The following is a 72,089-nucleotide window of genomic DNA, read 5'->3' on the forward strand; positions in this document are numbered from 1 at the left end:
CCCAGACAGGGGCCACACCATGCCACAGTGAGGCCTGCCCCTGGGAGAGGGAAAAATAAGGTATACACCAGTCTGACTGTGGCCATGGCAGTGGGCTGGGGGCAGACACCGGGTCTGACTGCGGCCCCTCCCACCAACACAAGTTATTCCAGACAGCACAGGGGAAGTGCCCTGTAGTTCCTCGCCACTCCAAGGATTACCCAAAATGACAAAACATAAGAATTCTCCTCAAAAGAAACTCCAGGAAGGAGCGACAGCTAACAAATTGATCAAAAACGATTTAAGCAATATAATAGACATTGAATTTAGAATAATAGTCATAAAATTAATCGCTGGGCTTGAAAAAAGTATAGAGGAGAGCAGAGAATCTATTGCTACAGAGATTAAGGGGCTAAGAAATAGTCATGAGGAGCTAAAAATGCTATAAATGAGGTGCAAAATAAAATGGAGGGGGTCATAGCACGATTGAAGAGGCAGAGGAGAGAATAGGTGAATTAGAAGATAAAATTATGGAAAAAGAGGAAGCTGAGAAAAAGAGAGATAAAAAACTCCAGGGGTATGAGGGAAGAATTAGAGAACAAAGTGATGCAAACAAATGGAACAATATCCATATCATAGGGAGTCCAGATGAGGAAGACAGAGAGAAAAGGGCTGAAGGTGTACTTGAAAAAATCATAGCTGAGAACTTCCCTGATCTGGGGAAGGAAAAAGGCATTGAAATCAAAGAGGCACAGAGAACTCCCTTCAGATGTAACTTGAATTGATCTGCATGATATATCATAGTGAAACTGGCAAAATACAAGGATAAAGAGAAAATTCTGAAAGCAGCTAGGGATAAACAGGCTCTAAGTTACAAAGGGAGACACATAAGAGTAGTGGTAGACCTATCTACTGAAACTTGGCAGGCCAGAAAGAAATGGCAGGAAATCTTCAATGTGATGAACAGAAAAAATATGCAGCTGAGAAACCTTTATCCACCAAGTCTGTCATTCAGAATAGAATAAGAGGTAAAGGTCTTCCCAAACAAAAACTGAAAGAATTCATCACCACTAAACCAGCCCTACAAGGATCCTAAGGGGGATTCTGTGAGCAAAATGTTGCAAGGACCACAAAGTATCAGATACATCACTACAAGCATGAAACCTACAGACATCACAATGACTCTAAACCCATATCTTTCTATAATAACACTGAATGTAAATGAGCTAAATGCTCCAACCAAAATACATAGGGTATCAGAATGGTTAAAAAAAAAGACCCATTGATTTGCTGTCTACAAGAGACTCATTTTAGACCTGAGAACACCTTCAGATTGAAAGTGAGGGGATGGAGAACTATCTATCATGCTACTGGAAGTCAAAAGAAAGCTGGAGTAGCCATACTTATATCAGACAAACTAGACTTTAAATTAAAGGCTGTAACAACAATGAAGAAGGGCATTATATAATAATTACACGGTCTATCCATCAGGAAGAGCTAACAATTATAAACGTCTATGCACTGAATACGGGAGATCCCAAATATATAAAACAATCACAAACCTAAGCAACCTTATTGAAAAGAATGTGGTAATTTCAGGGGACTTTATTATCCCACTTACAGCAATGGATAGATCATCTAGACACACGGTCAATAAAGAAACAAGGGCCCTGAATGATATATTGGATCAGATGGACTTGACAGATATATTTAGAACTCTGCATCACAAAGCAACAGAATATACTTTCTTCTCGAGTGCATTAGAACGTTCTCCAAAATAGATCACCTACTGAGTCACAAAACAGCCCTTCATAAGTGTTCAAGAATTGAGATAAGACCATGCACACTTTCAGACCACAATGCTATGAAACTTGCAATCAACCACAGGAAAAAGTCTGGAAAACCTCCAAAAGCATGGAGGTTAAAGAACACCCTACTAAAGAATGAATGGGTCAACCAGGTAATTCGGGAAGAAATTTTAAAAATATGTAGAAACAAATAAAAATTAAAATACAACAATCCAAACGCTTTGGGACACAGGGAAGGCAGTCCTGACAGGAAAATACATTAAATCCAGGCCTATCTCAAGAAACAAGAAAAATTGCAAATACAAAATCTAACAGAACACCTAAAGGAAATAGAAGCAGAGCAGCAAAGACACCCCAAATCCAGCAGAAGAAGAAATAATAAAGATCACAGCAGAAATGACAATAAAGAATCTAAAAAACTGTAGAGCCGATCAATGTAACCAAGAGTTTGTTTATTGAAAAAATAAACAAAATTGATAAACCTCTACCCAGGCTTCTCAAAAAGAAAAGACAGAGGGCCCAAATAGATAAAATCATTAATGAAAATGGAAGTATTACAACCAATCCCTCAGAAATACAAGCAATAATCAGGGAATACTAGGACAAAATATATGCCAAAAAATTGGACAACCTGGAAGAAATGGACAAATTCCTAAGCAGCAGACACACACTTCCAAAATTCAAACAGGAAGAAATAGAAAACTTAAACTTACCCATAACCAGCAAAGAAATTGATTCAGTTATTAAAATCTCCCAACAAATATGAATCCAACCAGATGGCTTCCCTGGGGAATTCTACCAAACATTTAAAGGAGAGTTAATACCTATCCTTCGCAAGATGTCCCAAAAAGTAGAAATGGAAGCAAAACTTCTGGACACATTCCATGAATCCAGCCTTACTTGGGTTACTAAACCAGAGAGAAGGAGACAGCCTTACTTGGATTACTAAACCAGACAGAAGGAGAACTACAGGCCAAGATCCCTGATGAATATGGATGCCAAAATTCTCAATAAGATACTAGCAAATCAAATTCAACAGCATATAAAAAGACTTATCACCATGATCAAGTGGGATTCATTCCTGGGATGCAGGGCTGGTTCAACATTCGCAAATCAATCAACGTGATACATCACATGAATAAAAGAAAAGAGAAGAACCATATGATCCTATTAATCAATGCAGAAAAAGCATTTGACAAAATTCTGCATCCTTTCTTAATAAAAACCCTCGAGAAAGTCGGGATAGAAAGAACATACTTAAACATCATAAAATCCATTTATGAAAAGCCCACAGGTAACATCATCTTCAAAGGGGAAAAACTGAGAGCTTTTTCCCTGAGATCAGGAACACGACAGGGATGTCCACTCTCACCGCTGTTGTTTAACATAGTGTTAGAAGTGCTAGCACCAGCAATCAGACAACAAAAGGAAATCAAAGGCATCAAAATTGGAAAAGATGAAGTCAAGCTTTCACTTTTTGCAGATGACATGATATTATACATGGAAAACCCGAGAGACACCACCAAAAGCCAGCTAGAACTGATACATGAATTCAGCAAAGTCGCAGGAAAGAAAATCAATGTACAGAAATCAGTTGCATTCTTATACACTAATAATGAAGCAACAGAAAGACAAATAAAGAAACTGATCCCATTCACAATTGCACCAAGAAGCATAAAATACCTAGGAATAAACCTAACCAAAGATGTCAAAGGTCTGTATGCTGAAAAGTATAGAAAGCTTATGAAAGAAATTGAAGAAGATATAAAGAAATGGAAAAACATTCCATGCTCATGGGTTGGAAGAATAAATATTGTTAAAATGACAATACTACCCAAAGCTATCTACACATTCCATGCAATCCCAATCAAAATTGCACCAGCATTCTTCTCGAAACTAGAACAAGCAATCCTAAAATTCATATGGAACCACAAAAGGCCCTGAAGGGCCAAAGTAATTTTGAAGAAGACCAAAGCAGGAGGCATCACAATCCCAGACTTTAGCCTCTACTACAAAGCTGTAATCACCAAGACAATATGGTACTGGCACAATAATAGACACATTGACCAATTGAAGAGAATAGAGAATCCTGAAATGGACCTACAAATATATGGCCATCTAATGTTTGACAAAGCAGGAAAGACTATCCAATGGAAAAACGACAGTCTCTTCAGCAAATGATGCTGGGAAACCTGGACAGCAACATGCAGAAGAATGAAACTACACCTCTTTCTTACACCATACACAAAAATAAACTACAAAATGGATGAACGTCCTAAATGTGTGACAGGAAATGATTAAATTCTGAGTGAAGAAAACAGGCAGCATCCTCTTTGACCTCTGCCACAGCAACATCTTACTAGACATGTCTCTGGAGGCAAGGCAAATAAAAAGAAAAATGAACTACTGGGACTTCATCAAGATAAAAAATTGGCACAACAAAGGAAACAATCAGCAAAACTAAAAGGTAACTGATGGAATGAATGAGAAAAGATATTTTCAAATAGCATCTGATACAGAATTTGTACCCCAATGTATAAAGACCATATCAAACTCAACACCCAAAAAACGAATAATCCAGTGAAGAAATGGGGAGAAGAAATGAATAGACACATTTTCAATGAAGACATCCAGATGACTGACACATGAAAAGATGTTCAACATCCCTCATTATCAGAGAAATACAAATCAAAACCACAATGAAATATCATGTGATTTTACTCCTATGTGGAATTTAAGAAACAACAGATGAACATAGGTCAAGGGTTGTAAAATAAGATAAAAGCAGAGTGGGAATACAGAGAAGACACTGAGGGTTGCTATAGTGGAGGTGTGTGAGGTGATGGGCTAAAAGGTTAATGGAAATTAAGGAGGGCACTTGTTGGTATGAGCACTGGGTGTCATACGTAAGTGATGAATCACCAGGTTCTGCTCCTACAACCAATACTACATCGTATGTAAACCAACTTGAATTACAACAAATAAATTTTTAAGAGTCTAATATGTTTTTTTTTAATTTTTTTTTCAACGTTTATTTATTTTTGGGACAGAGAGAGACAGAGCATGAACGGGGGAGGGGCAGAGAGAGAGGGAGACACAGAATCGGAAACAGGCTCCAGGCTCTGAGCCATCAGCCCAGAGCCTGACGCAGGGCTCGAACTCACGGACCGCGAGATCGTGACCTGGCTGAAGTCGGACGCTTAACCGACTGCGCCACCCAGGCGCCCCAAGAGTCTAATATGTTTGCTTAGCTCTCTCCCTTTTTCCCCCTTCCCGTATAATTATCTTTTTTTTCCTTACATTCCACATATGAATGAACTATGGCATGTTTCTTTCTCTGACTAACTCATTTTGCTTAATATACTACACTCTATATCCTTCCCTGTTGTTGCACATGGCAAGATTTTAATTATTTTGATAGCTGAGTAATATATTTTTATTTTAATCAAATATATATTTATATATATATATTTATAAATATATAAATAATAAATTTTTATATTTTTATTTATATATATTATATATATGATATATATAATATATATTTTATATATTTATATATATAATTTTATATATTTATATATCTATAATATATATATTATATATATTTTTAAATATTTATATTTTATAAATAATAAAAAATTTATATAAATATAAAAATAATATATTTTATAATTTTAATTATTTTGATAGCTGAGTAACACCACACCTTCTAAATCCATTCATCAGTCGATGGAAACATGGTATCTTTCCATAGTTTGGCTATTGTTGATTATTCTCCTACAAATATCAAGGTGCATGTACCTCTTCAAATTCATATTTTTTAATTGTTTGGGTAAATATCTAGTAGTGCAATTACTGGATCATAGGTTTGTTCTAATTTTAACTTTTTGTGGAACCTACATGCGATTTTCCAGAGTGACTGAACCAGTTTACATTCCCATTAGCAATGTAACAGTGTTCTCCTTTCTCCATATCCTCGCCAACATCTGTTGTTTCCTGTGTTGTTAATTTTAGCCATTCAGTCAGGTATGAGGTGATATTGCATTGTGGTTTGTTTTGTATATCCTTGATGATGATTGAGCATCTTTTCATGTATCTGTAAGCCATTTACATCTTTTCTTTGGAAAAATATCTATTCATGTCTTTTGCCCATTTCTTAACTGGATTATTTCTTTTTGGGTTTTGAGTTTGATATGTTCTGTATAGGTTTTAGATAATAACCCTTTATCTGATATAACATTCGAAAATATTGTCTTCCATTTTGTTACTACCTTTTAGTTTTGTTGATTATTTCCTACACTATGCACAATATTTTTATCTTGATGATGTCTCCGTAGCTCATTTTTCTTTTATTTCCCTTACCTCCAGTGATGTGTCTAGTAAGAAATTGCTACAGTCTAGGTCAAATACATTGTTTTCTGTGTTTACTTTAGGATTTTGATGTTTTCCTGTTTCACATTTAGGTCTTTGATACATTTTGAATTTATTTTTGTTTATGGTGTAAGAAAGTGGTCCAGTTTTATTCTTTTGCATGTTGCTATTTTTCCCAACGTCACTTGTTGAAGAGACCCTCTTCTTCCATTTGATATTCTTTCCTGCCTTTTCAAAATTAGCTGAACATATAGTTGTGGGTTAATTTCTGGATTTTCTATTCGGTTCCATTTATTTATGTATCTGTGTATGTGTCAGTATCATACTTTCTAGATGACTACAGCTTTGTAATGTAGCTTGAAGTTGGGAATTTTGATTCCTCCAGCTTTGCTTTTCTTTTTCAGGATTGCTTTTGGTTCCTCAGGGTCTATTGTGGTATCATACACATTTTAGGATTGTTTGTTATAGCTCTGTGAAAAATGCTGTTGGGTTTTGATAAGGGTTGTAATCATTGTATAGATTGCTCTGGTTAGCCATTTTAATAATATTTCTTCTTCCAATCCACGAGTATGGGACACTTTCCCATTTCTTTGTGTAGTCTTTAGTTTCCTTCATAAGTGTTCTATAACATTCAGCATACTGATCTTATACCTCTTTGGTAAGGTTTATTCCTAGGTATCTTACTATTTTTAGTGCAATTGTAAATAGGATTGATTCCTTCATATATTTTTCTGCTGCTTTATTAGTGTATAGAAATGCAACAGATTTCTGTAGGATGATTTTATGTACTATGACTTTGCTGAATTCATGTATTAGTTCTAGCAATGTTTTTGGTGGAGTCTTTCAGGTTTTCTACATAGCATATCATGTCTTCTGCAAATAGAATTTTTACTTCTTCCTGGACAATTTGGATGACAAGTATTCATTTTCTTTTTTCTTTTTCTTTTTTCTTTTTTGTCTTACTGCCGAGGTTAAGACTTCTAGTACTATGTTAAATATTAATGGTGACAGTGGATATCCCCATCTTGGTCCTGATCATAGAGAAAAAATCTCTCATTTATTTTTCCCCTTGAGGATATGTCTTTTGTATATGGCCTTTATGATGTTGAGGTATGTTTCACATATAACTACTTTGTTGATAGATTTTATCAAGAATGGATGCTGTATTTTGCCAAATGCTTTTTTTCTGCATCTATTGAGGGTTATCATATGGTTCTTATCCTTTATTTTATTAATGTGGAGTATCACATTGATTTGTTAATTTTGAACTATCCCTGAACTCCAAGAATAAATCACACTTGATCATGGTGAATAAATCTTTTAATGTATTGTTGAATTCGATGTGCTAATATCTTGTGGAATTTTGCATCCATGTTCATTGGGGACATTGGCTTGTCTTTTCCTTTTTAGGGGGTCTTTCTTTTGGAATCAAGGTAATGCTGGCCTTGTATAATGAGTTTGGAAGTTTTCCTCCTATTTCTATTATTTTGTAACAGTTTCAGAAGAATATGTATTAAATCTTCTTTAAATAGCTGGTAGAATTCCCCTGGGAATCCAATGGGCCCTGGACTCTTAATTTGTTGGGAGGCTTTTGATAACTACATCAATTTCTTTGCTTGTTATGAGCCTTTTCAAATTTTGTATTTCTTCATGCTTCAATTTTTGTAGTTTGTATGTTTGTAGGAATTTGTCCATTTATTCCAGACTGCCCAATTTCATGGAATATAATTTTCCATAATATTCTCTTATAATTGTTTATATTTCTGTGGAATGGGTTGTGATCTCCCCATCTCATTTTATTTTATTTTTTTTAATTTACATCCAAGTTAGTTAGCACATAGTTCAACAATGATTTCAGGAATAGATTCCATAATGCCCCTTGCCCATTTAACACACCCCCTCCCACAACCCTTTCAGTAACCCTCTGGTTGTTCTCCATATTGAAGAGTCTCTTATGTTTTGTCCCCCTCCCTGTTTTTATATTATTTTTGCTTTCCTTCCCTCGTGTTCATCTGTTCTGTGCCTTAAAGTCTTCAACTGAGTGAAGACATATGATACTTGTCTTTTGCTGACCAATTTCGCTCAGCATTAATACCCTTAAGTTCCATCCATGTAGTTGCAAATGGCAAGATTTCATTCTTTTTAATTGCCTAGTAATACTCCATTACACACACACACACACACACACACACACCACATCTTCTTTATCCATTCATCCATCAATGGACATTTGGGCTCTTTCCATACTTTGGCTATTGTTGATAGCACTGCCATAAACATTGGGGTGCACGTGCCCCTTCGAAATAGCATACCTGTATCCCTTAGATAAATACCTAGTAGTGTACTTGCTGGGTCATAGGGTAGTTCTACTTTTAGTTTTTTGAGGAAGTTTCATACTGTTTTCCAGAGTGGCTGCACCAGCTTGCATTCCCACCAACAGTGCAAAAGAGATCCTCTTTCTCCACATCCTTGCCAACATCTTTTTTTGCCTGAGTTGTTCGTGTTAGCCATTCTGACAGGTGTAACGTGGTATCTCATTGTGGTTTTGATTTGTATTTCCCTGATGATGAGTAATGTTGAGCATTCTTTCACGTGTCGGTTGGCCAACTGGATGACTTCTTTGGAGAAGTGTCTATTCATGTCTTTTGCTGATTTCTTCATTTGATTATTTTTTTGGGGGGGTTGAGTTTGATAAGTTCTTTATAGATTTTGGATAATAACATTTTATCTGCTATGTCATTTGCAAATATATTCTCCCATTCTGTCAGTGGCCTTTTAGTTTTGCTGATTGTGTCCTTCACTGTGCAAAAGCTTTTTATTTTGATGAGGTCCCAATAGTTCATTTTGATTTTGTTTCCCTTGCCTCTGGAGACATATTGAATAAGAAGTTGCTATGGCCAAGATCAAAGAGATTTTTGTTTGCTTTCTCCTAGAGGATTTTGATGGTCTCCTGTCTCACATTCAGGTCTTTCATCCATTTTGAGATGTCTGGTGTAAGAAAGTGGTCCAGGTTCATTCTTCTGCATGTCACTGTCCAGTTTCCCCAGCACCACTTACTGAAGACACTCTCTTTATTCCATTGGCTATTCTTTCCTGCTTTGTCAAAGATTAGTTGGCCATACATTTGTGGGTCCATTTCTGGGTTCTCTACTCTGTTCCATTGATCTGAATGTCTGTTTTTGCACCAGTACCATACTGTCTTGATGATTACAACTTTGTAATACATCTTGAAGTCCGGGATTGTGATGCCTTCTGCTTCGGTTTTCTTTTTCAAGATTGCTTTGGCTATTCAGGCTTTTTTGTGGTTCCATGCAAATTTTAACATTTTTTGTTTGAGCTCTGTGAAGAATGGTGACTTTTTTTTGATAGGGATTGCATTTAATATGTAGATTTCTTTGGGTAGTATTGACATTTGAAAATTCTTCTTATCCAGGAGCATGGAATATTTTTCCTTTTTTTTGTGTCTTCTTCAAGTTTCTTTCATAAGCTTTCTATAGTTTTCAGTGTATAGATTTTTCACCTCTTTGGTTAGATTTATTCCTAGCTATTTTATGGTTTTTGGTGCAATTGTAAATGGGATTGATTCCTTGATTTCTCTTCCTGTTGCTTCACTGTTGGTGTATAGGAATGCATTCGATTTCTGTGCATAGATTTTATATCCTGCAACTTGGCCAAATTCATAAATCAGTGATAGCAGTTTTCTGGTGGAATCTTTAAGGTTTTCCATATAGACTATCATGTCACCTGTGAAGAGTGAAAGTTGGACATTTTCCTGGCCAATTTGGATGCATTTTATTTCTTTGTGTTGTCTGATTGCAGAGGCTAAGACTTTCAATACTATGTTGAGTAACCGTGGTGAGAGTGGACATCCCTGTCTTGTTCCTGAACTTAGGGGAAAAGCCCTCAGCTTTTCCCCATTGAGGATGATAATAGGATTGGGTCTTTCATATATGGCTTTCATGATCTCAAGGTATGATCCTTCTATCCCTACTCTCTTGAAGGTTTTTACCAAGAAAGGATTCTGGATTTTGTCAAATGCTTTCTCTGCATCTATGGAAAGGATCATGTGGTTATTGTCCTTTCTTTTATTGAGGTGATTAATTACATTGATTGTCTTGCAGATAATGAACAAGCCCTGTATCCCAGGTATTATTCCCACTTGGTCATGGTGAATATTTTTTTAATGTCTTGTTGTATCCAGTTGGCTAATATCTTTTTGAAGATTCTTGCAACCATGTTCATCAGGGAAATTGTTCTATAGTTCTCCTTTTAGTATGGTCTCTGTCTGGTTTTGGAATCCAAGTAATGCTGGATTCAAAGAAAGAGTTTGGAAGTTTTTCTTCCATTTCTATTTTTTGTAACATCTTCAAGGGAAGAGGTGTTAACAATTCCTTAAATGTTTGGTATAATTCCCCTGGAAAGCCATCTGGCCCTGGACTCTTGTTTTGTGGGAGATTTTTGATTACTAATTCAATTTCTTTAGAGGTTATGGGTCTGTTAAAATTTTCTATTTCTTCCTGTTTCATTTTTGGTAGTGTATATGTTCCTACGAATTTGCCAATTTCTTCCAGATTGCCCATTTTCTTGGCATATAATTGCTCATAATATTCTCTTATTATTGTTTTTATTTCTGCTGTGTTGGTGTGGTCTCTCCTTTTTCATTATTGATTTTATTCATTTGGGTCCTTTCCTTTTTCTTTTTGATCAAACTGGCTAGTGGTTTATTAATTTTCTTAATTCTTTCAAGGAAACAGCTTCTGGTTTCATTAATCTGTTCTACTAGTTTTGTTTGTTTGTTTGTTTGTTTTGATAGCATTGATTTCTGCTCCAATCTTTATTATTTCCTCTCTTCTGCTGGTTTTGGGCTTTATTTGCTGTTCTTTTTCCAACTCTTTATGGTATAAGGTTAGGTTGTGTATCTGAGACTTTTCTTCCTTCTTTAGGAAGGACTGGATTGCTATATACTTTCCTCTTATGACTACATTTGCTGTGTCCCAGAGGTTTTGGGCTGTGGTGTTATAATTTTCATTGGCTTCCATGTACTTTTTAATTTCCTCTTTAATTTCTTGTTCTAGACAATTAGTAGGATGTTCTTTAGTCTTCAAGTATTTGTTACCATTCCAAATTTTTTCTTGTGGTTGATTTCGAGTTTCATAGCATTGTGATCTGAAAATATGCACGGTATGATCTCGATCTTTTTGTACTTTCTGAGGGCTGATTTATGTCCCAGTATGTGGTGCATTCTGAAGAATGTCCCATGTGCACTGGAAAAGAATGTGTATTCCACTGTGTTAGAATGAAATGTTATGGGGCTCAGTTGGTTAGGTGACTGATTTTGGCTCAGGTCATGATCTCACAGTTCATGAGTTCAAGCCCCAAGTCGGGCTCTGTGATGACAGCTCAGAGCCTGAAGCCTACTTCATATTCTGTGTCTCCACTCTCTCTATCCCTCCTCTGCTCATGCTCTGTGTCTCTCTGTCTCTCAATAATAAATAAACGTTAAAAAATTAGAATGAAATGGTCTGAATATACCTGTTAACTCCATCTGGTCCAGTGTGTCATTCAAAGCAATTGTTTCTTTGTGGATTTTTTATTAGATAATCTGTCCATTGTTGTGAGTAGGGTGTTGAAGTTTCCTACTATTTGGTATTATCATCAATGGATTTCTTTATGTTTGTGATTAATTGATTTATATATTTGGGTGCTTTAACATTTGAAGCATAAATGTTTACAACTGTTAGGTCTTATTGGTGGATAGACCACTTGATGATGACATAATGCCCTTCTACATCTCTTGATACTGTCTTTATTTTAAAGCCTAGATTTTCTGATATAAGTATGGCTACTCCGGCTTTCTTTTGTCAACCATTAGCATGATAGATTGTTCTCCATCCTCTTACTTTCAACTTGAAGGTATCATTAGGTCTAAAGTCGGTCTCTTGTAAACAGCATATAGATGGATCTTGTTTTCTTACCCATTATGTTACCTTATCTCTTTTTATTGGAGCATTGAGTCCATTGATGATTAGAGTGAGTATTGAAAGATATGAATTTATTGCCATTATGTTGCTTGTAGAGTGGGAGATTCTGGTGGTGTCTTCTGGTCCGTTATAATCTTTGTTGCTTTTGGTATGTATGTATGTATGTATTTATTTATTTTTGTTATATATATGAAATTTATTGACAAATGGGTTTCCATACAACACCCAGTGCTCATCCCAAAAGGTGCCCTCCTCAATACCCATCACCTACCCCCCCCACCCCCCATCAACCCTCAGTTTGTTCTCAGTTTTTAACAGACTCTTATGCTTTGGCTCTCTCCCACTCTAACCTCTTTTTTTTCCCTTCCCCTCCCCCATGGGTTCCTGTTAAGTTTCTCAGGATCCACATAAGAGTGAAACCATATGGTATCTGTCTTTCTCTGTATGGCTTATTTCACTTAGCATCACACTCTCCAGTTCCATCCACGTTGCTACAAAAGGCCATATTTCATTTTTTCTCATTGCAACGTAGTATTCCATTGTATATATAAACCACAATTTCTTTATCCATTCATCAGTTGATGGACATTTAGGCTCTTTCCATAATTTGGCTATTGTTGAGAGTGCTGCTATGAACATTGGGGTACAAGTGCCCCTATGCATCAGTACTCCTGTATGCCTTGGATAAATTCCTAGCAGTGCTATTGCTGGGTCATAGGGTAGGTCTATTTTTAATTTTCTGAGGAACCTCCACACTGCTTTCCAGAGCAGCTGCACCAATTTGCATTCCCACCAACAGTGCAAGAGGGTTCCTGTTTCTCCACATCCTCTCCAGCATCTATAGTCTCCTGATTTGTTTATTTTGGCCACTATGACTGGCGTGAGGTGATACCTGAGTGTGGTTTTGATTTGTATTTCCCTGATAAGGAGCGACGCTGAACATCTTTTCATGTGCCTGTTGGCCATCTGGATGTCTTCTTTAGAGAAGTGTCTATTCATGTTTTCTGCCCATTTCTTCACTGGGTTATTTGTTTTTCGGGTGTGGAGTTTGGTGAGCTCTTTATAGATTTTGGATACTAGCCCTTTGTCCGATATGTCATTTGCAAATATCTTTTCCCATTCCGTTGGTTGCCTTTTAGTTTTGTTGGTTGTTTCCTTTGCTGTGCAGAAGCTTTTGATCTTCATAAGGTCCCAGTAATTCACTTTTGCTTTTAATTCCCTTGCCTTGGGGGATGTGTCGAGTAAGAGATTGCTACGACTGAGGTCAGAGAGGTCTTTTCCTGCTTTCTCCTCTAAGGTTTTGATGGTTTCCTGTCTCACATTCAGGTCTTTTATCCATTTTGAGTTTATTTTTGTGAATGGTGTGAGAAAGTGGTCTAGTTTCAACCTTCTGCATGTTGCTGTCCAGTTCTCCCAGCACCATTTGTTAAAGAGGCTGTCTTTTTTCCATTGGATGTTCTTTCCTGCTTTGTCAAAGATGAGTTGGCCATACGTTTGTGGGTCTAGTTCTGGGGTTTCTATTCTATTCCATTGGTCTGTGTGTCTGTTTTTGTGCCAATACCATGCTGTCTTGATGATGACAGCTTTGTAGTAGAGGCTAAAGTCTGGGATTGTGATGCCTCCTGCTTTGGTCTTCTTCTTCAAAATTCCTTTGGCTATTCGGGGCCTTTTGTGGTTCCATATGAATTTTAGGATTGCTTGTTCTAGTTTCGAGAAGAATGCTGGTGCAATTTTGATTGGGACTGCAATGAATGTGTAGATAGCTTTGGGTAGTATTGACATTTTGACAATATTTATTTTTCCAATCCATGAGCAGGGAATGTCTTTCCATTTCGTTAAATCTTCTTCAATTACCTTCATAAGCTTTCTATAGTTTTCAGCATACAGATCCTTTACATCTTTGGTTAGGTTTATTCCTGGGTATTTTATGCTTCTTGGTGCAATTGTGAATGGGATCAGTTTCTTTATTTGTCTTTCTGTTGCTTCATTGTTAGTGTATAAGAATGCAACTGATTTCTGTACATTGATTTAGTATCCTGCAACTTTGCTGAATTCATGTATCAGTTCTAGCAGACTTTTGGTGGAGTCTATCGGATTTTCCATGTATAATATCATGTCATCTGCAAAAAGCGAAAGCTTGACTTCATCTTTGCCAATTTTGATGCCTTTGATTTCCTTTTGATGTCTGATTGCTCATGGTAGAACTTCCAGCACTATGTTAAACAACAGCGGTGAGAGTGGGCATCTCTGTCGCGTTCTTGATCTCAGGGAAAAAGCTCTCAGGTTTTCCCCGTTGAGGATGATGTTAGCTGTGGGCTTTTCACAAATGGCTTTGATGATCTTTAAGTATGTTCCTTCTATCCCGACTTTCTCAAGGGTTTTTATTAAGAAAGGGTGCTGGATTTTGTCAAAGGCCTTTTCTGCATCGATTGACAGGATCATATGGTTCTTCTCTTTTTTTTTTGTTAATGTAATGTATCACGTTGATTGATTTGCGAATGTTGAACCAGCCCTGCATCCCAGGAATGAATCCCACTTGATCATGGTGAATCATTCTTTTTATATGCCGTTGAATTCGATTTGCTAGTATCTTATTGAGAATTTTTGCATCCATATTCATCAGGGATATTGGCCTGTAGTTCTCTTTTTTTACTGGGTCTCTGTCTGGTTTAGGAATCAAAGTAATACTGGCTTCATAGAATGAGTCTGGAAGTTTTCCTTCCCTTTCTATTTCTTGGAATAGCTTGAGAAGGATAGGTATTATCTCTGCTTGAAACGTCTGGTAGAACTCCCCTGGGAAGCCATCTGGTCCTGGACTCTTATTTGTTGGGAGATTTTTGAGAACCGATTCAATTTCTTCGCTGGTTATGGGTCTGTTCAAGCTTTCTCTTTCCTCCTGATTGAGTTTTGGAAGAGTGTGGGTGTTCAGGAATTTGTCCATTTCTTCCAGGTTGTCCAATTTGTTGGCATATAATTTTTCATAGTATTCCCTGATTATTGTTTGTATCTCTGAGGGATTGGTTGTAATAATTCCATTTTCATTCATGATTTTATCTATTTGGGTCATCTCCCTTTTCTTTTTGAGAAGCCTGGCTAGAGGTTTGTCAATTTTGTTTATTTTTTCAAAAAACCAACTCTTGGTTTTGTTGATCTGCTCTGCAGTTTTTTTAGATTCTATATTGTTTATTTCTGCTCTGATCATTATTATTTCTCTTCTTCTGCTGGGTTTAGGCTGCCTTTGCTGTTCTGCTTCTATTTCCTTTAGGTGTGCTGTTAGATTTTGTATTTGGGATTTTTCTTGTTTCTTGAGATAGGCCTGGATTGCAATGTATTTTCCTCTCAGGACTGCCTTCACTGCGTCCCAAAGCGTTTGGATTGTTGTATTTTCATTTTCGTTTGTTTCCATGTATTTTTTGATTTCTTCTCTAATTGCCTGGTTGACCCACTCATTCGTTAGTAGGGTGTTCTTTAACCTCCATGCTTTTGGAGGTTTTCCAGACTTTTTCCTGTAGTTGATTTCAAGCTTCATAGCATTGTGGTCTGAAAGTATGCATGGTATAATTTCAATTCTTGTAAACTTATGAAGGGCTATTTTGTGACCCAGTATATGATCTATCTTGGAGAATGTTCCATGTGCACTCGAGAAGAAAGTATATTCTGTTGCTTTGGGATGCAGAGTTCTAAATATATCTGTCAAGTCCATCTGATCCAATGTCTCATTCATGGCCCTTGTTTCTTTATTGACCGTGTGTCAAGATGATCTATCCACTTCTGTAATTGGGGTGTTAAAGTCCCCTGCAATTACCACATTCTTATCAATAAGGTTGCTTATGTTTATGAGTAATTGTTTTATATATTTGGGGGCTCCGGTATTCGGCGCATAGACATTTATAATTGTTAGCTCTTCCTGATGGATAGACCCTGTAACTATTATATAATGTCCTTCTTCATCTCTTGTTACAGCCTTTAATTTAAAGTCTAGTTTGTCTGATATAAGTATGGCTACTCCAGCTTTCTTTTGGCTTCCAGTAGCATGATAAATAGTTCTCCATCCCCTCACTCTGAATCTAAAGGTGTCCTCAGGTCTAAAATGAGTCTCTTGTAGACAGCAAATAGATGGGTCTTGTTTTTTTATCCATTCGGATACCCTATGTCTTTTGGTTGGCGCATTTAATCCATTTACATTCAGTGTTATTATAGAAACATACGGGTTTAGAGTCATTGTGATGTCTGTATGTTTTATGCTTGTAGTGATGTCTCTGGTACTTTGTCTCACAGGGTCCCCCTTAGGATCTCTTGTAGGGCTGGTTTAGTGGTGACAAATTCCTTCAGTTTTTGTTTGTTTGGGAAGACCTTTATCTCTCCTTCTATTCTAAATTTTTTTTCTTTTTTCAACGTTTTTATTTATTTTTGGGACAGAGAGAGGCAGAGCATGAACGGGGGAGGGGCAGAGAGAGAGGGAGACACAGAATCGGAAACAGGCTCCAGGCTCCGAGCCATGAGCCCAGAGCCTGACGCGGGGCTCGAACTCCCGGACCGCGAGATCGTGACCTGGCTGAAGTCGGACGCTTAACCGACTGCGCCACCCAGGCGCCCCTCTCCTTCTATTCTAAATGACAGACTTGCTGGATAAAGGATTCTCGGCTGCATATTTTTGCTGTCTAGCACACTGAAAATCTCGTGCCAATTCTTTCTGGCCTGCCAAGTTTCAATAGAGAGATCAGTCACGAGTCTTATAGGTCTCCCTTTATATGTGAGGGCACGTTTACCCCTTGCTGCTTTCAGAATTTTCTCTTTATCCTTGTATTTTGCCAGTTTCACTATGATATGTCATGCAGAAGATCGATTCAAGTTACGTCTGAAGGGAGTTCTCTGTGCCTCTTGGATTTCAATGCCTTTTTCCTTCCCCAGTTCAGGGAAGTTCTCAGCTATTATTTCTTCAAGTACCCCTTCAGCACCTTTCCCTCTCTCTTCCTCCTCTGGGATACCAATTATGCGTATATTATTTCTTTTTAGTGTATCACTTAGTTCTCTAATTTTCCCCTCATACTCCTGGATTTTTTTATCTCTCTTTTTCTCAGCTTCCTCTTTTTCCATAACTTTAACTTCTAGTTCACCTATTCTCTCCTCTGCCTCTTCCATCCGAGCCGTGGTGGTTTGCATTTTGTTTTGCATTTCCTTTAAAGCGTTTTTCAGCTCCTCGTGACTGTTCCTTAGTCCCTTGATCTCTGTAGCAAGAGATTCTCTGCTGTCCTGTATACTGTTTTCCAGCCCAGCGATTAATTTTATGACTATTATTCTCAATTCACTTTCTGTTATATTATTTAAATCCTTTTTGATCAGCTCATTAGCTGTTGTTATTTCCTGGAGATTCTTCTGAGGGGAATTCTTCCGCTTGGTCATTTTGGATAGTCCCTGGTGTGGTGAGGACCTGCAGGGCACTTCCCCTGTGCTGTGGTGTATAACTGGAGTTGGTGGGCAGGGCCGCAGTCAGTCCTGATGTCTGCCCCCAGCCCACCGCTGGGGCCACAGTCAGACTGGTGTGTGCCTCCTCTTCCCCTCTCCTAGGGGCGGGATTCACTGTGGGGTGGTGTGGCCCGTCTGGGCTACTTGCACACTGCCAGGCTTGTGATGCTGGGGATCTGGCGTATTAGCTGGGATGGGTAGGCAAGGTGCACGGCGGCAGGGGGGGCAGGCTTAGCTCACTTCTCCTTTGGTGATCCACTTCAGGAGGGGCCCTGTGGCATCTGGAGGGAGTCAGATCCGCTGCCGGAGGTTTGGCTCCGCAGAAGCACAGAGTTGGTGTTTGCGAGGAGCGAGCAATTTCCCTGGCAGGAACCGGTTCCCTTTCGGATTTTGGCTGGGGGATGGGCGGGGGAGATGGCACTGGCGAGCGCCTTTGTTCCCCACCAAACTGAGCTCTGTCATCCGGGGCCTCCGCAGCTCTCCCTCCCTTTGTCCTCCAGCCTTCCCACTTTCTGAGCAGAGCTGTTAACTTATGACCTCCCAGACGCTAAGTCACGCTTGCTGTCGGAACACAGTCCGTCAGCCCCCTCCGCTTTTGCCAGCCAGACTCAGGGACTCTGCTTGGCCAGTGAGCCGCCCCTCTGCCCCGGCTCCCTCCCGCCAGTCCGTGGAGCGCGCACTGCCTCCCCGCCCTTCCTACCCTCTTCCGTGGGCCTCTCGTCTGCGCTTGGCTCCGGCGACTCCGTTCTGCTAATCCTCTGGCGGTTTTCTGGGTTATTTAGGCAGGTGTAGGTGGAATCTAAGTGATCAGCAGAACGTGCGGTGAGCCCAGCGTCCTCCTACGCCGCCATCTTCCCTTGCAGATTGTATGTATGTATTTATTTATTTATATTTTCATCTTGTCTCCCCTCAGGGAGTCCCCCTTATAATTTCTTGCAGGGCTGGTTTAGTGGTCACAAACTCGTTTAATTTTCGTTTGTCTGGGAAACTTTTTATCTCTCCTTCTATTTTGAATGACAGCCTTGCTTGATAAAGAATTCTTGGCTGCATATTTTCTGATTCAGCATATTGAACATGTCCTGCCACTCCTTTCTCACCTGACAAGTTTCTGTGGATAGGTCTGCTGCAAACGTCATCTGTCTTCCCTTGTAAGTTGAGGACTTTTTTTCCCTTGCTGCTTTCATGATTCTCTCCTTGCCTGAGTATTTTGTGATTTTTACTATGATATGCTCTGTTGATGGTCAGTTTTTGTTGAATTTAATGGAGTCCTGTGATTCCTGGATTTTGATGTCTGTGTCTTTCCCAGGTGAAGAGCGTTTTCCACTATGATTTGCTCACGTAACCGTTCAATACCTATTTCTTCTGTTTCCTCTTCTGGGACCCCTATGATTCTGATGTTGTTCCTTTTTAATGTGTTACTGATATCTCTAATTCTTAAATCATGCTATTTTGCATTAATCTCCCTCTTTTTTTCTGCTTCATTTTCCTCTAAGTTTGTCCTCTATATCGCTGATTTTCTGTTCTGCCTCATCCATTCTTGTTGCTGCGACATTCATCCGTGATTGCAGCTCAGTTATAGCATTTTTTATTTCATCCTGACTAGTTTTTACTTCTTTTATCTCTTCAGAAAGGGATTCTAATCTATTTTCGATTCCATCTAGTATTCTTATTATTATGACTCAATTCTGGTTCAGACATCTTAGTTGTATCTGTGTTGGTTAAGTCCCTGGCTGTTGTTTCTTCCTGCTCTTTCTTTTGGGGTGAATTCCTTCGTTTCCTCATTTTGAAAGGAGAAAAACAATTAATGAGGTAGAAAACATTAAAATAAAAATTAAAAACTCACACACAAAAAAGTCAAATAAATGATGCTAGATCTTAGGTGTGTTTTAGTCTGGGTGTTGAAAGTTGCCTGATAGATTAGAAAAAAAAGGAGGGGGGAGAAAAAAGAAATAAATCGTTTGAATATTTGAAAAAGTGTAAACACTGAAGTGGACTAAAATAAAATGATGGACGTAAAATAGAAATTGAAAAAAAACACAGAAAAGTAAAAAATATAGTAAAAAATTAACGAAAAATTATTTAATAAAATTGAAAAAAATGAATTTTTCTCTTTCTGTACTCAAAGAAAAGAAGTGAAAAAGAGAAAAAAGAGAAAAATGGAAATTGTTTGAAAATTTGAAAAAGTGAATACACTGAAGTAGACTAAAATAAAATGATGGAACTAAAATAGAAATTGAAAAAATGTACACAAAAGTAAAAATATACTAATAAATCAAAGAAAAAATTTTAACAAAAATTGAATATGAAAATGAATTTTTTCTCTGTCTGTATTCAAGAAAAATAGACTATTGGAAAAGAGAGAATAAAAAGAAAATTGAATAGATGGACCTGCTAACAGTTTGAAATATGACTGAAATTACTCCGTTTTTCCCTAGAAGTCAGACTATGAAGCGCTTTATAGTCCATAAACTAAGCAGGAGATGGGACTTGTGTTCTTCAAGAGTGAGGTTGACCCAGCAAGCAGGGCTTATGGTAACGGCTCCGTTCTCCACTAGATGGCGCTGCTAGCCTACTGGGGTGGATTGTTGTCGGGCTTGTAGGTGCATATGCAGATGCACAGGAGCAGTGAAAATGATGTCACCTAGCTACCCATTGTCTAGTATTGGAACTCTGTTCTCCCTGGTCAGCAATCGCGTACCTGTCCTTTGTCATCAGCTTTCATCCACTGCCCACTTTTATGCTCTCTGTGACCAAGCCCCAGGTAGTACCTCTGTTCCAAGTTCTGTCTCAGATGTGGCTGTTTTCCCTGGCCCCTTACTTCTGAGGGACTGCGGCTTTGACCCGTTCTGCCCTTGTGTGGAGGGTCTCACCAAACAATGGCCAGGTGTCAGCTGCACCCAGGAACGCTTGTAGGACCATGCTGCTGCTGGTGCCCCAATACTGCAGTCAGGTGCCATCCTGCCCCAGAAAAAGTTCGTGAGTTAGTGTAGCAGCAGCGTTTCAGGGATTATGGAAAATCACAACACACATCTGGCACCAGGCTTCACCCTTAAGGACCTTGTTCCAGCACCAGCGAATGTGACTGTTCTCTGGGGTCTGCTGGGAACAGGTGGCCTCAACAGTCTGTACCAAATGTCCTTCCAGCAGTGGAACCGCTTTTCCCCATGTGGCCCAAGAACCTCCCTGACCCCACTCTGCTCCTGGGGATTCGCCTTTCCCACCAGAGTGCTGCCAGGTATCGAGCTGCAGAGTTGCACTCTCCACTCCACTTGTTTATAGTCTTAATGGAATTTAAACCCTCTACTTTCTCCTTTCTCCTTTATCCCTTTTTTGTTTAGTCCCTGCGGCTGTTTCCAATTTTCCACTTTCTCTCCAGCTGCTTTCGGGGAGGGGTGCTTTTCCTGTATTCTCCCCCCCCCCGCCCCATCTCCATCCTCTCTCTACCCACAAAAGTGGCTCCCTGACCTCCGCAGCTTCTCTCTCCCCAAGTTCACCTCTCCGCGCCACATACCTGCTGAAATCTGTGGTTCAGGTTATGCAGATTGTTGTGTTAATCCTCAGAACAGTTTTGTAAGTGTGCAGGATGGTTTAGTGTTGGTCTGGCTATATTTCATGGATGCAAGACACACAAAAAACTTCCATGCTGTTCTGCAATATTGGCTCTATATCATTTACTTCTGCTCTAATTTTTATCATTTCCTTCTTTCTGCTGGATGTAGGCTTTGTTTGTTATTCTTTCCTAGATCATTCAGTTGTAAACAGTAGGTCTTTATTTCTGATTTTTCTTGCTTCTTAAGGAAGGTTTCTATTTCTATATAATTCTGTCTTAGGACAGCTTTTGCTGCATCCCAAAGGTTTTGGGCCATTATGTTTTCACTGTCATTTGCTTCTATGTATTTTTTTTTATTTCATCATTGATTTCCTGGTTGAGACTCTCATTGTTTAGTAGTATATTGTTTTACCTCCATATATTTGCTGTATTTCCAGATTGTGTGTATGTGTGTGTGTGTGAGTGTGTGCCTGCATGTGTGTGTTCACGTTTCACAGCACTTTTGTCAGAAAATATATATTGTATGATCTGTATCTTTTTGGACTTATTGACCCTCTCTATCTTTTTTGGACTTATTGAGGCCCGTATGTAATCTATTCTGTGGTATATTCCATGTGCACTTGAAAAGAATATGTATTCTGCTCTTTTTGGATGGAATATTTTGAATATATCATTTAAGTCCATGTGGCCCCTTGTTTCATTCAAAGCCATTGTTTCCTTGATGATTAACTGTTGAGATGATCTCTCCACTGATATAAGTGGGTTGTCAAAGTCCCATAATATTATTATGTTTTTATCAATTAGTTTCTTTATGTTTGTTTTTTAATTGTTATGTATTTGGGTGTTTCATGTTGGGGGCATAAATATTTACCATTATTATATCTGTTGTTGTATTGTGCCCTTTATTATGATACAGTGCCATTCTTCATCTCTTATTACAATCTTTAAAGTTTAGTTTGTACAGTATAAATATTGCTATTCAAGCTTTTTAAATTTTTTTAACATTTATTCATTATTTGAGAGACAGAGTGACAGAGCATGAGTGGGGAAGGAGCAGAGAGAGAGGGAGACACAGAATCCGAGGCAGGTTCCAGGTTCTGAGGTGTTAGCACAGAGCCCGACGCAGAGCTTAAACTCACAAACCCTGAGGTCACGACCTGGGCTGAAGTCAGGCGCTCAACTGACTGAGCCACCCAGGCGCCCCTATTCAAGCTTTTTATGACATCCATTTGCGTTATACATTTTTCTCCATCCCCTCACTTTCAATATGCAGGGGTTTTTTTAGGTCTGAAATGATTCTTTATAGGCAGCATATAGATGGGTCTTATTTTTTTATCCATTATGACACACTATGTGTTTTGATTGGAGTGTTTAGTTCATTTTCATTCACAGTAATTATTGATAGATATGTATTTAGTGCCATTTAATTACTTGTTTTGTTGTTTCTCAAGTTTTTCTCTGTTCCTTTCCAGTCTTTGTAGCTTTTGGTCTTTCATTCCACTTGAAGAGTCCACTTTAATATTTTTTGCAGGGATGACTTACTGGTCACAAACTCCTTTAGTTTTTGTTTGTCTGGGAAACAATTTATCTCTCCAGTTCTGAATGGTAGCCTTGCTGGATACACTATTGCTTGCTGCACATGTTTCTCATTCAGCACTTTGAATGTATCATGACACTCCCTTCTGTATTGCCAAGATGCTGTTGAGAAATCTGCAGCTAGTCTTATGGGTCTTCCTTTGTCAGTAGAGGAATTCACTTGTCTTTCTACTTTTAAGATTTTTTTTCTTCATCACTATATTCTTTTTAAATTGTTTTAGTGTTTATTTATTTTTGAGACAGTGAGAGACAGAGCATGAACAGGGGAGGGTCAGAGAGAGAGGGAGACACAGAATCTGAAACAGGCTCCAGGCTCTGAGTTGTCAGCACAGAGCCCAACACGAGGTTCGAACTCACGGACTGCGAGATCATGACCTGAGCCAAAGTTGGACGCTTAACCAACTGAGCCACCCAGAAGGCCCATCTTTATCACTTATATTTTGCATATTTAATTACAATCTATCTTGGTGTTCAACTGTTCTTACTAATTTTGATTGGTGTTCTCTGTGCCTCCTGGATCTAGATATCTGTTTCTTTCTCCAGTTTAAGGAAGTTTTGAGCTATTGTTTCTTCATATAATTTTTCTGCCACAATCTTCCTCTCTTTTTCTTCTGGGACTCCTATAATATGAATGCTATTATTTGATGGAGTCACTGATTTCCCTAAGTCTACTCTCGTGTTCCATAATTCCTTATTTTTTCTCTTTTGCTTATCTTCATGATTTTACATTTTTATGTCTTATATATCACTTATTCATTCCTCTCCTTCCAGCCTGCTGTTCATTGCATCAATCCTGTTTCCAATGCCAGTTATTTCATTCTTAATTTCTTTTTTTTTACATTTATTTATTTTTGAGAGAGACAGAGCAAAAATCGGGGGGGGGGTGCAGAGAGAGGAGACACAGAATCTGAAGCAGGCTCCAAGGCTCTGAGCTGTCAGCACAGAGCCTGACGTGGCACTCAAACTCACAAACTGTAAGATCATGACCTGAGCCAAAGTCGGAAGCTTAATTAACTGAGCCACTGAGCTGCACCATGCATCCTTTGTTTCTGACAGATAATTCTCTAACTCTCTGGTCTCTGTGGTAAGGTTCTCTCTGAAGTCTTCCATTCCTTTCTCAAGCGCAGTGAGTATCCTTATGGTTTTGCCTTAAATTCTTCCTCAGGATGTTACTTATATCTGTTTTGCTTAGATCTCTGGACATGGCCTTATATTTTTCTTGCATTTGTGACAAATTCACCATCTTGGCATTTAGTCCAATTCTCTGCCTTCTTTTCTGCCTTAGAAAAGGCTGTTATGTTTCCTTCTCTCTGCTCTTCTTTATAAAGAATAAGTTATGTAGTTTCCAGTTACTTTTGCTTAAAGGAGTGTCTCTAGTGTTTGCTGCATGAAATCTGCACTTGTGTTTTAACTGCTCTATCCTTCAGGTCAGTAATCTATAGAGACTTTTCTTGCCTGCAGTATGCAGTGTTTGTTCCTTGGCCACAATGTTGTGAGTTTTAACTCGCTGTGCCTTTGTCTGCTACTTAAATGAGACCTGATACTATTTCTGGAATCTAGGCCCTGCTGAGCTCTCTGATTAGAAGATGTGGTGTGGACAAGGATTTCTGCTGGTTTTCTGGGGAATGGGCCTACTGCACTAGGCCTGAGGTAATCTTGATTGAAATGGGATTTCCACCAGAATGCAGGGGTGTGTGAATTCGCATAACCAAGTTAGGCAGCCACCGTTTGCTCTGTACTGCTTCCTGCAGATGCCCTGTGTTTAAGCTGAGGGGCAGGGGAGGTAAGTGACATGAGCCAGATTTTTTGTCCCTAAAGAGATGTCTCTGTGAATGCTGCCTCTCAATGAAGCCCTCTTAGAAGAGTGAAAAATCTCCTTGCTCTGTGTTCATGTGCTTTTTAGGTCTCTATTTCCACACTGACTGCTTCCACACTGTTTGCCTGCTTTCTCTCCAGGAGTAGCACAGTGCCCTCTGGGCTTTACAGCAGCCAAGACTGCATACTGTTAAAACTCCAAGCTTTAAGGACATGGTATGTGCAGGTGCTTGTTCTGGTCTTCTGGGAGAAGGGACTACCATGCTCGGACTGAGGTAAGCTTGACAGAGAAGGACAGCTGAACCAGAGTGCAGGGGTGTGGGGTTTGTTATAAGCACATTAGGAAGCCAGGACAAAGGAGGGAAATGGTGCTGACCAGATTCTTTTTCCCTGGATATGTGACTCCATTAGTGATTCTTTCAGGGGGATGCTCTGAGATGAGGCAATAATCTCCCCCTTGTGTGCCTCAGAAATTCTTCAAATCCATGTTTCCATGCTGTGCACCCCTGGGTTTTTTTGCCAGCATTTTCTCCATGAGTATGATGGTGTCCCTACGGCTCTATCAAGTCAAGTGCACTACCATTAAAAACACCAGATTTGAGCCTCTCTGGTAGCAAAACCTCATGAAAATCAGACCTTCTTGTTTTTCCAAAGGCTTTGAGGAAGTGTTTCCCCAGTGTCTTCCTTATGTGCTCTTCTCTCTCTCAACCTTCACTGTGACCACAGCTCCCTCCCCTGCACCTCACCCATGATCTGTTTCTCCCTGGAACCATGTTGCCTCATGGCCTACCTTCTTCTATGTGGCTTCTTCTCTCCTTTTGATTATAGAGTTTTTCTCCTATTCCTAAGGTTGTTTTCTGGAGTAGCAATAATAATTTTATAGTTGTCTAGTTGTATTCATGAGAGGAAAGGATCCCAGGATCCTCCTACTCCCACCATCTTCCTACCTATAAGTTTCTTATATATTTTGTATACCTACCCTTTATCAGATGTGTCATTGGCAAATAACTTTCCCCTTTCTCTAGGTGTTGTTTAGTTTTGTTGATTCCTTCACTTGGTGTGCAGAATTTTATATTTTGATGAAGGCCCAATAGTTTATTTCTGATTTGGTTTCTCTTGCCTCAGGAAACCTACCTAGTAAGAAGTTGCTTTGGCCAATGTCAAGGAGGTAACTACCTGTTTTCTCCTCTAAGATTTTAATGGTTTTCTGTCTCACATATGGGTCTTAAACCCATTTTTAATTTATTTTTGTGTACAGTGTAAAAGAGTGGTCCAGTTTCATTCTTTTGCATGTTGCTGTCCAGTTTTCCCAACACCTTTTGTTGAAGACACTGTCTTTTTTCTCATTGGATATTCTTTCTTGTTTTAGCATCCCTGAATTTATTTCTGAAAGTAATATTGCCCTGTATATTAACAAACTAAAACATAAAAAAATAAATAATTGTGGTAGACTCTGGGTCTAAAGTCCTTTCTTGTCCAGAAACAAAGTGGGATGCAGGATTAAAATGGGAGAGATGGCTAATGTCCGGGAGAAGACAAGAGCAACAATTAAGGGTCCTTGCTCCATTTTTATTAGGATCAGAAGGCTTAAAAACATGGTGATGGATGTGTATAAAGAGACAATATCTGTGAACATTAACTCATGGCCATGAGGGAAAGGGGATTTTGAAGATATATGATGTTAGTGGTTTGGGTCAATATAAAACAAAATCCTGGCACCGGGCAGATGGTTGTTAATGGCAGACATGAAGTATTGTATCTGTATATCTTAGCTAGCCTAGGGGATAAGACAGATCAAGCATGCTACCTCAGTGTCAACAAGGCACCTTTCTTTCACTAATTAGCTCCTCTCTGGGCAACATCACCTGACAGTTCAGTGGTCTATAGCCCTATTTACCTGTTTGCCTAATTGGTTCTTCTTTCTTGTGAAAGCAGCTTTCTGCTATAGTACTAAATTGGGGGAATATCCGCCCTGAATACTTAATCCTATTTAACTCATATACTTTTGTATTGGGGCCTTTGCCCCACCCTCTCTATACTTATTTACCTAATCTTGTTTACCCAAACATGGGTGTGAGCATCCTATAGCTTTGTAATTCTTTATGTCTTGATACCCCAAAGGGCAGGCTCAGGGAATTTCTAAGCCTATTCCCCACAAATAATAAAAGAAGGAAAGATTAACTGGCCATACACTGGTGGGTTCACTTCTGGGTTTTCTATTTTGTTCTATTGATCTGTGTTTCTATTTTTTGTACAATAAATTGTTATATATTTTGTATGGTATTGCAAGTGACATAGTGTCTTGATCACTACAGCTTTGTAATATAAGTTGAAGCCAGGAATTTTTATGTCTCCACATTTCTCTCTTTTCTTTTTTCTCAAAGTGGCTTTAGGTATTCAGGGTTCTATGTGCTTTTGTACAAATTTTAGAATTCTCTGTTGTAACTCTGTGGAAAATACTGTTAGTGTTTTGATAGGAATTACATTAAATGTGTAAATTGCTTTTGCTAATATACACATTTTAAATATTTGTTCTTCCAATGTATAAGCATGGAATGGATATGTTTCCATTTCTTTGTGTCATCCTCAATTTCATTCATCAATTTTTTCTAGTTTTCTGAATACAGGTTTTTCACCTATTTGGTTATGTTTATTTCTTATTTTTAATTTTTTTAATTTTTTAATTTTTATTTTATTATTTGTTTTAATGTATTCAGTTATTTTTTTTTTTTGTTATTTTATTTTTTAATATGGAATTTATTGTCAAATTGGTTTCCATACAACACCCAGTGCTCATCCCAACAGGTGCCCTCAATGCCCATCACTACCCTCCGTTCCCTTCCACCCCCCATTAAACCTCCGTTTATTCTCAGTTTTTAAGAATCTCTTTTCATGTGCCTGTTGGCCATCTGGATGTCTTCTTTAGAGAAGTGTCTATTCATGTTTTCTGCCCATTTCTTCACTGGGTTATTTGTTTTTCGGGTGTGGAGTTTGGTGAGCTCTTTATAGATTTTAGATACTAGCCCTTTGTCCGATATGTCATTTGCAAATATCTTTTCCCATTCCGTTGGTTGCCTTTTAGTTTTGTTGGTTGTTTCCTTGGCTGTGCAGAAGCTTTTTATCTTCATAAGGTCCCAGTAATTCACTTTTGCTTTTAATTCCCTTGCCTTTGGGGATGTGTCGAGTAAGAGATTGCTACGGCTGAGGTCAGAGAGGTCTTTTCCTGCTTTCTCCTCTAAGGTTCTGATGGTTTCCTGTCTCACATTTAGGTCCTTTATCCATTTTGAGTTTATTTTTGTGAATGGTGTGAGAAAGTGGTCTAGTTTCAACCTTCTGCATGTTGCTGTCCAGTTCTCCCAGCACCATTTGTTAAAGAGGCTGTCTTTTTTCCATTGGATGTTCTTTCCTGCTTTGTCAAAGATGAGTTGGCCATACGTTTGTGGGTCTAGTTCTGGGGTTTCTATTCTATTCCATTGGTCTGTGTGTCTGTTTTTGTGCCAATACCATGCTGTCTTGATGATGACAGCTTTGTAGTAGAGGCTAAAGTCTGGGATTGTGATGCCTCCTGCTTTGGTCTTCTTCTTCAAAATTCCTTTGGCTATTCGGGGCCTTTTGTGGTTCCATATGAATTTTAGGATTGCTTGTTCTAGTTTCGAGAAGAATGCTGGTGCAATTTTGATTGGGATTGCATTGAATGTGTAGATAGCTTTGGGTAGAAGACATCCAGATGGCCAACAGGCACATGAAAAGATGTTCAGCGTCGCTCCTTATCAGGGAAATACAAATCAAAACCACACTCAGGTATCACCTCACGCCAGTCAGAGTGGCCAAAATGAACAAATCAGGAGACTATAGATGCTGGAGAGGATGTGGAGAAACGGGAACCCTCTTGCACTGTTGGTGGGAATGCAAATTGGTGCAGCCGCTCTGGAAAGCAGTGTGGAGGTTCCTCAGAAAATTAAAAATAGACCTACCCTATGACCCAGCAATAGCACTGCTAGGAATTTATCCAAGGGATACAGGAGTACTGATGCATAGGGGCACTTGTACCCCAATGTTTATAGCAGCACTCTCAACAACAGCCAAATTATGGAAAGAGCCTAAATGTCCATCAACTGATGAATGGATAAAGAAATTGTGGTATATATACACAATGGAATACTATGTGGCAATGAGAAAAAATGAAATATGGCCTTTTGTAGCAACATGGATGGAACTGGAGAGTGTGATGCTAAGTGAAATAAGCCATACAGAGAAAGACAGATACCATATGGTTTCACTCTTATGTGGATCCTGAGAAACTTAACAGGAACCCATGGGGGAGGGGAAGGAAAAAAAAAAGAGGTTAGAGTGGGAGAGAGCCAAAGCATAAGAGACTGTTAGAAACTGAGAACAAACTGAGGGTTGATGGGGGGTGGGAGGGAGGGGAGGGTGGGTGATGGGTATTGAGGAGGGCACCTTTTGGGATGAGCACTGGGTGTTGTATGGAAACCAATTTGTCAATAAATTTCATATATAAAAAAAAAAAGAAAATACTTAGCACAATTCTTGACACATTATTGGCACTCAAATATTTCCTTCTGCTGCATAACAAATTATACCTAAAACTTAGCAGATTACCATGCACATTTACCATCTCCAAGTATCTGTGTAGCAAGAATCTGGACATGGTTTTGCTAGATACTCTACTTCATGGTCTCTTACAAGGTTGCAAGATACTGGCCAAAGGTATGGTTTTACTTCATTTTTACTAGAGAAAAACGCTCTTCTAAACTAATTTATGTAAGTTTTGGCAGGATTCAATTCCTTCAGGTCCTCAATTATTTGCTGTTTGTTAGCCATAGACCACTTTACATTTATTGCCATGTGGGTTTTTCCAATATGGCAGCTTACATCATCAAAGCCAGCAAAAGATACAGTGTGGTAGCAAGATAGAAGTCACCATTTTAGTGTAACCTAATCATAGAAAAGATGCACCAATGGTACCATATTCTATTGTTAAAAAAGAAATTTAGTAGATTCAACATACATTCATGGGGGGGATTATATAAGGTATGAATGCCAAGAGGCATGGACCATCAGAGTTTACCTTAGAGACTGCTAAACACATAGGATTGAAAAATTACAACTTATAATGCATTTGCTGAATGCCAGACAATATGTCAATGAAGTTATAAGAATAATCTTATTTCAACAATCCAAAGAAGACAATGTTATTGTTATACTTACTTTGCATATAAATTACTAGGGTTTAAAGAAGTTAGGGAATTTTTTAAGGTCACAGATATAAAGCTTAAAGAAATAAATCACAGTTAGTTTTCCTATAGGAACCTGAAGTTCCCAATCCTCAATCCTTATAGACACCCAAGTATTCTATATATATTCTAAAATGGTAGCATTGGATTCATTGATCACAAAATCACTATGAACCAGATAAAATATAATTCTTCCTCCTTGGTACAAAATACTATAACTCAGTTAAAATGAAATTTAGGAAATCTTTTAAGAAGTAATTAATGAAACACATTTCAAGAATTATAGTCTAGATTAACTGCAGAATGATGACAATAATGATTTGAGGCCTCTGGTGTCAAAACAAAAGTTCAAGAACATTTTACTTATGAAGAAATAGCAGTGACTTCGGAATTCACATTTTGAGATTTTTGAGAAAAACAAATGATTGTGTTCCTTTTGTTATTGACTAACATATTACTTCCATTTGGGTAGAAGTATTTCATTTACCCACCTAGTATTCCATGTAAAAGGAAAAAGCATGGAGTTATTAGGCAGCCCTGAGATTTCTGGATGGGATAAGATCATGACTGAATACCTCATGAAGATTTATGTGGAGGTTTAGGGAATGTCAACATCTGTGTTGTCCCATCACTATTACTACTACTGCTGCTGCTGCTGCTTTTTAGTGCTCCTGTGACTTTATTTTTTTAATGTTTCAAGTTTTTATTTTAATTCTAGTCAGTTAACATATAGTATGATATTAGTTTCAGGAGTAGAATTTAGTGATTCATCACTTATATATAACACCCAACGGTCATCACAACAAGTGACCTCATTAATATTTATCACCAATTTAGCCCACCTCCCAAACCATTGGCCCTCTAGCAATCCTCAGTTTGTCTCTATATTTAAGAGTTTCTTAAGGTTTGACTCCTTCTCTTTCTTCTTTCCCTTATGTTCATCTGTCTTGTTTCTTAAATTCCACATATGAGTGAAAGTATATGGTATTTATCTTTCTCTGATTGAGTTATTTTGCTTAGTGTAATACACTCTAGCTCCACCCATGTCACTGAAAATGGCAAGATTACATTCTTTTTGATGACTGAGTAATATTCCAATATATATATATCTCCCTACCTTGCACTGATGGGTTAAGAAGGCATAAAGAATTAGAAAGCCATAGGATGTACACACCCAAGTTTGAGTAAAGAAGATTAGGTTAATGAGATTACATAAAAACAGGGAAAAGTTGCCCAGTGTAGGACAAGCAGGGCAAAGGTCCCCAGTATAGAACAAAGGTATAGGAATAGGGAATCTCAGGATGAAAACATCCAAGATGAGGTAAACAAGATTAGGTATTCAGGGCACAAATGCCCCCAACTTAGTACAATACCTGCAAACTGCTGCTACAGGAACGAAGGACCAAATTAGGTAAACAGGTAAATAGGGCTATAGATGGCAGCAGGGCAAAGTTGCCCAGAGTGGTGCTCATTAGCCAAATAAACGTGTCTTGTTGACCCTGAGGTAGCATGCTCTATCTTGTCCACTAGACCAGTTTAGGTAAACAGAGGTGGTGCCTCATGTTTGCTGTAAACAACCTCCCACACAGCACCAGAATCTTATTTTGTATTGGCCCGAACCCCTAACACTGCATATCTCCAAAACTCCCTTCTCCCCATGCCCATGAGTTAATGATCAAGATTTCATTGTCTCTTTGTGCACATCCATCATGCTTGCAAGCCTTCTGATCCTAATAAAAACAGAGCAAGGACACTTAGAGCTCTTGTCTCCTCCTGGACTTTAGCCTCTCTCACATTTTTAATCCTGCATATTGCTTTCTTGCTGGACAAGACAGAACTCCATACCCAGAGTCTATGACATATATATACCAACTCTTCTTTGTCCATTCATCAGTCAATGGGCATTTGGGCTCTTTTCCTAATTTGGCTACTGTTGGTAATGCTGCTTCAAACATCAAGGTGCATGTGCCTCTTCACATCAGTATTTTTGTATCCAATGGGTAAATACCTAGCATTACAATTGCTGGATTATACTGTGCTCCTATTTTAAAATTTCTGAAGAACCTCCATCTGTTGTATTTTTAGTTTATAAACTTAGCTATTCTGACATGTGTGAGATGGTATTTCACTGTAATTTTGAATTGTATTTCCTTGCTGATGATTAATGTTGAGAATCTTTTCCTACACAAACATTTTTTGGAAAATAAATTGATAGCACTGTAAGGAAAAAATCAAATTATTCAGAAAACAAATGTAGAAATAGTTCTATTTTCTGAATTTATAGAATATGTTGAAATAGGAACTACAATTATGTTGTATATCTACAGTGGTCAAACATAGTATTAGTGGAGTTAATTATCCCAAGGGGAGTTTTCCTTCAGGAAAAACTTAAGAATAGATATATCGTTTTCTGACACAACTAAATTAATTATATTTCAAACTTTTTTTATTTGAATATTATGGGTTTTTTAAATTTTTGTAAATGAAACGAGTTTTATTTTATGGAATTACAATAACAATACATTATAAAAATTGGTGTGATTTTACTTGGCAACATAAAATTTTGGAAAACTACACACTTGTTCTCAAAATTTTAATTTTTTATTTTTATTCCTCTGCGAAATTGATAAATCTGCAAGCACCATGCTACATGATTGCTAAGACCTCTCAAAATTTTGAGATGTTTGGATTCCTTGTTACATTGGATTAGATTATTATTCCAAACACATATAGCTATTATTTATTTAGTACTTATTATGTGCCAAACACTACAATAGGCATTTTACCATAATATCTAATCTAATAATATAATTTATATTTATTATTTACACCAGTTGACAATTGATAAAGCAGAGCAGTGGATTTATATAACTTGCATTCACAATTAGTAAGAATTGAAGCAATCATTCAAGGACAGATTTGCCTGATACTCATCTTTAATATATGGCCTCTCTTTAGTTATATTTAAGCTGCAAAACTCTCCTCTAAGAATGCACTATCATCAGCACTGACAAAATTCTACTTGTAATGAAATGAAACAAACCATTTACCATTAAATTTAGGGCTATAAACTTTGAAGAAAAACTTTGGAGAAGAAATTCTTCTGCTATTAAAGAGCTTGCAATTACTCAGAAATTCATGTAATCTGATTGTCTCTAATAATCTACTTTTTTTCCCTTCTTTTCTTTCTCTCTCTTTGTAAACTTTTTTTATTAAACTTATTTTTATTTATTTATTTATTTATTTATTACTTTTTTTCCCTCCAACTTTATTTTTTATTTTTTTCAATATATGCAAATTATTGTCAAATTTGTTTCCATACAACACCCAGTGCTCATCCCAAAAGGTGCCCTCCTCAATACCCATCACCCACCCTCCCTTCCCTCCCACCCCCCATCAACCCTCAGCTTGTTCTCAGTTTTTAAGAGTCTCTTGTGCTTTGGCTCTCTCCCGCTCTAACCTCTTTTTTTTTTCTTCCCCTCCCCATGGGTTTCTGTTAAGTTTCTCAGGAGCAACATAAGATTGAAAACATATGGTATCTGTCTTTCTCTGTATGGCTTATTTCACTTAGCATCACACTCTCCAGTTCCATCCACCTTGCTACAAAGGGCCATATTTCGTTCTTTCTCATTGCCACGTAGTATTCCATTGTGTATATAAACCACAATTTCTTTATCCATTCATCAGTTGATGGACATTCAGGCTCTTTCCATAATTTGGCTATTGTTGAGAGTGCTGCTATAAACATTGGGGTACAAGTGCCCCTATGCATCAGCACTCCTGTATCCCTTGGGTAAATTCCTAGTAGTGCTATTGCTGGGTCATAAGGTTGGTCTATTTTTAATTTTTTGAGGAACCTCCACACTGTTTTCCAGAGTGGCTGCACCAATTTGTATTCCCACCAAGAGTGCAAGAGGGTTCCCGTTTCTCCACATCCTCTCCAGCATCTATAATCTTCTGATTTGTTAACTTTGGTCACTCTGACTGGTGTGAGGTGATATCTGAGTGTGGTTTTGATTTGTATTTCCCTGATGAGGAGCGACATTGAGCATTTTTTCATGTGCCTGTTGGCCATCTGGATGTCTTCTTTAGAGAAGTGTCTATTCATGTTTTCTGCCCATTTCTTCACTGGGTTATTTGTTTTTCGGGTGTGGAGTTTGGTGAGCTCTTTGCAGATTTTGGATGCTAACCCTTTGTTCAATATGTCATTTGCAAATATCTTTTCCCATTCCGTTAGTTGCCTTTTAGTTTTGTTGGTTGTTTCCTTTGCTGTGCAGAAGCTTTTGATCTTCATAAGGTCCCAGTAATTCATTTTTGCTTTTAATTCCCTTGCCTTTGGGGATGTGTCAAGTAAGAGATTGCTGTGGCTGAGGTGAGAGAGGTCATTTCCTGCTTTCTCCTCTAGGGTTTGGATGGTTTCCTGTCTCACATTCAGGTCCTTTATCCATTTTGAGTTTATTTTTGTGAATGGTGTGAGAAAGTGGTCTAGTTTCAACCTTCTGCATGTTGCTGTCCAGTTCTCCCAGCACCATTTGTTAAAGAGGCTGTCTTTTTTCCATTGGATGTTCTTTCCTGCTTTGTCAAAGATGAGTTGGCCATATGTTTGTGGGTCTAGTTCTGGGGTTTCTATTCTATTCAGTTGGGCTATTTGTTTGTTTTTGTGCCAATACCATGCTGTCTTGATGATGACAGCTTTGTAGTAAAGGATAAAGTCTGGGATTGTGATGCCTCCTGCTTTGGTCTTCTTCTTCAAAATTCCTTTGGCTATTCGGGGCCTTTTGTGGTTCCATATGAATTTTAGGATTGCTTGTTCTACTTTCGAGAAGAATGCTGGTGCAATTTTGATTGGGATTGCATTGAATGCGTAGATAGCTTTGGGTAGTATTGACATTTTGACAGTATTTATTCTTCCAATCCATGAACAGGGAATATCTTTCCATTTCTTTATATCTTCTTCAATTACTTTCATAAGCTTTCTATAGTTTTCAGCATACAGATCTTTTACATCTTTGGTTAGCTTTATTCCTAGGTGTTTTATGCTTCTTGGTGCAATTGTGAATGGGATCAGTTTCTTTATTTGTCTTTCTGTTGCTTCATTGTTAGTGTATAAGAATGCAACTGATTTCTGTAGATTGATTTTGAATCCTCCAACTTTGCTGAATTCATGTATCAGTTCTAGCAGACTTTTGGTGGAGTCTATCGGATTTTCCATGTATAGTATCATGTCATCTGCAAAAAGCGAAAGCTTGACTTCATCTTTGCCAATTTTGATGCCTTTGATTTCCTTTTGTTTTCTGATGACGCTAGAACTTCCAACACTATGTTAAACAACAGAGGTGAAAGTGGGCATCCCTGTCGTGTTCCTGATCTCAGGGAAAAAGCTCTCAGTTTTTCCCCATTGAGTATGATGTTAGCTATGGGCTTTTCATGAATGGCTTTTATGATGTTTAATATGTTCCTTCTATCTTGACCTTCTCAAGGGTTTTTATTAAGAAAGGGTGCTGAATTTTGTCAAAGGCCTTTTCTGCATTGATTGACAGGATCAAATATATCTTATCTTTTCTTTTATTAATGGGATGTATCACGTTGTTTGATTTGTGAATGTTGAACCAGCCCTGCATCCCAGGAATGAATCCCACTTGATCATGGTGAATAATTATTTTATATGCTGTTGAATTCGATTTGCTAGTATCTTGAGAATTTTTGCATCATTATTCATCAGGGATATTGGCCTGTAGTTCTCTTTTTTACTGGGTCTCTGTCTGGTTTAGGAATCAAAGTAATACTGGCTTCATAGAATGAGTCTGGAAGTTTTCCTTCCCTTTCTACTTCTTGGAATAGCTTGAGAAGGATAGGTATTATCTCTGCTTTAAACGTCTGGTAGAACTCCCCTGGGAAGCCATCTGGTCCTGGACCCTTATTTGTTGGGAGATTTTTGATAACCGATTCAATTTCTTCGCTGGTTTTGGGTCTGTTCAAGCTTTCTATTTCCTCCTGATTGAGTTTTGGAAGAGTGTGGGTGTTCAGGAATTTGTCCATTTCTTCCAGGTTGTCCAATTTGTTGGCATATAATTTTTCACAGTATTCCCTGATAATTCTTTGTATCTCTGAGGGATTGGTTGTAATAATTCCACTTTCATTCATGATTTTATCTATTTGGGTCATCTCCCTTTTCCTTTTGAGAAGCCTGGCTAGAGGTTTGTCAATTTTGTTTATTTTTTCAAAAAACCAATCTTGGTTTCGTTGATCTGCTCTACAGATTTTTAGATTCTATATTTTTTATTTCTGCTCTGATCTTTATTATTTCTCTTCTTCTGCTGGGTTTAGGCTGCCTTTGCTGTTCTGCTTCTATTTCCTTTAGGTGTGCTGTTAGATTTTGTATTTGGGATTTTTCTTGTTTCTTGAGATAGGCCTGGAATGCAATGTATTTTCCTCTCAGGACTGCCTTCACTGGATCCCAAAGCGTTTGGATTGTTGTATTTTCATTTTCGTTTGTTTCCATATATTTTTTAATTTCTTCTCTAATTGCCTGGTTGACCCACTGATTCGTTAGTAGGGTGTTCTTTAACCTCCATGCTTTTGGAGGTTTTCCAGACTTTTTCCTGTGGTTGATTTCAAGCTTCATAGCATTGTGGTCTGAAAGTATGCATGGTAAAATTTCAATTCTTGTATACTTATGAAGGGGTGTTTTGTGACCCAGTATATGATGTATCTTGGAGAATGGTCCATGTGCACTCAAGAAGAAACTATATTCTGTTGCTTTGGGATGCAGAGTTCTAAATATATCTGTCAATTCCATCTGATTCAATGTATCATTCAGGGCCCTTGCTTCTTTACTGACAGTGTGTCTAGATGATCTATCCATTTCTGTAAGTGGAGTGTTAAAGTCCCTTGCAATTACCACATTCTTATCAATAAGGTTGCTTATGTTTATGAGTAATTGTTTTATATATTATGGGGCTCCGGTGTTCGGCGCATAGACATTTATAATTGTTAGCTCTTCCTGATGGATAGACCCTGTAACTATTATATAATGCCCTTCTTCATCTCTTGTTACAGCCTTTAATTTAACGTCTAGTTTGTCTGATATAAGTATGGCTACTGCAGCTTTCTTTTGGCTTCCAGTAGCATGATAAATAGTTCTCCATCCCCTCACTCTCAATCTAAAGGTATCCTCAGGTCTAAAATGAGTCTCTTGTAGAGAGAAAATAGATGGGTCTTGTTTTTTTATTCATTCTGATACCCTATGTCTTTTGGTTGGCACATTTAATCCATTTACATTCAATGTTATTATAGAAACATACGGGTTTAGAGTCATTGTGATGTCTGTATGTTTTATGCTTGTAGTGATGTCTCTGGTACTTTGTCTCACAGGATCCCCCTTAGGATCTCTTGTAGGGCTGGTTTAGTGGTGACAAATTCCTTCAGTTTTTGTTTGTTTGGGAAGACCTTTATCTCTCCTTCTATTCTAAATGGCAGACTTGCTGGATAAAGGATTCTCGGCTGCACATTTTTTTCTATTCAACACATTGAAGATCTCCTGCCAATCCTTTCTTGCTTGCCAAGTTTCAAAAGAGAGATCAGTCACGAGTCTTATAGGTCTCTTTTTATATGTTAGGGCACGTTTATCCCTTGCTGCTTTCAGAATTTTCTCTTTATCCTTGTATTTTGCCAGTTTCACTATGATATGTCGTGCAGAAGATCGATTCAAGTTACGTCTGAAGGGAGTTCTCTGTGCCTCTTGGATTTCAATGCCTTTTTCCTTCCCCAGTTCAGGGAAGTTCTCAGCTATTATTTCTTCAAGTACACCTTCACCACCTTCTCTCTCTCTTCCTCCTCTGGGATACCAATTATGCGTATGTTATTCATTTTAGTGTATCACTTAGTTCTCTAATTTTCCCCTCATACTCCTGGATTTTTTTATCTTTTTCTCAGCTTCCTCTTTTTCCGTAATTTTATATTCTTTTTCACCTATTCTCTCCTCTGCCTCTTCAATCCGAGCCGTCGTCGTTTCCATTTTATTTTGCATCTCGTTTAAAGCGTTTTTCATCTCCTCCTCACTATTCCTTAGTCCCTTGATCTCTGTAGCAAGAGATTCTCTGCTGTCTTGTATGCTGTTTTCCAGCCCAGCGATTAATTTTATGCCTATTATTCTAAATTCACTTTCTGTTATATTATTTAAATCCTTTTTGATCAGCTCATTAGCTGTTGTTATTTCCTGGAGATTCTTCTGAGGGGAATTCTTCCGCTTGGTCATTTTGGATAGTCCCTGGTGTGGTGAGGGCCTGCAGGGCACTTCCCCTGTGCTGTGGTGTATAGCTGGAGTTGGTGGGCGAGGCCACAGTCAGACCTGATATCTGCCCCCAGCCCACCGCTGGGGCCACAGTCAGGCTGGTGTGTGCCTTCTCTTCCCCTCTCCTAGGGGCGGGATTCACTGTGGGGTGGCGTGGTCCCTCTGGGCTACTTGCACAATGTCAGGCTTGTGATGCTGGGGATCTGGTGTATTAGCTGGGGTGGGTAGGCAAGGTGCATGGGGCAGGAGGGGCAGGCTTAGCTCACTACTCCTTAGGTGATTCACTTCAGGAGGGTCCCTGTGGCAGCAGGAGGGAGTCAGGTCGCTGCAGGAGGTTTGGCTCCGCAGAAGCACAGCGTTGGGTGTTTGTGCGGTGCAAGCAAGTTCGGTGACAGGAACCGGTTCCCTTTGGGATTTTGGCTGGGGGATGGGCGAGGGAGATGGTGCTGGCTGGAGCCTTTGTTCCCCGCCAAGCTGATCTCTGTCATCCAGGGCTCAACAACTCTCCCTCCCATTGTCCTCCAGCCCTCCCGTTCTCCAAGCAGAGCTGTTAGCTTATAACCTTCCAGATGTCAAGTCCAGCTTGCTGTCAGAACACACTCCGTCCGGCCCCTCCGCTTTTGCCAACCAGACTCGGTGGCTCTGCTTGGCTGGCAGGCCGCCTCTCCACCCAGGCTCCCTCCCACCAGTTTGTGGAGCACGCACTGCCTCGCCGCCCTTCCTACCCTCCTCCGTGGGCCTCTCGTCTGCCCTTGGCTCCAGAGACTCCGTTCTGCTAGTCTTCTGGTGGTTTTCTGGGTTATTTAGGCAGGTGTGGGTGGAATCTAAGTGATCAGCAGGATGCGCGGTGAGCCCGGCGTCTTCCTACGCCTCCATCTTCCAAAGAAAAAAAAAATTATTTTTAGTTAAATTCTAATTAGTTAACATACACGCAATATTGGTTTCAGGAGTAAAATTCAGTGATTCATCACTTACATAAAACATACAGTGCTCATGACAGCAAGTGCCCTTTTTAATACCTGTCACCAATCTTGCCCATATCCCATCAACATCCCTCCATCAATTTTCAATTAAGTGTTTTCTCTATAGTAAAGTGTCTCTTGTGATTTGTTTCCCTCTCTTCTCTTCTTCCCCTTCTCATATGTTCATCTGCTTTGTTTATTAAATTTGACAAATAAGTGAAATAATATGGTATTTGTCTTTCTCTGACTTATTTTACTTAGCATAACACTTTCTGGCTCATCCATGTTGTTGCAAATGGCAAGATTGCATTCCTTTTGATGACTGAATAGTATCACATTATTGATAATGGCACTAGTTTTTATGCATTTACTTACTAGAAACGTCATTCTATGTGGGGCGCATGATATTCTAGTCTTCCTGTTACACTAAGCATTATAGTATAATACTTCTACTTAAGGTTATTCAGTTTAAAATTTTTATGTTTTTTTAGAATAAATGTATATCTCTTCAGAGATTAAGAAATATCCCAATCCCAAATTAATTTATTTCACAGAATATTTATTCTACAAATGCTAGATACCATTAAATAAGTTAGCTGGCCAAAAAGGTGAGGGAAAATAGTTGAAGGAATGATGGCATTAATAATAATATCTTTATCCTTTTCTTTCACAAGTGTACCTAACTCTTCCAGCAAGGAACTATCTGTTGGCTTTTTTTCACCCTGGAACACTCACACCCAAAAATATATTTGAGTAGTATGGGCATTTTGACAATATTTATTTTCCCAATCCATGAGCATGGAACGTCTTTCCATTTATTTGTCATCTTCAGTTACTTTCACCAATGCTTTATAGTTTTCAGAGTACAGTTTTCTCCCCTCCTTGATTAAGTTTATTTCTATTTATTTTATTCTTTATGGTGCAACTGTAAATAAGAATATTATCTTAATTTCTCCTTCTGGTACTTCGTTATTAGTGCATGGAAATGCAACAGATTTCTGTGTATTGATTTTGTATCTGTGATTTTACTGAATTCATTTATCAGTTCTAGTAGTTTTTTTTCTTTTATGAAGACTTTAGGGTTTTTATATATAATACCATGTCATCTGCAAATAAAGTCACGCTTCTTCCTTAACAATTTGAATACCTATTTTTTTAATTTTCTGATTGCTGTGGCAATGATTTCCAGCACTATGTTGAATAAAAGTGATGAGTGGGCATCCTTGTCTTCTTTCTGACTTTAGAGGTCCATTCTACCAAAAGTACTGTACAGATTTTATGTAATCACTATAAAAATATCAACAACATTATTCAAAGATCTAGATCAAGTAATTCTAAAATTTATATGGAACCACAATAGACTTTGGATAGCCAAAGCAATCTCGAGGAAGGAGAACAAAACTGAAGGTATCACAATCCCAGATTTCAAGATATACTACAAAGATGTAGTAATCAAAATAGTATGGTGCTTGCACAAAAATTTACATGTAGCTCAATGAACCACATAAAGCCTGGAAATAAACCCATGATTTTATAGTCAACTAATATACAACAGAGGAGCCAAGAATATGCAATGGGAAAAAGACAACAAATGGTTTTGGGAAAATTAAATAGCTACATGTAAAACAATGAAACGGCCACAATTTCTTACACCATACATAAAAATAAACTCAAAATGGATTAATGGCCTAAATGCTTCTAACCATAAAATTCTGAAAAGAAAACATAAGCAGTAATCTCTTTGACATCCCCTGTAGGAACTTTTTTCTAGATATGTCTACTGAGGCAAGGGAAACAAAAGCAAAAATAAACTATTGGGACTGCACCAAAATTAAAAAGCTTTTGTACATCAAAGGAAATCATCAACAAACATAAGTACAACTTACTGAATGGGGAGAAGATATGTGAAAATTATATATCTGATAAGGGGTTAATATCCAAAATATATAAAGAATTTATATAACTTAACATCAAGAAAAAACAGTAATCAAATTAAAAAGGGGCAGAAGACATGAACAGACATTTCCCCAGAGAAGACATACAGATAGCCAACATACACACAAAAAGGTGCTCAACATCCCTAGTCATCAGAAATATGCAAATCTAAACCACCATGGGATATCACCTCACATCTGTCAGAATGGCTAAAATAAAAAACAAGTGTGGGGAAGGATGTGGAGAAAAAAGAACACTTGTGGGTTCTGGGTAAGAATGCAAACTAGTAGAACCATTGTGGAAAGCAGCATGGAAGTTCCTCAAAAAGTTAAAAATAGAATTTCCATATTATCTAGTAATTCCACTACAGGGTTTTTACCCAAATAAAAAACACTAATTCAAAAAGATATAGATATACATTTACATATTTACATATATATTTATATTAAATATTATGTATTCATATTAAATATTATATACATAAATATTTATATATTTACATATTATAATTATACAGTTATACATTTTATAAGTATGCATATTATACATATTATATGTACAATATGTACAATTATGCATATTAAAATTATACAATTATACAATTATAATTACATATTACATATATATAACTTATACAATTTATAAAATTTATATTTATAAATTTATATTTTATATAATTAATAATAGATAAATTGTATTAAATTTATATTTATAAAATTTATATTTATATATAATTTATATTTATAAAGTTTATAAAATTGTATATATATATATATACATACATATATATTTATTTACAATGGCCAAGGTACAGAAACCACCCAAGTGCCCATCCATAGATGAAGGGATAAAGAAAATGTGGTATATATTTACAATGGAATATTACTCAACCTTAAAAAGCAATCTTGCCATTTGCAACAACCTGGTTGTATCTAGAAGGTATCATGCTAAGTGAAATAAATCAGTCATAGAAAGACAATTATAATTTGATGAAACTCATATATGGAATTTAAGAAAAAAAGAAAAAGAAAAAGGGAAAAAGAGACAAAAAAAACACAGACTCTTAAATATTGGTAGTTGCTAGAGGAGAGGTGGCTGAGGTGATGAGTAAAATAGGTGAAGGTGATGAGGAGTACATTCATCATGATAAGCATTGAGTAATGTATAGAATTGTTGATACACTGTATTGTACACCTGCAACGAATGCAACATGATGTTAATTATACTATAATTAAAAATAAATAAAAGTTTTGGTTTTTAAAAGAATACTGTATGAATAAACATAATATGTAGATCTTTTAACCCCAGTAAATATTTCACATTCAACTTCCCCATACTTCTCTAAGGAACCTCATGTGGTTTTCATCAAGAGGAATTGGAGTTTAACTTTTGTCAGAAGTATTCAATACAGAATATCTTGGCAGAAAACTCCGTTAGATTTCCACATGCCCGGTATTTCACCAGGTGCCAGTTCCAGTGGCCAGCAGTTGTTTCCACATATGGACTTCCTGAAGTTTTTCCTCTGAAACTTGAAATAATGACTCAAGTTTTTCTTTAGTTTTTACAAAGTTTTTCTTTAGTTGTTACCAAGTTTTACTGGTATCTAGTCCACCTTTAATTTGAGTTCTATGTAGCTAATTTTATTTTATGATGTTCACACCACATCCAACCCTCAACATGTTTATTTTTTCTATCTAGCTCTCTCTCTTAATCAACTGAACATGTTTGTAACAAGATCATGCTATCATATTTTAAGGTGAGGTGGAAGATACTTTAAAAATTCTTAGGCATATTTTTGGTGATACACCAACTGAAGCTTTGTAACAAAAATTGTTTACAAATCTCAATTTCTTTGAAAGTTTCATTTGAGTACTTACTATAAAACTCCTATGAGTTTCTCTTGGTCTACTTCTACTTAAAAACTTATGGTTTACAGCTTTGTAGTATAGCTTGAAGTCTGGGATTGTAATGACTCCTGCTTTGGTTTTCTTTTTCAAGATTGCTTTGGCTATTCTGGGTCTTTTCTGGTTCCATAAAAATTTTAGGATTATTTGTTCTAGCTCTGTGAAGAATGCTGGTGTTATTTTGATAAGGATTGCATTGAATATGTAGATTTCTTTGGATAGTATCGATATTTTAACAATGTTTCTTCTTCCTTTCCATCAAGACAGTATGGTACTGGCACAAGAACAGACACTCAGATCAATGGAACAGAATAGAGAACCCAGAAATGGACCCACAAACGTATGGCCAACTAAACTTTGACAAAGCAGGAAAGAATATCCAATGGAATAAAGACACTCTCTTCAGCAAGTTGTGATGGGAAAACTGGACAGCGACATGCAGAAGAACGAACCTGGACCACTTTCTTACACCATACACAAAAATAAACTCAAAATGGATGAAAGACCTCAATGTAAGATAGGAAGTCATCAAAATCCTGGAGGAGAAAGCAGGCAAAACCTCTTTGATCTTTCCCGCAGCAAATTCTTAACACGTCCCTGGAGGCAAGAGAAACAAAATAAAAAATGAATTACTGGGACCTCATCAAAATAAAAGCTTCTGCACAGTGAAGGAAACAATCAGCAAAACTAAAAAAACACCGACAGAATGGGAGAAGATGTTTGCAAACGACATATCAGATAAAGGGTTAGTATCCAAAATCTGTAACGAACTTATCAAACTCAACACCCAAGAAATAAATAATCAAGTGAAGAAATGGGCAAAATACATGAATAGACACTTCTCCAAAGAAGTCATCCAGTTGGCCAACCGACACATGAAAAAGTGCTCAACATCACTCATCATCAGGGAAATACATATCAAAACCACAATGAGATACCACATTACACCTGTCAGAATGGCTGACATTAACAAATCAGGCAACAACAGATGTTGGTGATTATGTGGAAAAAAGAGGATCTCTTTTGCATTGTTGGTGGGAATGCAAGCTGGTGCAGCCACTCTGGAAAACAGTATGGAGGTTCTTCAAAAAACTAAAAATAGAACTACCCTACAACCCACCAATGGCACTACTAGGCATTTATCCACGGGATACAGGTATGGTGTTTTAAAGGGACACATGCACCCTCATATTTATTGCAGGACTATCAACAATAGCCAAAGTATGGAATGAGCCCAAATGTCCATTGATGGATGCATGGATAAAGAAGATGTGGTGTATATATATAATGGAGTATTACTTGGCAATCAAAAACAGTGAAATCTTGCCATTTGCAACTACATGGATGGAACTGGAGGGAATTATGCTAAGTGAAATTAGTCAGTCAGAGAAAGACAAAAATCATATGACTTCACTCATATGAAGACTTTAAGAGACAAAACAGATGAACATAAGAGAAGGGAAACAAAAATAATATAAAACCAGGGAGGGGGAATAACAGATGAGACTCATAAATATGGAGAACAATCAGGGTTACGGGAGGGGTTGTGGGATGGGGAATGGGCTAAATGGGTAAGGAGCACTAGGAATATACTCCTGAAATCATTGTTGCGTTATATGCTAATTTGGATGTAAAGTTTAAAAAATAAAAAATAAAATTAAAAAAATAAAAATTTATGGGGCTTCTGGGTGGCTCAATTGGTTAAGGGTCTGACTTCATCTGAGGTCATGATCTCACAGTTTGTGGGTTCAAGCCCCACATCAGGTTCTGTGCTGACAGCTCACAACCTGGAGCCTGCTTTGGATTCTGTGTCTCCTTCTCTCTCTGCCCCTCCCCGCTCACACTCTGTATCTCTCTCTCTCAAAAATGAATACATGTTAAAGAAAAAAACTTATATATAAACATTAGGTCTCCAGAGCATATTCATCTCGCATAACTGAAACTTTGTACGCTTTGATCAATATATTGTAATTTCCTCCCCTCCCTAACTCTGGCAACCATCATTCTACTCTCTCCTACGAATTTGACGTTTTTAGATTCCACATATAATTAAGATTATGGAGTAGTCTATTTGTATCTGCTTTTTTTTTTTTTTACTTAGCACAGTGATGAAAATTAACAGTACTATAATACAAACTTGAAATTTACTGAGAATAAATCTTAAAATTTCTCACCACACAAGTGAGCTTACACACACGCACACACATGTAACTACATAAAGGTGATAGCTATTTAGATTGATAATAGTGACTTTTTTCACAATGTATACACATATCAAAAACAAGTTGTACACCTTAAATAAATACAATTTTTATATGTCAAAGATGTCTCAAAAAAAAGTTATTTTTAAAGTACTAAAGAAAAGTAAATTATACTTTAAAAATTAAAATGGAAAATTGAAGCAATATCTGTAGATTGTATCAATGTCAATGTCTTGGTTGTGATAATCTTCCATAGTTTTGCAAGATGTTACCATTGGGGAAAATGTGTAAAGGGTATTTGGTATCTCCTTGTATTGTGTATTACCATTATATGTGAATCTATAATTACTTCAAGAAAATATTCTGTTAAATAAGACAAAAGTTGTTACCAGAGATGAAGAGTATTTTAAAATGATAAAATGGGAATTCCCGGAAGATGGCGGCGTAGGAGGACGCTGGGCTCACCACGCGTCCTGCTGATCACTTAGATTCCACCTACACCTGCCTAAATAACCCAGAAAACAGCCAGAGGATTAGCAGAACGGAGTCGCCAGACCCAAGCGCAGACGAGAGGCCCACGGAAGAGGGTAGGAAGGGCTGCGAGGCAGTGCGTGCTCCACGGACTGGCGGGAGGGAGCCGGGGCTGAGGGGCGGCTCGCCGGCCAAGCAGAGCCCCCTAGTCTGGCTGGCAAAAGCGGAGGGGCCAGACGGACTGTGTTCCAACAGCAAGCCCGACTTAGCCTCTGGGAGGTCATAAGTTAACAGCTCTGCTCAGAAAGCGGGAAGGCTGGAGGACAAAGGGAGGGTGAGCTGCGGAGCCCCTGGACGACAGAGCTCAGTTTGGCGGGGAACAAAGGCGCTCGCCAGCGCCATCTCCCCCGCCCATCCCCCAGCCAAAATCCCAAAGGGAACCGGTTCCTGCCAGGGAAATTGCTCGCTCAGCTCGAACACCCAACTCTGTGCTTCTGCGGAGCCAAACCTCCGGCAGCGGACCTGACTCCCTCCCGCTGCCACAGGGCCCCTCTTGAAGTGGATCACCTAAGGAGAAGCGAGCTAAGCCTGCCCCCCTGCCGCCGTGCACCTTACCTACCCACCCCAGCTAATATGCCAGATCCCCAGCATCACAAGCCTGGCAGTGTGCAAGTAGCCCAGACGGGCCACGCCACCCCACAGTGAATCCCGCCCCTAGGAGAGGGGAAGAGGAGGCACACACCAGTCTGACTGTGGCCCTAGCGGTGGGCTGGGGGCAGACATCAAGACTGACTGCGGCCCCGCCCACCAACTCCAGTTATACACCACAGCACAGGGGAAGTGCCCTGCAGGCCCTCACCACACCAGGGACTATCCAAAATGACCAAGCGGAAGAATTCCCCTCAGAAGAATCTCCAGGAAATAACAACAGCTAATGAGCTGATCAAAAAGGATTTAAATAATATAACAGAAAGTGAATTGAGAATAATAGTCATAAAATTAATCGCTGGGCTGGAAAACAGTATACAGGACAGCAGAGAATCTCTTGCTACAGAGATCAAGGGACTAAGGAACAGTCACGAGGAGCTGAAAAACGCTTTAAAGGAAATGCAAAACAAAATGCAAACCACCACGGCTCGGATGGAAGAGGCAGAGGAGAGAATAGGTGAACTAGAAGTTAAAGTTATGGAAAAAGAGGAAGCTGAGAAAAAGAGAGATAAAAAAATCCAGGAGTATGAGGGGAAAATCAGAGAAATAAGTGATACACTAAAAAGAAATAATATATGCATAATTGGTATCCCAGAGGAGGAAGAGAGAGGGAAAGGTGCTGAAGGGGTACTTGAAGAAATCATAGCTGAGAACTTCCCTGAACTGGGGAAGGAAAAAGGCATTGAAATCCAAGAGGCACAGAGAACTCCCTTCAGACGTAACTTGAATCGATCTTCTGCACGACATATCATAGTGAAACTGGCAAAATACAAGGATAAAGAGAAAATTCTGAAAGGAGCAAGGGGTAAACGTGCCCTCTCATATAAAGGGAGACCTATAAGACTCATGACTGATCTCTCTTTTGAAACTTGGCAGGCCAGAAAGAATTGGCACGAGATTTTCAGTGTGCTAGACAGAAAAAATATGTAGCCGAGAATCCTTTATCGAGCAAGTCTGTCATTTAGAATAGAAAGAGAGATAAAGGTCTTCCCAAACAAACAAAAACTGAAGGAATTTGTCACCACTAAACCAGCCCTACAAGAGATCCTAAGGGGGACCCTGTGAGACAAAGTACCAGAGACATCACTACAAGCATAAAACATACAGACATCACAATGACTCTAAACCCGTATGTTTCTATAATAACACTGAATGTAAATGGATTAAATGCGCCAACCAAAAGACATAGGGTATCCGAATGGATAAAAAAACAAGACCCATCTATTTGCTGTCTACAAGAGACTCATTTTAGACCTGAGGACACCTTTAGATTCAGAGTGAGGGGATGGAGAACTATTTATCATGCTACTGGAAGCCAAAAGAAAGCTGGAGTAGCCATACTTATATCAGACAAACTAGACTTTAAATTAAAGGCTGTAACAAGAGATGAAGAAGGACATTATATAATAGTTAAAGGGTCTATCCATCAGGAAGAGCTAACAATTATAAATGTCTATGCGCCGAATACCGGAGCCCCCAAATATATAAAACAATTACTCATAAACATAAGCAACCTTATTGATAAGAATGTGGTAATTGCTGGGGACTTTAACACCCCACTTATAGAAATGGATAGATCATCTAGACACACGGTCAATAAAGAAACAAGGGCCCTGAATGAGACATTGGATCAGATGGACTTGACAGATATATTTAGAACTCTGCCTCCCAAAGCAACAGAATATACTTTCTTCTCGAGTGCACATGGAACATTCTCCAAGATAGATCATATACTGGGTCACAAAACAGCCCTTCATAAGTTTACAAGAATTGAAATTATACCATGCATACTTTCAGACCACAATGCTATGAAGCTTGAAATCAACCACAGGAAAAAGTCTGGAAAACCTCCAAAAGCATGGAGGTTAAAGAACACCCTACTCACGAATGAGTGGGTCAACCAGGCAATTAGAGAAGAAATAAAAAATATATGGAAACAAACGAAAATGAAAATACAACAATCCAAACGCTTTGGGACGCAGCGAAGGCAGTCCTGAGAGGAAAATACATTGCAATCCAGGCCTATCTCAAGAAACAAGAAAAATCCCAAATACAAAATCTAACAGCACACCTAAAGGAAATAGAAGCAGAACAGCAAAGGCAGCCTAAACCCAGCAGAAGAAGAGAAATAATAAAGATCAGAGCAGAAATAAACAATATAGAATCTAAAAAACTGTAGAGCAGATCAACGAAACCAAGAGTTGGTTTTTTGAAAAAATAAACAAAATGGACAAACCTCTAACCAGGCTTCTCAAAAAGAAAAGGGAGATGACCCAAATAGATAAAATCATGAATGAAAATGGAATTATTACAACCAATCCCTCAGAGATACAAACAATTATCAGGGAATACTATGAAAAATTATATGCCAACAAATTGGACAACCTGGAAGAAATGGACAAATTCCTGAACACCCACACTCTTCCAAAACTCAATCAGGAGGAAATAGAAAGCTTGAACAGACCCATAACCAGCGAAGAAATTGAATCGGTTCTCAAAAATCTCCCAACAAATAAGAGTCCAGGACCAGATGGCTTCCCAGGGGAGTTCTACCAGACGTTTAAAGCAGAGATAATACCTATCCTTCTCAAGCTATTCCAAGAAATAGAAAGGGAAGGAAAACTTCCAGACTCATTCTATGAAGCCAGTATTACTTTGATTCCTAAACCAGACAGAGACCCAGTAAAAAAAGAGAACTACAGGCCAATATCCCTGATGAATATGGATGCAAAAATTCTCAATAAGATACTAGCAAATCGAATTCAATGGCATATAAAAAGAATGATTCACCATGATCAAGTGGGATTCATTCCTGGGATGCAGGGCTGGTTCAACATTCACAAATCAATCAACGTGATACATCACATTAACAAAAAAAAAGAGAAGAACCATATGATCCTGTCAATCGATGCAGAAAAGGCCTTTGACAAAATCCAGCACCCTTTCTTAATAAAAACCCTTGAGAAAGTCGGGACAGAAGGAACATACTTAAAGATCATCAAAGCCATTTATGAAAAGCCCACAGCTAACATCATCCTCAACGGGGAAAAACTGAGAGCTTTTTCCCTGAGATCAGGAACACGAGAGGGATGCCCACTCTCACCGCTGTTGTTTAACATAGTGCTGGAAGTTCTAGCATCAGCAATCAGACAACAAAAGGAAATCAAAGGCATCAAAATTGGCAAAGATGAAGTCAAGCTTTCGCTGTTTGCAGATGACATGATATTATACATGGAAAATCCGATAGACTCCACCAAAAGTCTGCTAGAACTGATACATGAATTCAGCAAAGGTGCAGGATACAAAATCAATGTACAGAAATCAGTTGCATTCTTATACACTAACAATGAAGCAACAGAAAGACAAATAAAGAAACTGATCCCATTCACAATTGCACCAAGAAGCATAAAATACCTAGGAATAATTCTAATCAAAGATGTAAAGGATCTGTATGCTGAAAACTATAGAAAGCTTATGAAGGTAATTGAAGAAGATTTAAAGAAATGGAAAGACATTCCCTGTTCATGGATTGGAAGAATAAATATTGTCAAAATGTCAATACTACCCAAAGCTATCTACACATTCAATGCAATCCCAATCAAAATTGCACCAGCATTCTTTTCAAAACTAGAACAAGCAATCCTAAAATTCATATGGAACCACAAAAGGCCCCGAATAGCCAAAGGAATTTTGAAGAAGAAGACCAAAGCAGGAGGCATCACAATCCCAGAGTTTAGCCTCTACTACAAAGCTGTAATCATCAAGACAGCATGGTATTGGCACAAAAACAGACACATAGACCAATGGAATAGAATAGAAACCCCAGAACTAGACCCACAAACGTATGGCCAACTCATCTTTGACAAAGCAGGAAAGAACATCCAATGGAAAAAGACAGTCTCTTTAACAAATGGTGCTGGGAGAACTGGACAGCAACATGCAGAAGGTTGAAACTAGATCACTTTCTCACACCATTCACAAAAATAAACTCAAAATGGATAAAGGACCTGAATGTGAGACAGGAAACCATCAAAACCTTAGAGGAGAAAGCAGGAAAAGACCTCTCTGACCTTAGCCTTAGCAATCTCTTACTCGACACATCCCCCAAGGCAAGGGAATTAAAAGCAAAAGTGAATTACTGGGACCTTATGAAGATAAAAAGCTTCTGCACAGCAAAGGAAACAACCAACAAAACTAAAAGGCAACCAACGGAATGGGAAAAGATATTTGCAAGTGACATATCGGACAAAGGGCTAGTATCTAAAATCTATAAAGAGCTCACCAAACTCCACACCCGAAAAACAAATAACTCAGTGAAGAAATGGGCAGAAAACATGAATAGACACTTCTCTAAAGAAGACATCCGGATGGCCAACAGGCACATGAAAAGATGTTCAGCGTCACTCCTTATCAGGGAAATACAAATCAAAACCACACTCAGGTATCACCTCACGCCAGTCAGAGTGGCCAAAATGAACAAATCAGGAGACTATAGATGCTGGAGAGGATGTGGAGAAACGGGAACCCTCTAGCACTGTTGGTGGAAATGCAAATTGGCGCAGCCGCTCTGGAAAGCAGTGTGGAGGTTCCTCAGAAAATTAAAAATAGACCTACCCTATGACCCAGCAATAGCACTACTAGGAATTTACTCAAGGGATACAGGAGTACTGATGCATAGGAGCACTTGTACCCCAATGTTCATAGTAGCACTCTCAACAATAGCCAAATTATGGAAAGAGCCTAAATGTCCATCAACTGATGAATGGATAAAGAAATTGTGGTTTATATACACAATGGAATACTACGTGGCAATGAGAAAAAATGAAATATGGCCTTTTGTAGCAAAGTGGATGGAACTGGAGAGTGTAATGCTAAGTGAAATAAGCCATACAGAGAAAGACAGATACCATATGGTTTCACTCTTATGTGGATCCTGAGAAACTCAACAGGAACCCATGGGGGAGGGGAAGAAAAAAAAAAAAAAGACGTTAGAGTGGGAGAGAGCCAAAGCCTAAGAGACTGTTAAAAACTGAGAACAAACTGAGGGTTGATGGGGGGTGGGAAGGGGGGGAGGGTGGGTGATGGGTTTTGAGGAGGGCACCTTTTGGGATGAGCACTGGGTGTTGTATGGAAACCAATATGTCAATAAATTTCATATACATAAAAAAATAAAATAAAATAAAATGATAAAATGCTGAATCTATGAAGAAGATAACGATTATATACATATATATACCTAATAACAGAACCCCATAATGAACAAACAAATGCTAACATAATTAAAGGGAGAAATAGACAATTCAACAATCATCATTACAGACTTTAACACCCCAACTTGAATAATGGATAGAATGACAAAATAGAATATCAATAAAGAAATAGTTGATTGAACAACAGTATAAGCCAAATAGACCTAAAATATAACTAAATAATATTTTACCTAACAATAGCAGAATACACATTCTTCTCAAGTATAATGTAATATTTTTTTAATAAACTATTTGTTAGATCATAAAACAAGTTACAATAAATGAAAATGATTGCAATCATACAAAAGATGTTCTTCACATACAACGGAATAAAATTAAAATTCAATACCAGAACAAAAACTATAACACTTAGAAATATGTAGAATTAAAAACACATTCCTAAATATTCAATGGGTCTAAAAATAACTTCAGAAAAACTTCAGAAAATACTTTGAGATGGATGAAATGAAAACATTATATACCAAAATTACAGGATTCAATAAAATCAGGGATGAATTTATAGCTTTAGATTTTTACATTTAAAAAGAAGGTTCTCAAATAAAAAAAAATCTAGCCACACATTTCAAGAACATAGAAAAATAATAGCAAACTATTGCCTAAATATAGCAGAGGGAAAAAAATAATAAAATTAGAGTTGGAGTAAGTAAAATAGATAACAGAAAAACAGTAGATGAAATTCATGAAACCAAAAATTCGTTATTTTGACAAAATCAATAAAATTAACAGAAATTTTGCGTAGCTGACCAAGAAAAAAATACAAAAGAATCAAGTGTCTACAATCACAAATGAAATGGAAGACACTACTACTAAACTTTAAAAAAAGGGGGAAATAACAATGGAGTGTCAAAAGTTAAATAAACAATAGGCAATGGAAAAATTTCCAAGAAGACACAACTACTGAAACTGATCTAAAAAGAAATTAAAATTGGAATGTATCCAAAATAAATGGAAGTCATAGAAGTAATACTACTACTACTACTAATAATAATAAACTTTCCATTAAAAATTACCAGGAGCATATGATTCACTAATGAATTCTACCAAACATTTAAAGACAACAACAATCCTTTACAAACTCTTCCAAAAACTATAAAGAGAGGGAATACTTCCCAACTCATTACATAAGCACAATATTACCCTGACACTAAAACCAAAGACATCATAAGGGGGAAAAAAAAAAACCTAGAGAACAAGCTCTCTTATAAATATAGATTAAAAAAATCCTCAGCAGAATACTAAAGTATCAAATCCAGCAACATAGAAACAAAACATATAGCATAACAAGATGGGGTTCATAAAAGGGATGCATTATTGAATAAATATATGAAAATCAACCAATATAATACACAAAATTCATAGAATAAAATATAAAAGCCACATGATAATTTCAGTAGACACACAAAATGCATTTGACAAAATCTGACAGTTTTTGAGATAAATACTCACCACACTAGAAATAGAAGGAAATTTCCCAAATTTGCTAAAAGGCATCTACATGAATGCCATACCTAACATAATACTTAATGTGAAAGAGCGAAAATTTTTACTGTAAGATTAGGAAAAGGCATGTATGTACTGTCTTGTTAGTTTTATCTAATATTATACTGGAGATTCTAGTCAGGGATATTAGATAAACAAACAAACAAAAAGGCATCCAGAAAGTACATAAAAAGGTACAACTATATTTGGGGCATCAGGTTGGCTCAGTCGGATGAGCTTACAACTCAGTTTCTGCTCAGGTCATGATCTCATGGTTTGTGAGTTCAAGCCCCACATAAGACTCTGCTCTGATAGCAGGGAGCCTGCTTGGGAACCTCTCTCTCCCTCTTTCTTTGACCCTCTCCTGCTCATTCTCATTCTCTCTCTCTCAAAATAAATAAACTTAAATAAATAAATAAATAAATAGTACAACTATCTTTATTTACAGATGACATGATCCTGTGTTTAGAAAACACTAAGGAATCCACAAGAAACACTATTAGAGCTAAAGTATTTCAATAAGAATTCAGAATATAAGATCAAAATAAAAGAAGCAACTGTATTTGTATACAGTTATAATTAACAATATAAAATTAAAAAAACAATTCCATTTATAAAAGCAACAAAATACTGAAATATATAAGAAAACTATAAAACTCTTGGAATAAATCATTGGCATAATTATTTGTGACATTGGGTTATTCAAACATTTCTTAGATGTGACAACAAAAGTTCATGACATACAGGAAGAAATAGATCAATAGATCTACATAAATTTAGATATGTTTTTGCTTAAAAAGTATATTTTGTTAAAGTGAAGCTAACCCACAGATGAAAAAAATTGTAAATCATATATCTGATAATAGTCTAGTATACAAAATATATAACAAGCTCTTCCTCGGTGATAAAAGGACAGCATAATTTAAACATGAAGTTTCTCAACAGACATTTTTCTAAACAAAATCTACAAATGTTTAAGAAGCACATAAAAGATGCCCAACATCATGTCATTAGGGAAACACAATTCAATACCACAAAAAGATACTACTTCACATCCACTAGGATGGCCGTAATAGAATAAATATTAAAATGTTGACACTACTCAAAGCAAACTACACATTCAATGTAATCCTTATCCAAATAGCACCAGCATTCTTCACAGAGCTAGAAAATTCTATCTTAAAATTTGTATGGAACCACAAAAGACCCCGAATAGTCAAAGTAATGTTGAAAAGAACAAAGTCTCTTTAGCAAATGGTGCTGGGAGAGCTGGACAACAAAATGCAGAATAAAGAAACTGGACCACCTTCTTACACCATACACAAAAAATAAATTCAAAATGGATAAAAGACCTAAATGTGAGACAGGAAACCATCAGAACCCTAGATGAGAAAACAGGCAGAAACCTCTTTGATCTCATCTTCAGCAACTTCTTACAAGACATGTCTCCAGAGACTAGGGAAATATAAGCAAAAATGAACTATTGTGACCTCATCAAGATGAAAAGTTTCTGCGCAGCAAACAATCAACAAACTAACTAAACTAATCTAACAAAACTAAAACAAAACAAAACTAAAAGCAAGCGACAGAATGGGAGAAGATATGTCAGATAAAGGGTTAGTATCCCAAATCTATAAAGAAGTTGGCAAACTCAACAACCAAAAAACAAATAATCCAGTGAGGAAATGGGCAGAAAACATTAATAGAAACTTTTTTCAAAGAAGACACTCAGATGGCAAACAGACACATGAAAAGATGCTCAACATCGCTCATCATCAGGGAAATACAAATCAAACCCACAATATGATACCATCTCACACCGGTCATAATGGCTAAGATTAACAATTCAGGAAACAACAGGTATTGGCGAGGATGTGGAGAAAGGGGAACCTTACTGCACTGTTGTTGGGAATGCAAACTGGTGCAGCCACTCTGGAAAACAGTATGGAGGGGAAATGGAGGGGCAAACATGACAGAGAAGTAGGGGATCCATACTTCCCATGTGTCTCAAAGAAAGAAGAGTTGAAGCCAAAGGACTTTGAACCCCAAGAGTCTAGGAGGAAAAGAGACTGAGTTTACCAGGGAGAAACCGGCACAACCTGAGGAGCCATAGGTAGGTTATTGCAAACTGGGGGAGATAAAATGAGCTGGTTAGGCATGGAGGGGAAGGATCCCCTTCTGCAGAGAGACAAAGTGAAGAGAAAGAGCAGCTGGGAAGCATAAGACTGTATCTGTACAAGAGAGAAAAACCTCAGACCTGGACAGAGAGGGATCCTGTCTCTAACTGTAGGTTACAGAATATCTAACTGCTGATCCCATCTTCAGACTGGGGCCAGGTGCCCTGTTCGCTCACCTGGGGAGAAGGGGAGCCACCTCTGGGTTCAGTGGTAGATCAGGGGTGCAGCAGGAGAAACCAGTCTCCTCCCCTGAAGCGCTGAGGCACAGGACAAAACCAGCTGAGAACACATATCGTGAGGTGCTTCCCCAGTACTGGGGTGCACTGAGCGGGAGTTTAAATGCCAGCCAAGCGCTGGGGCAAATGATTTGGTGGAATGTGGCAAACTGCCTCATCTGTTCCCTGTGGCACAGTGAGGATGGCTCCAAAGGAGTGATTTGGGACACTGGGTCCTGGTGTCCCAGAAGAGATGGGTGTCACCATTTTTCTCCCCACCACCACTAAGGCAGGGCCTCAGGGATCAGTCCGCCTGGCCCACAGTGGAGGCGGGACCAGCCGACACCAAACCACATCCCTCCATGCCTGGTAACCATGTACCTACTGGAGTGGGATAGAGGCTGTGGAGCCAGATGGATCGCTCCTCCAGACCAGTGCTGCTGCATTGCCAGCTTAATTCTAGGACAATTCTTGTTATATAGATATATTCTCCTTTCCATTTCCCCTTCTTATCTCTACCCTCCTCTAGGCTGGTTACTCAGGTTACTGGTTTGTTTAAACAGACATATTTAATCCATTCTCTTGATACATGTTCTACACCTCCTTCTTAATATTCCTTTCTCTCTCTATGAACTAATAAAACCACACAGTGTCTTTGTCTGGGTAACTTTATCTTTGTTTCTTTTTCCCCACTTCCTTCCTTATTTTACTTTCTGTCTCTCTGGGTTAAGCCTTGTAGTCTATCTGCCTGGTTAATGTTTATTTTTTTTTCTTTTTTCCCACCACCGTCATTTCTCTCTTTTAAGGTGCTCTTCCATCAGCACCACCTCTACCCTGTTGTATACTTGTAACTGGTGTTTCAGGGTTTTTGCTTTAAGTTTCTTTTGAGTTTTTGGTTTTTGTTTTTGTTTTTTTGTTTGTTTTATTTGTGTGTTTGCATGTTTTTCTTTCCTGTTTGTCTGTTTGCTCTCTTTTCCAGGGCTGCTTCAAGGAACAAAACAAAGCACACCTGGTGGAGTCCAAAACATCACTACAAGTAGGGAAATAAAATAACCAAAGACACAGCAACAGAGATTAAGTAACATTCTCCATAAAACACCTCCTGAAGGGCCAGGCCCTGGACACTGTATGACCCCCTTTAATATAGCAGTGCTTGCACTGTTAATGCAGAGTACTTAACAAGATTTTAAAACTCATAAGGGACAGAAAGATAGCCAAAAAGATGAAACGGAAGGATTCTCCACAAAATGAAATTCAGAAAAATGTGACAGCTAAAGAAATTATCAAAAAATATATAAGAACATAACTGAAACATTTATAATAATGGTCATAAAATAAATCACTAGGCTTGAAAGCTTGGAATACAGCAGAGAATCTATTGCTACAGAGATCAAAGGACTAAACATTGTCATGATGAATTTAAAAATGCTACAAAAGAGGTGCAAATAAAATGGAGGTGGCCACAGAGTGGTTTGAAGAGGCAGATGGGAGAATAGGTGAATTAGAAGACAAAATTATGGAAAAAGAGGAAGCTGAGAAAAAGTGAGATAAAAAATTGCACGATCACAAGGGGAGAATTAGAGAACTAAGTGATTCAATCAAATGGAACAATATTCATATCATAGAAATTCCAGAAGAAGAGAGAAAAAGGGACTGAAGGTGTACCTGAACAAATCATAGCTGAGAACTTCACTGATATGGGGAAGGAAGCATGCACTGAAATCCAAGAGGCACAGAGGACTCCCTTCAGATGTAACTTGAATTGATATTCTGCACAACATATCATAGTAGAAACTGGCAAAACACAAGGATAGAGAGAATTCTGAAATCAGCTAGGGATAAATGGGCCTTAACACACAAAGGTAGAAGCATAAGGATTGTAGCAGGCCTGTGTAGTGAAACTTGGCAGGCCAGAAAGAAATGGCAGGAAATCTTCAATGTGATGAACAGGAAAAATATGCAGCCAAGAATCCTTTACCCAGAAAGTATGCCATTTGGAATAGAAGGAGAGGTAAATGTGTTCCCAAAAAACCTGAAAGACTTCATCACCACTAAACCAGCCCTAAAAAAGATCCTAAGGGGGACTCTGTGAGTGAAATGTTTCAAAGACCACAAAGTACAAGAGACATGACTATAAGCATGAAACCTACAGATAACACAATGACTCTAAATCCATATCTTTCAACAATAACACTGAGTGTAAATGGACTAAATGCTCCAGTCAAAATTCATAGGGTATCAGAATGGATAAAGAGACTGTCTACAAGAGACTCATTTCAGACCTGAGGACACTTTCAGATTGAAAGTGAGGGGATGGAGAACTATCTATCATGCTATTAGAATCCAAAAGAAAGCTGGAGTAGCCATACTTATATCAGACAAACTAGACTTTCAATTAAAGGCTGGAACAAGAGATGAAGAAAGGCATTATATAACAATGACAGGTCTATCCACCAGGAAGAACTAACAATTATAGATGTCTATGCACAAATTCAGAAGCAACCAAATACGCAACACAATTCATTTCAAACATACGCAATCTTATGGGTAAGACTGTGGTAAATGCAGGGGACTTTAATACTCCACTTACAACAATGGGAAGATCACCTAGACACAGAATCAGTAAAGAAATAATGCCTGAATGATACATTGGACAAGATGGACTTGAGAGATATATTTAGAACTCTACATCACAAAGCAGCAGAACATATTTTCTTCTTCAGTGCACATGGAATGTTCTCCATGATAGATCACATACTTGGTCACAAAACAACCCACCCAAAATATAAAAGTATTGAGATCATACTATGCACACCTTCAAATCACAAAGCTATGAACCTTGAAGTCAACCATAAGAAAAAGTCTGGAAAACCTCCAAGAGCATGGAGGTTAAAGAACATCCTACTAAAGAAGAAATGGGTCAACCAGGCAATTAGAGAATAAATTAAAAGATATAGGGAAACGAATTAAAATGAAAACACAATAATCCAAGCCCTTTGGGATGCAGCAAAGGCAGCCGTAGGAGGAAAATATATTGGAATCCAGGCTTATCTCAAGAAACAAGAAAAATCCCAAATACAAAAACCTAACAGCACACCCAAAGGAACTAGAAGCAGAACAGCAAAGTCACCCCAAACCCAGAAGAAGAAGAGAAATAATAAAGACCAAAGCATAAACAAACAATATAGAATCCAAGAAAAAACACTAGAACAGATCAATGAAACCAAGAGTTGTTTTATTTTTTTTGAAAAAGTAAACAAAATTGACAAACCTCTAGCCATGCTTCTCAAAACAAAAAGAGAGAGGACCCAAATAGATAAAATCATGAATTAAAATGGATTTATCACAACCAATCCCTCAGAAATACAAGAAATTATGAGGGAATACTATGAAAAGTTATATTCCAACAAACTGGACAGCTTGGAAGAAATGGACAAATTCCTAAACACGACACATTACCAAAACTCAAGTGGTAAGAAATATAAAATTTCAACAGACCCATAACTAATAAAGAAATTGTATCATCAAAAATCTCCCAGCAAATAAGAGTCTTGGAACAGATGATTTCCCTGGGGAATTCTACCGGATATTTAAAGTAGAGTTAATACCTATCCTTCTCAAGATGTTCCACGAAGTAGAAATGGAAGGAAAACTTCCAGATTCATTCTATAAAGCCAGCATTACTTTGATTCCCAAAGAAGACAGACACCCAGCAATAAGAGACAACTACAGGTGAATATCCCTAATGAATATGGGTGCAAAAATTCTCAACAAGATACTAGCAAATCAAATTCGACAGCATATAAAAAGAATTACTCACCAGGATCAAGTGGGATTTATTCCTGGGCTGCAGGGCTGGTTCAATATTTGCAAATCAATCAATGTGATACACCACATTAATAAGAGAAAGATTAAGAACCATATGATCCTGTCAATAGATGCAAAAAAAGCATTTGACAAAATATAGCATTCTTTCTTGATGAAAACCCTCAAGAAACTCAGGGTAGAAGCAACATACTTAAACATCATAAAAACCATTTATGTAAAGCCCACAGCTAATATCATCCTCAATGGGGAAAACCTGAGAACTCTGCCCCTGAGATCAGGAACATGACAGGGATGTCAAGTCTCACCACTGTTGTTTAACATAGTGTTTGAAGTGCTAGCATCAGCAATCAGAAAACAAAATGAAATCAAAGGCATCAAAATTGGCAAAGATGAAGTCAAACGTTAGCTTTTCGCAGATGACATGATACTCTACATGGAAAACCCGACAGGATCCATAAAAACTCTGCTAGAACTGATACATGAATTCAGAAAGGTGCAGGGTACAAAATCAATGTACAGAATCCAGTTGCATTTTTATGCACCAATAATGTAGCAATAGAAAGAGAAATAAAGAAACTGATCCCTTTCACAATTGCACCATGAATCATAAAATACCCAGGAATAAACCTAACCAAAGATGTAAAAGATCTGTGTGCTGAAAATTATAGAAAGCCTATGAAGGAAATTGAAGAATATACAAAGAAATGGAAAAACATTCCGTAGTCATGGATTGGAAGGATAAATATTGTTAAAATGTCACTACTACCCAAAAAAATCTACACCTTCATTACAGTCCCAATCAATATTTCATCAGCATTCTTCTCAAAGTTAGAATAAAAAATCCTAAAATTTGTATGAAACCACAATCCTAAAGTTTGTATGGAACCACTAAAGAAGAATAAATATTGTTAAAATATCAATACTACCCAAAGCAATCTACACATTGAATGCAATTCCAATCAAAATTGTACCTACATTCTTCTCAAAGCTAGAGCAAACAATCCTAAAATTTGTATGGAACCACAAAAGACCATGAATAACCAAAACAGTATTGAAGAAGAAAAACACAGAGGGAGGCATCACAATCCCAGCCTTTAGCCTCTATTACAAAGCTGTAATCATCAAGAGAGTATGGTATTGGCACAAAAACAGACACATAGACCAATGGAATAGAATAGAGAACCCAGAATTGGACCCACAAAAGTATGACCAACTAATCTTTGACAAAGCAGGAAAGAGTATCCAATGGAAAAAAAAGACAGTCTCTTTAACAAATGGTTATGGGAGAACTGGAAAGCAACATAAAGAAGAATGAAACCAGACCACTTTCTTATACCATACACAAAAATAAACTCAAAATAGATAAAAGACCTGAATGTGAGACAGAAAACCATCAAAAACCTAGAGAAGAAGCAGGAATAAGCCTCTTTCACCCAAGGTGCAGCAATTTCTTACTCAAAACATCTCCAAAGGCAAGGGAATTAAAAGCAAAAATGAACTATTGGGACCTCATGAAGATAAAAGCCTTCTGCACTGCAAAGGAAACAATAAACAAAACTAAAAGGCAACCGTTAGAATGGGGAAAGGTATTTGCAAATGACTTATTGGATAAAGGGCTAGTATCCAAAATCTGTAAAGAACTCACCAAACCCCACACCCAAAAAACAAATAATCCAGTGAAGAAATGGGCAGAAGACATGATTGGACACTTTTCCAAAGAAGGCATTCAGATAGCCAATAGAGACATGAAAAGATGCTCAACATCATTCATCATCAGAGAAATACAAATCAAAACCACACTGAGGTACACCTCATGCCAGTCAGAATGGCTAAAATGAACAAATCAGGAGGCTATAGATAATGGTGAAGATGTGGAGAAATGGGAACACTCTTGCACTGCTGGTGGAAATGCAAACTGGTTCTGCTGCTCTGGAAAACAGTGTAGAGGTTCCTCAAGAAATTAAAAATAGAACTACCCTATGACCCAGCAATAGCACTGGTAGGCATCTATCCAAGGGACACAGGAGTGCTGATGCATAGGGGCACATGTACCCCAACAATCTTCAAATTATGGGAAGAGCCTAAATGTCCATCAACTGATGAATGGATAAAGAAGATGTGGTTTATATATACCATGGAATACTACTTGGCAATGAGATGGAATGAAATCTGACCATTTGCAGCAAGGTGGATGGAACTGGAGGATATTCTGCTAAGTGAAATAAGTGAGGCAGAGAAAGACAGATACCACATGTTTACACTCTTATGTGGATCCTGAGAAACTTAACAGAAGATCATGGGGGAGTGGAAGGAAAAAAAGTTACAGAGGGAGAGAGCCAAACCTTTAGAGACTCTTAAAAACTGAGAATAAACTGAGGGTTGATGGGGGTTGGGAGGGAGGGGAAAGTGGGTGATGGGCATTGAGGAGGGCACCTGTTGGGATGAGCACTGGGAATTGTATGGAAACCAATTTGACAATAAATTTCATATTAAATACATAATAAAATAAAAATAAAATGATACTACTTTGAAATAAGGTAATTAGTATAATTAAAATATCCATACTAACCAAAGGTTTCTATAGATTTAATGCAATTCCTGTCAAAATTTCGATGCCATTTTTCACAGTTACAAAAAAATATTTCTACTGAACCACATAAGACCCTGAATAACCAATACAATCCTGAAAGATAAGAACAAAGCTGTAGGTGCATATTTAAAATTATGCTAAAAAGCTATAATAATCAAATAATATAGCAATGGCTTAAACATAGATGCATAGACCAATGCACAGGATGAGAACCCAGAAATAAACCCTTACATATAAGATCAACTAATATTTGACAAAGGACCCAGGAATGCTCAATAAGGAAATTGTAGTCTCTTCAATAAGTTATACTAGAAAAAACTGAATAAAACATGTAAAAGAATGAAATTAGATCCCTATCATACACAACTTACAATAATTAAAAATTGATTAAAAATTTAAATACAAGAAAAGAAAACATAAATCTCCTAGAAAAAAAATAGGAAAATGCTTCTTTACATTGGTTTGGCAATGATTCTTTGGGTATAATACATAACACATGAGCAACTAAAGTAAAAATTAGTAAATGGGACTACATCAAATTAAAAGCTTCTGTACAGAAGCAATCAACAAAATGAAAAGTCAACCTATGAAATGGGAGAAAATATTTGCAAATGATATATCTGAAAAGAAGTTAAATTCCAAAATAGGTAACAATGTATATAATTCAATAACATAATGAACAGTACAAATTAAAAAAGGACAGAGAAAGTGAAAAGACACTTTTCCAGAAACACATACAAATTTCCAACAGGTACATGAAAAGCTCCCTAGCATCACAAATCATCAGAGAAACGGAAATGAAAACCACAATAAACTATAACCTCAAACTGTTAAAATTACTATCAACAAAAAGACAAAAGATAACAAGTATTGGCTAGGATATGAAGAAAAGAGAATACTTATGCACTACTGAAGGGAATGTAAATAGGTATAGAAACTATAGAAAACATTTTGGAATTTCCTCAAAAAATTGAAAATAGAAATACCATGTGATTTATCAATCGCATTTCCGTGTACACATCCCATGAAATGAAAACAAGATCTTGAAAAGATATCTGAACTCTCAAGTTCATTGCAGCATTATCCATAACTGCTAAGATACAGAAACAAGTGAAGTGTGTAGCAAGGGATGAATTGGTAAAGAAGATGTGATATACATAAATAATTATTCTGCCTTGAAAAAGAAGGTAACCCTGCCATTTGTAACAATATGGATGAATTTTGAAGGCACTATATTATGTGAATGAATTAAAGACATATACTACATCATATCACTTATATGGAACCTGAAAAACAGTGACATTGTACAAACAGAAAATTGAAGTGTGGTTACCAGGATCAAGGAAGGAGAAGAAGTGGGGAATTGTTGGTCAAAGGGTACAAACTTCCATTTACAAGATGAAGAATTTCTGATGATTTAATGTACAGAATGGTGAGTAGAGTTAACATATATTTAAAAGTTTCTAAGGGAGTAAATTTTATGTGTTCTCACCACAAAAGAAAAATGAGACTTCTGTAACTTGGATTGTGATGTTACCCAATTATATGGTAGTGATTGATTTTCAACATATAAGTGTATCAAATAGACACATTGTATACCTTAACCTTAAAAAATGTTATATGCCAATTGTATCTCAATAAAGGCAGAAGAAAATAAAGTAATTGTTTAAATCTTGGATACAGTTCTTTAATTGTATTGTTTTCAGTTGTTTTACCTTTGTTTTATTCTTTGTTTCTTTGCTTCCCTCCCTCCATTTTTTTTTTTGCTTTTTTCTGTATTATATGAATTATTTTAGTCTGCCCTTTTAGTTTATCTACTGAAGTTTTAAGTATCTTTATGTAGAGTTTTTTTGTAACTCTTCCAGGAATTAAAATATATACTTTATTTGCTCCAAATTTGAAAAGTTTTCAACAGTTATTATATATGTATAATATATAAATATATATTTAAAGATATAAATATATATTTGCAAGACACTTTTTTTACTTTTATTCTCTGGATCTAATGGCAAAAATGTTAGTTTTGTCGAATTTGCCTTAGAAATCACTGATTATTGGGAGATACTAGGAAGATGGCGGCGTAGGAGGACGCTGGGCTCACCGCGCGTCCTGCTGATCACTTAGATTCCACCTACACCTGCCTAAATAACCCAGAAAACCGCCAGAGGATTAGCAGAACAGAGTCACCGGACCCAAGTGCAGACGAGAGGCCCACGGAAGAGGGTAGGAAGGGCGGCGAGGCGGTGCGCGCTCCACGGACTGGCGGGAGGGAGCCGGGGCGGAGGGGCGGCTCGCCGGCCAAGCAGAGCCCCCGAGTCCGGCTTGCAAAAGCGGAGGGGCCTGACGGACTGTGTTCCGACAGCAAGCGCGACTTAGCGTCTGGGAGGTCATAAGTTAACAGCTCTGCTCAGAAAGCGGGAAGGCTGGAGGACAAAGGGAGGGTGAGCTGCGGAGCCCCCGGACGACAGAGCTCAGTTTGGCGGGGAACAAAGGCGCTCTCCAGCGCCATCTCCCCCGCCCATCCCCCAGCCAAAATCCCAAAGGGAACCGGCTCCGGCCAGGGAAATTGCTCGCTCCGCGCGAACACCCAACTCTGTGCTTCTGCGGAGCCAAACCTCCGGCAGCGATCTGACTCCCTCCGGCTGCACAGGGCCCCTCCTGAAGTGGATCACCTAAGGAGAAGCGAGCTAAGCCTGCCCCCCCTGCCGCCGTGCACCTTGCCTTCCCACCCCAGCTAATACGCCAGATCCCCAGCATCACAAGCCTGGCAGTGTGCAAGTAGCCCAGACGGGCCACGCCACCCCACAGTGAATCCCGCCCCTAGGAGAGGGGAAGAGAAGGCACACACCAGTCTGACTGTGGCCCCAGCGGTGGGCTGGGGGCAGACATCAGGACTGACTGCGGCCCCGCCCACCAACTCCAGTTATACACCACAGCACAGGGGAAGTGCCCTGCAGGCCCTCACCACACCAGGGACTATCCAAAATGACCAAGCGGAAGAATTCCCCCCAGAAGAATCTCCAGGAAATAACAACAGCTAATGAGCTGATCAAAAAGGATTTAAATAATATAACAGAAAGTGAATTTAGAATAATAGTCATAAAATTAATCGCTGGGCTGGAAAACAGCATACAGGACAGCAGAGAATCTCTTGCTACAGACATCAGGGGACTAATGAACAGTCACGAGGAGCTGAAAAACGCTTTAAAGGAAATGGAAAACAAAATGCAAACCGCCACAGCTCGGATGGAAGAGGCAGAGGAGAGAATAGGTGAACTAGAAGATAAAGTTATGGAAAAAGAGGAAGCTGAGAAAAAGAGAGATAAAAAAATCCAGGAGTATGAGGGGAAAATTAGAGAACTAAGTGATACACTAAAAAGAAATAATTTACGCATAATTGGTATCCCAGAGGAGGAAGAGAGAGGGAAAGGTGCTGAAGGGGTACTTGAAGAAATCATAGCTGAGAACTTCCCTGAACTGGGGAAGGAAAAAGGCATTGAAATCCAAGAGGCACAGAGAACTCCCTTCAGACGTAACTTGAATCGATCTTCTGCACGACATATCATAGTGAAACTGGCAAAATACAAGGATAAAGAGAAAATTCTGAAAGCAGCAAGGGGTAAACGTGCCCTCACATATAAAGGGAGACCTATAAGACTCGTGACTGATCTCTCTTTTGAAACTTGGCAGGCCAGAAAGAATTGGCACGAGATTTTCAGGGTGCTAGACAGCAAAAATATGCAGCCAAGAATCCTTTATCCAGCAAGTCTGTCATTTAGAATAGAAGGAGAGATAAAGGTCTTCCCAAACAAACAAAAACTGAAGGAATTTGTCACCACTAAACCAGCCCTACAAGAGATCCTAAGGGGGACCCTGTGAGACAAAGTACCAGAGACATCACTACAAGCATAAAACATACAGACATCACAATGACTCTAAACCCGTATGTTTCTATAATAACACTGAATGTAAATGGATTAAATGCGCCAACCAAAAGACATAGGGTATCCGAATGGATAAAAAAACAAGACCCATCTATTTGCTGTCTACAAGAGACTCATTTTAGACCTGAGGACACCTTTAGATTGAGAGTGAGGGGATGGAGAACTATTTATCATGCTACTGGAAGCCAGAAGAAAGCTGGAGTAGCCATACTTATATCAGACAAACTAGACTTTAAATTAAAGGCTGTAACAAGAGATGAAGAAGGACATTATATAATAGTTACAGGGTCTATCCATCAGGAAGAGCTAACAATTATAAATGTCTATGCGCCGAATACCGGAGCCCCCAAATATATAAAACAATTACTCATAAACAGAAGCAACCTTATTGATAAGAATGTGGTAATTGCTGGGGACTTTAACACCCCACTTACAGAAATGGATAGATCATCTAGACACACGGTCAATAAAGAAACAAGGGCCCTGAATGAGACACTGGATCAGATGGACTTGACAGATATATTTAGAACTCTGCATCCCAAAGCAACAGAATATACTTTCTTCTCGAGTGCACATGGAACATTCTCCAAGATAGATCATATACTGGGTCACAAATCAGCCCTTCATAAGTTTACAAGAATTGAAATTATACCATGCATACTTTCAGACCACAATGCTATGAAGCTTGAAGTCAACCACAGGAAAAAGTCTGGAAAACCTCCAAAAGCATGGAGGTTAAAGAACACCCTACTCACGAATGAGTGGGTCAACCAGGCAATTAGAGAAGAAATCAAAAAATATATGGAAACAAACGAAAATGAAAATACAACAATCCAAACGCTTTGGGACGCAGCGAAGGCAGTCCTGAGAGGAAAATACATCGCAATCCAGGCCTATCTCAAGAAACAAGAAAAATCCCAAATACAAAATCTAACAGCACACCTAAAGGAAATAGAAGCAGAACAGCAAAGGCAGCCTAAACCCAGCAGAAGAAGAGAAATAATAAAGATCAGAGCAGAAATAAACAATATAGAATCTAAAAAAACTGTAGAGCAGATCAACGAAACCAAGAGTTGGTTTTTTGAAAAAATAAACAAAATTGACAAACCGCTAGCCAGGCTTCTCAAAAAGAAAAGGGAGATGACCCAAATAGATAAAATCATGAATGAAAATGGAATTATTACAACCAATCCCTCAGAGATACAAACAACTATCAGGGAATACTATGAAAAATTATATGCCAACAAATTGGACAACCTGGAAGAAATGGACAAATTCCTGAACACCCACACTCTTCCAAAACTCAATCAGGAGGAAATAGAAAGCTTGAACAGACCCATAACCAGCGAAGAAATTGAATCGGTTATCAAAAATCTCCCAACAAATAAGAGTCCAGGACCAGATGGCTTCCCAGGGGAGTTCTACCAGACGTTTAAAGCAGAGATAATACCTATCCTTCTCAAGCTATTCCAAGAAATAGAAAGGGAAGGAAAACTTCCAGACTCATTCTATGAAGCCAGTATTACTTTGATTCCTAAACCAGACAGAGACCCAGTAAAAAAAGAGAACTACAGGCCAATATCCCTGATGAATATGGATGCCAAAATTCTCAATAAGATACTAGCAAATCGAATTCAACAGCATATAAAAAGAATTATTCACCATGATCAAGTGGGATTCATTCCTGGGATGCAGGGCTGGTTCAACATTCGCAAATCAATCAACGTGATACATCACATTAACAAAAAAAAAGAGAAGAACCATATGATCCTGTCAATCGATGCAGAAAAGGCCTTTGATAAAATCCAGCACCCTTTCTTAATAAAAACCCTTGAGAAAGTCGGGATAGAAGGAACATACTTAAAGATCATAAAAGCCATTTATGAAAAGCCCACAGCTAACATCATCCTCAACGGGGAAAAACTGAGAGCTTTTTCCCTGAGATCAGGAACACGACAGGGATGCCCACTCTCACCGTTGTTATTTAACATAGTGCTGGAAGTTCTAGCATCAGCAATCAGACAACAAAAGGAAATCAAAGGCATCAAAATTGGCAAAGATGAAGTCAAGCTTTCGCTTTTTGCAGATGACATGATATTATACATGGAAAATCCGATAGACTCCACCAAAAGTCTGCTAGAACTGATACATGAATTCAGCAAAGTTGCAGGATACAAAATCAATGTACAGAAATCAGTTGCATTCTTATACACTAACAATGAAGCAACAGAAAGACAAATAAAGAAACTGATCCCATTCACAATTGCACCAAGAAGCATAAAATACCTAGGAATAAATCTAACCAAAGATGTAAAGGATCTGTATGCTGAAAACTATAGAAAGCTTATGAAGGTAATTGAAGAAGATTTAAAGAAATGGAAAGACATTCCCTGCTCATGGATTGGAAAAATAAATATTGTCAAAATGTCAATACTACCCAAAGCTATCTACACATTCAATGCAATCCCAATCAAAATTGCACCAGCATTCTTCTCGAAACTAGAACAAGCAATCCTAAAATTCATATGGAACCACAAAAGGCCCCGAATAGCCAAAGGAATTTTGAAGAAGAAGACCAAAGCAGGAGGCATCACAATCCCAGACTTCAGCCTCTACTACAAAGCTGTCATCATCAAGACAGCATGGTATTGGCACAAAAACAGACACACAGACCAATGGAATAGAATAGAAACCCCAGAACTAGACCCACAAACATATGGCCAACTCATCTTTGACAAAGCAGGAAAGAACATCCAATGGAAAAAAGACAGCCTCTTTAACAAATGGTGCTGGGAGAACTGGACAGCAACATGCAGAAGGTTGAAACTAGACCACTTTCTCACACCATTTACAAAAATAAACTCAAAATGGATAAAGGACCTAAATGTGAGACAGGAAACCATCAGAACCTTAGAGGAGAAAGCAGGAAAAGACCTCTCTGACCTCAGCCGTAGCAATCTCTTACTCGACACATCCCCAAAGGCAAGGGAATTAAAAGCAAAAGTGAATTACTGGGACCTTATGAAGATCAAAAGCTTCTGCACAGCAAAGGAAACAACCAACAAAACTAAAAGACAACCAACGGAATGGGAAAAGATATTTGCAAATGACATATCGGACAAAGGGCTAGTATCTAAAATCTATAAAGAGCTCACCAAACTCCACACCCGAAAAACAAATAACCCAGTGAAGAAATGGGCAGAAAACATGAATAGACACTTCTCTAAAGAAGACATCCAGATGGCCAACAGGCACATGAAAAGATGTTCAGCGTCGCTCCTTATCAGGGAAATACAAATCAAAACCACACTCAGGTATCACCTCACGCCAGTCAGAGTGGCCAAAATGAACAAATCAGGAGACTATAGATGCTGGAGAGGATGTGGAGAAACGGGAACCCTCTTGCACTGTTGGTGGGAATGCAAATTGGTGCAGCCGCTCTGGAAAGCAGTGTGGAGGTTCCTCAGAAAATTAAAAATAGACCTACCCTATGACCCAGCAATAGCACTGCTAGGAATCTACCCAAGGGATACAGGAGTACTGATGCATAGGGGCACTTGTACCCCAATGTTCATAGCAGCACTCTCAACAATAGCCAAATTATGGAAAGAGCCTAAATGTCCATCAACTGATGAATGGATAAAGAAATTGTGGTTTATATACACAATGGAATACTACGTGGCAATGAGAAAAAATGAAATATGGCCTTTTGTAGCAACGTGGATGGAACTGGAGAGTGTGATGCTAAGTGAAATAAGCCATACAGAGAAAGACAGATACCATATGGTTTCACTCTTATGTGGATCCTGAGAAACTCAACAGGAACCCATGGGGGAGGGGAAGGGAGAAAAAAAAAAAAAGACGTTAGAGTGGGAGAGAGCCAAAGCATAAGAGACTGTTAAAAACTGAGAACAAACTGAGGGTTGATGGGGGGTGGGAGGGAGGGGCGGGTGGGTGATGGGTATTGAGGAGGGCACCTTTTGGGATGAGCACTGGGTGTTGTATGGAAACCAATTTGTCAATAAACTTCAAAAAAAAAAAAAAAAAAAAAAAAAAGAAATCACTGATTATTATTTTTAATCTATTTTTCCTATTGTTCAGATTATATACTTTGAGGGATTTAATTTATATATATATTTATATATGTATAAATATATATAAAACTTAATATTATATATATAATGTATATAATGTATATATACACAATTTTATGTATATAATGTATATATGTATGTATACATATATATGTATATAATATATACATACATATACATATATACATACATATATATGTATATATGTATACATACATATATACATATATATGTATGTATATAATACATATGTATAATACCATATGTATATCATAATACATACATAAATGTATATAATGTGTATATATATGTATAATATGTGTATATATATATATACATATATATATAAGGGTCCACATATTCACCATCCAATCCTTCATCTCAGAAAGTCATTTACGTACATGTATATGCATTGAGAATACCATTCTTAGTCTTTTATGTGCCCCAATATTCCTGAGATACCATTTATTCTTCCACTTCCCAAAACTACCAGAGTCTTCACAGAGTTAGTGATAAGAAGGTGGTTGGGGGCAGAATGAATTCATCACGGGGTTTAAAGACCTCTCACACAATTCTAAACACCACTAATTCAAAATTCAATACTACTTGTTATTTCCCAGTGATAATTACAGGCAATCAGTTCCTGAACTACTATGTTCTGGGCTGATTTAATAACAGAAATAAGTGCTAACGAAAAGTTTTTATAAATGGCATTGGCATTCAGACAAGGATTTTCTTTTCATTTAAATCTATAGGTTTATTGGGGGGGTGGCATGCATTTTTAATTTAAATTCAATTTGCTTAACATTTAGTGTAGTATTGGTTTCAGGAGTAGAATTCAGTGATTCATCATTTACATATAACACTCAATGCTCATCCCAGCAAGTGCCCTCCTTAATGCTCATCACACCCATTTAGCCCATCCCTCCCACACCTCACCTCTAGCAGTCATCAGTTTATTTTCTTTATTTAATATATTCTTATGTTTTGCCTCCCTCTCTGTTTTAATCTTATTTTATATTTCCTTCCATTCTTCTATGTTCATCTGTTTTGTTTCTTAAATTACACATGTGAATGAAATCAAAGGATATTTGTGTTTCTTGACTGACTTATTTTGACAGCCTAATACACCCTAGTTCCAGCTACGTTGTTGCAAATTGCAAGATTTCATTCTTTTTTTTTCTAATTTTTTTAATGTTTATTTATTTTTAAGAGAGAGACAAAGAGACTGCTAGTGGGGGAGGGGTAGAGAGAGAAAGGGAGACAGAATCTGAAGCAGGCTCCAGGCTCTGAGCTGTCAGCACAGAGCCTGTCGTGGGGCTTGTACCAACGAACTGTGAGATTATCACCTGAGCCAAAGTCGGACACTTAACCAACTGAGCCACCCAGGCACCCCAAGATTTCATTCTTTTGATCACTAAAGAAATACTCCATTGTACATACTACCACATCTTCTTCATTCATTCATCAGTCAATGGACATTTGGGCTCTTTCCCTGATTTGGCTATTGTTGATAGTACTGATATAAATATTAGAGTGCATGTGCCCCATCAAGTCAACATTTTTGTATCTTTTGGATAAATTCCTAGTAGTGTGATTGCTGAATCATAGGGTAGCTATATTTTTAGCTTTTTGAGAAAACTTCATACTGTTTTCCAGAGGGGCTGCACCAGTTTTCCTTCCCACCAAGAATGCAAAAGTATTCTCTGCAACCTCACCAACACGTATTGTTTCCTGTGTTGTTAATTTTAGCCATTCTGACAAGTGTGAGGTGATATCTCATTGTGGTTTTGATTTGCATTTCCCCGAAGATGAGTGATGTTGAGCATCCTTTCATGTGTCTGTTAGCCACCTGGATGTCTTCCTTTTAAAAATGTCTATTCATATCTTCTGAACGTTTCTTCATTGGATTATTTTGGGGGTGCTGTTGAATTTGATAAATTCTTTATAAATTTTGGATATTAATCTTTTATCCGATATATCATTTGCAAATATCTTCTCCCATTATGTCAATTCTCTTTTAGTTTCGTTGATTGTTTCCTTCACTGTGCAGAGACTTTTTATCTTGATGAGTTTCAAATAGTTCATTTTTGCTTTTGTTTCCCTTGCCCCTGGGATATGTCCAGTAAGAAGTTCCTGTGGCATTGGTCAAAGTGGTAGCTGTCTATTTTTTGCTCTAGGATTTTGATGGTTT

Source organism: Lynx rufus, unplaced genomic scaffold (genome assembly GCF_022079265.1).
Source record: "Lynx rufus isolate CCGP_SWC_20201006 ecotype Redwood Valley unplaced genomic scaffold, mLynRuf1.p SCAF_14, whole genome shotgun sequence".
In the NCBI taxonomy this organism is placed as follows: domain Eukaryota; kingdom Metazoa; phylum Chordata; class Mammalia; order Carnivora; family Felidae; genus Lynx; species Lynx rufus.